The following is a 72,089-nucleotide window of genomic DNA, read 5'->3' on the forward strand; positions in this document are numbered from 1 at the left end:
GCAAATTAAATGGCAAAGTTCTTCATAAATCCTTGAATTCTCTGAGTCATGCCAAAGCTTTAAATTCAATACATTTGAATCTGCTTTTTCAAGGGCTAGATGAGGAGCACGAACATCTTCCAACAGTCCTGTGTGATCTCTCAGGACTTGGGAACAAGACAGGCATTTAAAGATGGCCATACCTCAAACAGCGCAGTTGAGCAGGCAGAAAGCTGCATCTTTACCCCATAACTGTGTTCCTGGGCTGTGACAGCAGACAACTGCTGTATCCACCCTTCCCCCCGAGGAAAGGATGTGACGCAAAATTATTTCTCCTTGCTACTACAAAGCTAAAACAGTGCTAGGCCTTTGCCATCCTTCTGGGAAAGCCACAGTTTAACAGCAAGATATAATCTGTAGTAAATTAGAAAAAAATTATTTGAAACCTTAAGGTAGTCTAAAATTCCATTACAGTGCAATTTCTAATGAGCGTAGTAATTGACTTCTGAGTCACAAAAACAATGTTACTTTTAGTCCTCTCCACTTCAATTACTATGTCAAAGGACGTGTAAAAGCACATAAAAACTAAGTATAAATATTCTTTCTAAATGTGCAACTTCTCTTTTGTTTGTCCAAAATTTTACTTTTGATTAACCATCTTAGAAAGTTTTTAATGATTTAAAATTTTATGAAAATCTGTTATGTTAACAATGTTAGTTTTTGCTTTTGCTACAAAAAATGGATGGATCAAGATAGAAGACAGTCCAACTTTCATTAGAAGTGAGATTGCAAAAGCAAGATTTGCAAACAGTCAAAAATTACATTGAAGAGTACAAACAAGTATCCTGGCACTTAAAATACAAACTTCAATCCAAGGTTTTCTTTTCCAGCAGCCAGTAAGTGATTACATAATCCTAGTAAGACCAACTCAGGCGTGAGAAAACTCTGCTGTCAGTACTAACATCCTTTGTGTCTGAGTAGTGCCACTGACACTGAGACAAAACAATTAAACTGCTCTTGTGTCTTTAACCTTTGTCCATTGGTGTGTGATACTGGGAATGGTCAATGCTAAACAGCATTAGCATGCATCCCATGCCAGCAAGAGGCATTCCACTTACAGCAGCCTGTAGATTTAAAATTTAAAGCTGTAATAAGGAGATATAAATTTAACAAACCTGTCCTGTGCAATCTGTGCATGAACAATTTTATCTTGGCAAGACAAGTAGAACTTGTAGGAGACATGAGGCTGCATAACACTGCACTGGTTTGAGCTCCTGTATGGGCAAGGCAGCACAATTGCAAAGCGAGTTCACCTGGACAACTTCAGAAGAAATGGTAAACCCCTACAATTACAGAGTATGTGGTAAGTTCTACCCGCACTGGCTGAAGCAAACTAATGCTCAACAATGCAAAAAGGCATGCAATTAGAAAAACTGCTTAGTGTAATTAAGTGAGTAAGCAGAAGAACAATTGGCATAAATGGGAAGGCAAATTTAACAAATCACTTTTGAATATTTCAAAATATTTCTGATACCATACTGAAACTGGAACTGCTGGAATTTTTTGGATACTCTTCCTTAATTTTTTTTCCTTCTTCACATGATGAACGTCTTGAGAAAGGTATTTTATTTGGGAATTTTATTGTTTATCAAACAGGCTTACTACAACCCTGGGAGAATGAGGGATAAAATACTTGGCCATGAACTTCTGAAGATGCACCATGTTCAGCTGGACCTTAGACAAAACAGAGCACATGCAGTTCACTTTCTTAAACAGTGAGGATAAAGCAGAAGGGTGCCTGTGCACGTCTGTCTGGCAAACTGATGGTAGGGTGCCCACCAAAATGGGAGATGATAGTGGGTACACACAGTGTAAGGTCATTTTTTTCCTCAAGAAGGTATAAAGAGAAGATGGTAAGATAGTTATCCAAATTTCTTAGTTGTGGTGTGGTTTTTTTTTTTTTTTTGCCAGCAAAGATGCTCTCCAGCTGCTTTGTTGCTTTTTGCAGTGCCTCTCCCACTTGCTGAGGAAGCTCTGATCTGCCTGCGGGTGGATACTTGCACTCTTCTTGTATTAACTTGATAAAGCAACCCAGTGGGGAAATGATGAGCTTCAAAACTCATCCAGGTGGATAAGGTGATGAAGCTAAACAAAACCCTTTCTGAAATTTATCTTTTGATATACTGACAGCTTGCACTGTGTCTACCTGTATTGTACCCAGACTGATGTACTGTCCATCAATATCAGATGGCAAACAGTGATTTGCTGTAATTTTCATATTGCAATGAAAACTGCAATTGCCATGTTGATGTACCAAACATTTATAAAGGAGACAGACAAGCAGGATGTGGGTTTAAACCTTTTGGGCTGCTGCATGGTTTTGGAAAAACACCAGCAGAACTCTTTAAATTTTCTGAGAAAGGGAAATTTATATAAATTCTGGGCTTCATCTGGAATCTTCAAAAAGATTTTTCTCTCCCCCTAGAAAGATTCCTATCAATATTGAACAGAAGAAATGAGATTAATGGGTGAATGAGAGCTGTACGCTGCCATTCCAGCCGGGGATGAAAAAGCGCTCTGCCGCAAGTGCAAGCTGTAGAAACTCTTTGTACTCTGGTATGAGCAGTTCACACAAACAAGGCAGATGTGATAATTATAGAAGCCAACCGCACAGTGCTACAACATCCGCAGACACTGGATTAGCCCACTTGTACTTTTCTTTCTTGTCCTTTATGGGGTTTTCTCCTATTATTTTAGAATAGTGAAACTTTCTCTGTTTGCAGTGAGGGCGGCTGATTTTTTTATAACGCCGTGCTACGGCGCTGGGCACAGAAGCAAAAGGGATTCTGGGTGAGTTTGTTTTACAGGAGTGTTAAAAACGAGTAAGTAACCGGCGGCTCAGCCGCTGGAAGGGGTGGGACAGATCCCTTCGCACCCGCCCGGGGCCGGCCCCGCTCCGCCCCACGCGCAGCGCTATAAACAGGCGGCGCGGGGGCCCCGCGGATTCTCCGCTTCCAGCCATGGCTCCCGAGCGGCCCCCGCCGGCGTTCGCCGAGGCCGGGCAGCAGAGTGGGCTGCAGGTGTGGCGCATCGAGCGGCTGGAGCTGGTGCCCGTGCCCCCGAGCCGCCACGGCGACTTCTTCGTGGGGGACGCGTACCTGGTGCTGCGCACGGAGCGCCGCGGGGCCAGCGTCGCCTACCGCCTGCACTACTGGCTCGGTAGGAGCGCGGGGAGCCGCGGGCGGGCCGGGGAGAGCCCGCAGTGCCCACCCTGCTGCTGAAGGGCTTGCCGGGCTCCAGGGAACCGCGGCAGGCTTCCCCGCCCTTCTCAGTAGGGCTGCGGGTGCGCGGCTTCCGAGCGGAGATACTCGAGGTGGAGGCAGAAGTAGGGCTGCCACCGAGGATCAGGGTGATGCCAAGCGTCATCCCTTGCGATGCTGAGGGACTAAGTGGTGGGACAGTGGGGTATGGCAGAAAGGTGAAAGCTTGCTCTCTTTGTCGTGTTAGTTTGGAAAAGTGCTGAAGTGTTTAAGTCAAATCTTGGCTGCACTCGACAGAGATTCTGGAGTGAAATCCTGCCTTCACTCACGTGAAGAGTTTTCTTGCCTTTGTTTCCATCTGGATGAAAATTTCCTCTTGGGCATCTCCCTGTGGTCTTGTTGCCCTGATTAGTGTCTGGGTGTTGTCTTTTTCAGCTAGATTAATCTTGCTTTCTGGTGATACAGAGATCACGTGCAAAGGCACCAGGTTTTCTTTAAAACTTCTTTAATATCAATCTGACGGCCTGCTGGCATTGGAACTGACCTGATGTCTTTTGCCTTCCACCTTGACTAGCACACTTTACATAAAAACTGGAGTCTGACACAAGGATGTGTTTTGCGTGACTTCCTCATCTCCTGGAGATTTCTTGTGACTTCCCCATCTGGCCATAGAGTCATCCTGCCACAGTGGTTACTGTTTAGCTGCCTGAAACCTAATACTTTTTTCTTGTTTTGCCAACAAGTTTGTGTTTGTAGGCAATCATCTCAATGAATACAAATAACGATAGGTGTATTAACATTAATATGCTTGAGTTGCTGTAGTTCTCATTGTACTTTTGCATGCACTGAAAAATAATTGCAGATAAAGCTGGGATTGTTTCTGCATAAATGTTTGAGCCTTGAGTTCTGCATGTGTTAGGAGTTTTCCAGCTGGCAAGCACATAGTGTCTGTCTCTGGTAAGAGTATAAGCATAAATGGCAGTGTAAATGAATTTCTGGCAGAGGCTTTTCTGTGAGTAGTGCTGCTAATTAGTGGCAGGGTTTGGCTGTGTAGACCTTTGTTAATGAAGATGGAACTACTCATGTCTTAGTGAAGGTCTAGTGGACACATCACAAGGACATGATGTAAGGACTGTTTGCAGCTTTTGGGAAGGGAAGGTAGACCAGTGACTGACATTTGCAGCAATTAAAACCTCATTGCTGGTGGCTGAAGAGCTTTAGTTGTTCACATTGATGCGCATTTTGTGCTGATGCGGTGCTATCCAGATACTCTAAATGGCTTCGGGTGATCTGGGCACCCACTGTTGTTGTGCAGCTGGCAAGGTGACAGCAGGGAGGCTCACTGCTGGCAAACCCCTTCCTGCTTGTAAGATACTTCAGCAGCAGGGTGGTAAATCTCAAACACTGCTGCACACTTAATAGAAACAGGAGACCAGAACTTCAAACAAGGTGTGTAGGGAGGGCCAGTCACAGCCAGGGTAAGAACCATAGAATTATTTTGGTATTTTTAACTGATTCACAGTGCTATTTCATGCACCAAACTTTTCCCTTGTAAGCAAAGATTGTATAACCTGTGGGCCAGAAGATCACAATAGGGTCTTTCTGAGGACTTCCCGTAAGTGTCTCTGGACAGCTGCAGCAGTGACTATCACTCAGACTTTGGGATGTAAAGAAAGAATTCTTGTGATGGGGGAAACACTGAAGAACAAGGGCCTTGCCATTTGGTAACACAGTCCTACTCCTGCTAGTCATCTGTAGTATGTTATTGTGGCAGATGCATACAGTGGCTGTGAGTGTGAATGGATTCTGACCAGCAAAAAAGACCCCCAACATCAAATTTTCCTATGACATAGTGGTAAAGGTCCTCCTGATTCCTTGCTTAGGCACACCCAAGGGATTAAAAGAAGATCTAGACCATGGAAGGATGGTCTGTGACCTCGATATACTGAGTCTTGAGCTGTGACTGGCATTCTATGGGTAAAGTGACCCCACACAGTTGTTCTGCTATGCTGAAGCTTCCTGTGGGAAAGCCAGTGTCTCACATACACTGACAGGCTGTTGAGGTTGGATAATTTCTGAGCAAGCTAACCTGGGTGTATCGACACTGTTGGCATAGGTGAGCAATCACTGTGGATCTGTGTCACTGCAGCTGTACCCATTTTTGAGGTTGCCCAGACATCCTGGCTCAGTTGTCTCTATTGGCACTTGAGGGATGCCTTGGTATCTGAACTAATCCTAAGGGAGCTGTCTGGACTTGAAACTATCGCTGGTGCAAACAGCATGCACTGTGCCAGCATGAGACTACTTGTGGGAATGAGATTGGCTATACCCCACTTAGTATCTTTAATAAAATCATTCATGGTGTCTTTTAACTATTTTTTAACCCTTGTTCCCAGAGATGAAGTCATAAGATCTGTCCATGTGAACCAGGATCTAGTATGGTAAAAACTTATTCTTTTTACTTTATGCTCTGGCTTACTCATAGCTGTTTGTGCCTTAGACTGTAAGGTAAATCTGGTTTTCACGCAAGCTTGAATAACTTATGCTTGGACTGGTGCTCTCTTGATTTTTTTTTTAATGGAGTTTTACCGAGTATTTATTGCGTAACAGCTATGAGACCAAGTCTGATAGTAGTTCTTATCTCTGTTCAAAAACCATTTTTCTTTAACCCTGAACCCTGTTAATGCAATTGCAAGTAATAATTTAGAAGGATCTAGTCTTAATGGATATGAATACCCCTATTTAGAAAAAGAAACAAAACACCCCTAAAACCTCCAAAACCAACTTTAAGGTGGTACCCAGGTCTGAGGAAGCATGTTGGAACATAGCAAGTTCTTCTGTCATTGAGTGATTGAGGGCTAAATGGAAGGATTCCTTATTCTTCTATAGTTACTGAGAAGCCTGGTTTTTTAGACTTGATTCTATTTGTGCTTTCCTTGAAACAATTAAAACTGCTGAAAATGTTCATCAAAAATGTATGGGCACTCATTAAAAGCTTTGGTTTAATATACAGCCTGTTTTCAGCATGTACAGGCATCAGCACACAACGTCAAGAGGCTATTTTGCCACAGTCCTGGGAAGAGGTTAATGTCTATAAGGTACAAAACAAAGTGTGACCTCATGAAGCAGATATCTGAGTCCGAAAGCTGCTTTGCTTTCTCCCAGCTGTACCAGGCAAAATATCTTGCTTGCATTATAGTGTCAAGAGGACTGCTTTTGAATTATTTCAGCTTTTTGGCTTGGTGAGTTGTTCTTAGCATAAATATATGGTTTACCATCCAGACATGACCTTTCTTTCTTTGAACTTCAGCTCAAAATCCAAAAATCATTATGGCTGACACTTGCCGTGCTAAACTCAATTAAATTATTCTTTTGTTTGAAGATTCTAAGAGAAGATGAACTTCACTACTTTTCACTCTTTTTTTCCTTATGAATGCAGTTCTACAAGTAGTCAAAAAATGGCCTGGAAGATCATGTTATTTGGTGGTGAACAAGCTTATGATTCAGTGCTTTGTTGCCACATAAACATGGGTTATACAACCTGCTGCAGGCAGTGCCTAATTGTTGCAGAAATAATTTCTCGAACAGAATTCAAAATTATATTTATGCTTTATTGACATATTTCCTCTTATTTCAGGGAAAGAATGCACCCAGGATGAAAGCACAGCTGCAGCTATCTTTGCTGTTCAAATGGATGACTATTTAGGAGGAAAGCCTGTGCAGAGTAGAGAAATTCAAGGATATGAGTCTACTGAGTTTGTGGGCTACTTCAAAGGAGGAATTAAATACAAGGTAAAGAGTCTGTCAAAATACATTCTGAAATTGTAACATTTTTCCCCACATAAAAATCAAATGGTTTTCTTTGTAAATGGAGATTTTAAAAATAGTTTCTCAATGCTTTGTGGGTTTAGATCTGAATCACCCATCTTAAACTGTAGGAGTCCCAGAGTTTGTACAGAAAGCAGCAGCTTGTTTGTCAGTGCCTTTTCTGATATAGGAAAACCTTTCCCAATTTTTTTTCCCACAAAATAAAGCTGTCCTGAAATTTCATACTTGTGTGTCTAAGGGAGCTCACAGTAGGGACTCTCTGTGTCTGGGAGGTGTTAAATCTCACAGAAATAATTTCTGTCTTGTAGACTGAATAATTGTGTTCAAATGCAGAACCCAGTGTGCTCAAGTGGTTAGAAACATGCAGAGTGGAAAAGACCAGAAGCTCACTTGGATCTAAAAATGTTGCTTTTGCAGTCCTACTGCAGTTACAATCTCCCAAACACGTTTTTGAAAAATTTTATCTTTTGGAAAGGTGTAATGTCAGTGTCCTTGTGTCACTTCCAGAAGCTGAGTAACTGAAAGGTAACTTTTTTTTTAAACATATGTGGGGTTTTTTTAAGAATAAAGTAATGTATCTCCTGAGAATGTCTCCATAGTAGAAGTTCTGGGAGCCATGGCTCATTCAGCCTTTTTTTCCCCATTATGAAGGTTTTTAACTTCTCATTGTCTACACAACCAAGGTTTTAACTCTGCATAAGTGATGTTGGCAGTGACATGCCCAAACTTTTATGTTTTAATTTTTTTCTTTGTCATTTCAAGAGCCAGTTTCTCTTCCAACCCAAGGTCTGGGTCTCCCAGAGGAGGGGAGAATGCTGCCTCAAAGAGGCAGACATCCAAGCCAGTTTACAGGATTATGCTTATATTTACACTCACAGATCAACAGTTTGCTCTCACTTCTCCTAGTGTGGTACTCCTTGCCAGGTTCACTCTGAAGTTGCAAATATTCCTTCCATAAAATTACAGAGCTGCTGTGGAATTGTCCGTCCATCTACATGTAACCAGGGACTAAAACCACCCGGACCTCTGAGATTCAAGTTTGGAAAACTTCAAAAGGAGCTCCATATTTCTCTGCTTTTCCTCAGTCCTTGACTTTTGTCCTGACAATGGGGTTCAGTATTACCTCATCCTCTGACAGTGGCTGGAGAGTGCTGTAAATTCTGTGCTTTCACTTTCCCTGTTTATCTGAAAAGCCTTTGAAGGAGGGTGACTTCTGTTCCCTTGGCTAAATGTTCACACCTGCCAATTCTGCAGCAGTGGTGTCTGTCTGGTCTGTGGTCAGCACTCTTAAACAGTACATTACTTTGGCTTGCTTCTCACTGCATAAACTATTTTTTCCACTGCTAGCTCCTCATCTGTAGCCAAAAAAATAAAAAAGTAACTCTGCAGAAATCAAACTGAAAATAAAGCTGGCTGCTTTGTTTTGTTTTATTCAGGCAGGTGGTGTTGCCTCTGGATTTAATCATGTCATTACTAATGATCTGAGTGCTCAGAGGCTGCTGCATATCAAGGGCCGGAGAGTTGTAAGAGCCACAGAAGTCCCCCTGGCTTGGACCAGCTTCAACAAAGGAGATTGTTTCATTATTGACCTCGGAAATGTGAGTATTTTCTAGAGCAAAACACTGAGAAGTAAAAGCTGCATCCCTTCCAAGGTTTGAGTTATCCCCTAAAATGCAAAACTGATTTTGTCACTCATGTGAACCAGCAGAAAGAATCTACTTTAGAGAATTAGTTTTAGTGTCACACCACTTGAAATGTTTCAGACTGCCCTAAATGTTTCCTGGAGTGTACAACAGATTATCCATCAAGAAACAGTTCTCTTTCCCATTCAAGGCATTGTGATTTTTCACTACTAGTGTTTGAAGAGCTTAAACAGCTCACTATAAGTCCAGTTTGAATTTTGCAGTCTCTACCAGATGAATGGGATCAGTGCTAGTGCTCAGAGCAGAACACAGATTCAACCATTCTCTTAAGAGCATTTCTTCATAGTCATCAAACTTTGATAGTGACAGTTGACCCTAAAGAAACAAATGCAAAAGTGGTTATAAAACTACTTGAGTATTTCAAGAGATCACTCGAGAAGCAATGCCATGCTTCAAGGCTTTCTGCTGAAAACAAGTAGAGACAGCACAGAAGAATATTGACAGATAAGACAATTTTGCTTGTTTCAAATGACTTAAAGTTTAGTACTGTCACCTCAGAGTACATGCTAAGACTTTCTGATACTAAGAGAAGCAGCTGGGATGTAGACCACACTAATTAGATGTTAGTTACCAATTTGAAATTGTTCCCATGCCTGATATGCTCACATGTAATGGAAAGCATGTGAAAGGAAATAGCTTATCTGCAGTTGATTTTAACTGTACTGCTTCACAAGGAAGAGGTCAGCTGCTTCAAGATTTCAGTGTTCTCCTGACCTATTGAAAAGTGGGCTCATCTGAATTTACGGTGATCATTTGACTTTTTCCTCTGAAAAGCAGCCCCTAGCGTGACAGTTGAAGATAATCGGTATAGCTACTTGATACCAATATGTCTTTGATTTTTTATTATGCTTCACAGCCTTCAGATGGAACATCAAATAGTGTTTTTTGAATATTATCCTAGTTCTCATATGTCAATATGGTTTAATCATCTGGAATACCCTGGCGATCAATATCCAAAGTAATCTCTCAATTTTGCCACTTTGCATAGAAAACTCAAATCATCTATTCCCTTTCAGAGTTAACCCATGGGAGATGCAAGGTTTGGAACTAAACATTGCTAGAAAATGCTGCTTTTACAGTAAGGCTGTGATCGGGCTTGAGTTTTCTGGAGTTATCCTCCCATGGACATGATGTGGAACTGGATGTACTCCATGAATTCCACTTGTCCTGACCCTTACTGTGCTGCAGTTACTCAGATGGCCTTGAGTAATTACTCAGGCCACACTGCAGACGTGGCAGTGACACTGATGAAATGCACTATGGGTGTATTGCAGTTTTACATGTATCACTCGGGGCCCATCCCTTTCAGTGAGAGTGCTGTCACCAAACAATTTAAATGTAATACGGCTTTATAGTCTTTACCTGATACTGAATGTACATTGGGAGCCTTTTACTTTTTTTAGTGTAAGGTCACTGGCTTCTGATCCACTGTTTGACAAGACAGAGGTCAAGCAGCAGTGCAACAATGTGCCTTTGTAGGAAGAAAGAGTAGGTGTGAACAATATCTAGAACCCTTTTTTTTTTTTTTTTGCCATTCTATGGGAAATGTCAGTCAAATCACATGACTAAAACAGGTCTTAGTCTTGTCATGCCATTTGGGTAAGGGAGATGGGTTTTCTTAGATGTACTGACAAGTTAAGGAAAAAAGTGGTTTAGCATCTAGATATTCATAGTTGTAGGTTATTATATAAACCAGACCGTGCTTGTGGGAGATGAAAAGGCCATATGTGCAATAGTTCAGGATTAAGATATACAAGTCTAGTGAAGTACCTCTAAATAAATGGGAGTGATAGAAAATACAGTGTCACAGGAGAAATCTTGCTCAAGTTTTCTAAGAGCTATATTTCAATCTGAAATAACTGTACTTCAGATTGAAATTTTCCATGACTAGAGGCCCATTGTAAATGGGCGAGGCTTCATGAGTCTTTACAGGAGCTCTTAATTGAATTTAAGGTTCCTTTGAAGAAAGAAAAGTATTTTGGCTAAAGTAGATTCCCTTGCTTAACAGTTGAAATAAAATTAATCTTAAATAGGATTGCTTTTGAGTCTTGGGATTTATTGCAGAGCACTACAGACTCATTGTCCAAGAATAATGGGCAGTAATTTCATAAAATAATGAGCTTATGGTCAGTGATTTTAATATCAAATTACTGTAGTGTATCAAATAAGATGAATTTCCAAGATTTACTTTCCCCAGTCTCTTAGCTAACCAGAAGGATGGTCTCTATGGCATTGAAAAATTGCTTGTGCTGTTCATTTCCTGTTATATTTTATCAAGCCACTTATCTAATATAATAAAAAATTGTTTCACTTTTCCCATGGAGTTCAATTACTGCAGTATTTTAAACTCATGGTTTAAACAGATAAGGGGAAATTATGAAAGGTAATAATGATTAGGAATAAAATCATTACTAATCACTAGGGTTTTTTCCTTGATAGGGATAATGCTTTAAGCAAAAAGTAAGTGTGTGCATTTCTAGCTAGGTTCACATATTTACAGTTCATGTTCTGATGTTTATCTCTGTTCTGATGTTTATCTATACCTAGATCATAGAACAGTTTTGGTTGGAAGGGACCTTTAAAGGTCATCTAGATCAATTCCCCATGCAATGAGCGGGGATGTCTTCAACAAGTTCAGGTTACTCTGAGCCCTGTTCAGCCTGATCCTGAATGAAGGTTATTCTATCTTGATCCAGTCTTCTAAGTTACTGGACTCAAACCTTGGCTGAAAATAAGATTAAAAAATAGTGTTGTAACTGCCTGTCTCCTGACCCCTCTCTTAAAAGTGGTTGGGATCCCATGGGGCCGTATCCAGTGTGCACAACCCACACAGCACCTTGGCTGATTTGTTACTAAACCACATTTACAGCACTTCAAATACCATGCACAGGTCTCATCTTGCCTCCTTTGAACTCTCTTGGCTGGAAAATAGATGCAAAAGGCAGAGAAAGCACTGTCTGTGATATGAGGGGAGTTATTATCTGTGGGTAATGTGTGAAGACCTTTTAGTCAAGCAGTCTTCTGTAACACTCTGAACTGAGAGCTGTGACTGTACTTGATCTTCCTGTACAGTGACTGAGTCAGGAGAGTGTTGGCATGCCAGATCCTAATTTAAGTTGGGGTTTTTTTCTACATGGGATTTACACAACACCTCTTTGATGAACCTGGGAACCTCTCTGTAAGGGAGCCTTTGGGGCAGGCAAGACAAGAGCAGGGCAGTTGCTGAAAGGCCTGGAGTAGAGCACACCTTGCTTTGTTGGGTGCTGCTCAGTGCATCTTGTCCTGGTGTAGCTCTGCTCAAGGCCTTCCAGGAGCTGTTATCTTCTGCCACACAATCACAGAATATGTTAAGTTGGAAGGGACCCACAAGGATCATAAAGTCAAACTCTTAGCTCTGCACAGAACAGCCCCAAGAGTCACACCATGTGCCTGAGAGCATTGTCCAGATGTTTCTTGAACTCTGTCAGGCTTGGTGCTGTGACCACTTCCCTGAGGAGCCCATTCCAGTGCCCAACCACCATCTGGATGAAGAACCTTTTTCTAATACCCAGCCTAAACTCCCCTGATACAACTTCAAGCCACTCCTACAGGTCCTGTCACTGGACACCAGAAAGAATCAATCAGTACCTGCCCCTCCTTTTCCCTCATGAGGAAATTTTAACTGCAATGAGGTCTTCCCTCAGCATCCTCTTCTCCAGGCTGAAGAGACCAAGTGAACTCAGCTGCTCCTCATACAGCTTCCCCTCAAGGCCCTTCCAATCCTGTCCTGAGCTATTGCTGGTATCCCGCCTGAGAGGCACCAGGATGGGTTTGGCAGTTCTTGGTGGCCTTAAACTGCCTCACCTTGCTCTGTGCTCCTCTTTACCTCCAGATGCAGCTCTCTCTGTTTCACCCCATCCTCCAGCCACCTCCCCTTAGGCACAACCCATTTTCTTCCTTCATCACCAAGACAATTCTCAAAACAGCAAAGAGCAGGAGAGGGCATGGAAAGTGATCACAGAAGGCAAGGAAAAGGATGAATCACTGTGCCATTTAATGAATAATGTACATACAGTTTTCCAGGCTATTTTAGTTCTTATCTCAATGCATATGTAAATATACTGTATATGTGTGTATTTCTGATAAGATGTGCTAAAGTCTTTCATATCTTTTTGTCATCTTTTGTCAATTTTCTTGGTTTAAAGTGGGAAGGAAACTGGTCACTATTGTGAAATATTGGCGTATACTGGTGATATACAAAATTGGAATGTTGAGATGTGTTAATAATTTGGGTAGTTATCAAAACATGCAGCAGAAGTAATGGGAATAACAATGAAATAAAGCAATGTGAATTGATCAGCTGATTTTATTGAAACCTTCCCAACTCATTATGGGAAGCCCTGCTGTATGAAGGCTGTCTGAAGTTGTATCCTTAGTGACCAGCAAAAATACCCTCTGTGCGTGTGTTTGGATAGAGCTCTGTAAAATGTAAGGCTTGATTGTCTGATTAATCTCTTAATGGGAGACAGCAGCTGTGCCATGAGCTAGGTGACTGCAGAGGGCAGGCAGAGGGATGTGCACTGCTCAGCCACCTTGAAGAAATTAAGAGACAATTGTTAAAATAAGGGGGTGAAGGACGATGTGTGATAACTACCACTGAGGTTTGAGCTTGGGCCTGATTGCAGCTGGAAAGTTTTGTCAGTACAATAAAAGTTCTGCAGACAGAACATTACCCTTCTCCCAAAGGAAGAGTGCAGATGGGTGAAGTGATAACTATAGCTCAAGCTAAATGAAAATTGAAGGTAAACTGTACTCAGTTGTCCATTCTTCCTGTTCCCATAATGGTGGTTATAAACTGATTTATAGACAGCCAAGAGGTTGCTGGTTTGAAATTTAAGAACCCACAATGTTCTTAGAAACAACTTGTGCTATCTAGCAATCAATGCATATAATTCTCAAGGGCTTCATGAATCCAAATGAAAATTATGAAGTTAGAACTCAAAAGTATGAGACTGAACAGAGTTCTCATGTATCTGTCAGCATGTTCCTACTAGAATACCTGGCATAATAAGCAGGTCGAAAGAAGAAAAACTGCTGCTGTGCAACAAAGACACTAGAAGAAATACATCAGGCAAAAAGGCTGGCTTTTTATGACAGCTGCTTTTCATAACAACTGTTAACTTGGTATAGATTCAATTATGTTTACAAAAAGAAAAGTAACTTCTGCTTTTTAAAGAGCAAGAGAACAGATACTTGCTTTATGATTAAGACCACGAGGTATGATTCAGCATCACATTGCAACCTTAAGCACAGTTGTCTTGGTGGCTTCTGTAATCTTCTTCCCTCACTATCTCTTTTAGCTTCTTTTCTTCTCTTCCATTGGATAAAGCAGTTCACAACAGACACATTAATTGCTTTAATAAAGTCACTGTTAAGGTATAAATAAGGCTGGAAGAGCGGATTCTTGCATTTTATCACTGTATGTTTCTAGTTGCTTTCCCTGGCTCTAACAACTGACTCATGTTGTTTTTCCACGCACATGTTTCTCCTACAAATAACCTCTTCCCCAGTTTCCCCCAGCTGAGAGTTAAACTATTGCTCATGCTGTAGCAGGGAGCTGCCAAAGAAGTAGCTGAGCTTGAAGAACTAAAGTGCTTTGGTTCTTTATTAACTTTATAGACTTATTAACAGCATTAAAATATTGTTCTATCTATACAATGTGTATCTTGATAAGCAAGCATCTTAATTTTTCTATAATTCTGTGAGCCAGTTACTCCAGCAGGGATGCCAGCATTCTGGAAGTTGCTATAGTCTCAAAGTCATCAGATGCAGAAAAATAAAAGGAAGTCCTTTCCCCCCCACCCCACCCTCCCACCCCCGCCTTCAGTTAAAGTATTCAGAGTATGGATTTTTTTTCTTCATACTCTATGGACTGGAAAATTTCCCCTCACCCCCACTTGCACACAGAAGAGTAGCTGAACCAGAGGTGATCCTTTAAGCTCCAGGTGAACTGGACATAAATGTATCCACAAGGATTCAGTTAAGTTAGTTTACTTCCTGATGTTGTAGGAAATCCAGATGTTTTGCTGCTTGAGCTGCTGTTGTTTAGAATTAAGATCATCCTGGTATTAATGCCTTAATCCACTGTGGTATAGCAAGGGCTATTCCTAGTGCATACTAGCAAAACAGGTGGGAGAGGAAACATGAAGGTACTGAGTGCATGACTGTGCTATATCTGACTTATTTTTAGTCTGAAAATTTGTTCCATTTGAGTCAAGTGGGAGACTCCAAAGACTGGTTACAAAGACACTATTGTAATTTTACTAGGGCCAGGCTCAGGGTGGCCTCAGAGGTATTCTGACTGAATGAATTTGAAGTTTGTTTTGGATTATCAAAACTCCGCAACTTTCAATGGTTCACTGTATTACAGTTTCAACAAATGTAAAAGGTAGATTTGATGGATATGTGAAATGAGAGGGATTTTTTCTCTGCCTCTATCAAGAATTCAACACTCAAGAAAGAAAAACATTGAATAACTTAAGGAGAAAAATGCCTTTGGAGGTCTATATTAATCCAGTTGAATCCAAACATTCTTCTTAATACATATGGTTAGTTCCTAAAAACCAGCCTGAATGTCAATGAACTGACAGAAAAGAGCTGCATTCTAGCTATTTTTGTTCAGTTATTTTCCCCATCATGTGGACTTTGTTTCCTTGATTTAGCACTTTTCTATACTTAAAAAAGCATTTTTTTAAAAAGCTCCACACTCTTGCTTTAGGGCTCCCTGTTTTATTTCCAAAAACTTGGTGTTTGAAATACAAATACCAATGTAATATGCCACTGTTTTACAGATAGTTAAAATTAAAGGCATTAGAAGTATTTCTGTTGTTTGCAGTCCATATATGAACTTTTTCCAAGTTTATTTCTATTTTGTATTGTCATTTCTCCTTTAAACATATTAAGTTTAATTACAGGACTAGACTTTTAACAAAGTAGAGTTTTAGCTAAAAGGAACTTGTGCCTTATCAGAGCAGCTGTTCACTAATTACCATGAAGAGTCTCAGCTGAATGCCTGCCAATTATTTTGATAATATCATGATAAGATATTTATAAAGCTTTGCCAATATACATGTATGTTCCATCTGCCTCTAGTGTTGCTGGGCTTTTTCCTCTACTTCCCTCAGGAGGTGAGTACTAGGAGTGCTGGCTCCTTTGGGGACCTCTACATCACAGCTGCTCTCCTCCTGACCCACCTTTCCTTACAAGCCTCATCAGCCTTTCTTCTACCTGCTGTGAAACCACTGCAGTGGCATTCTGTGATGTGGTTATTTGCCCAGGCTCTGATCTACTTCTGAACAGCAGCAGCTAAGCCAAAGGGAAAAGAGGAATTAAGGCAATTATAACTTTTACAACCATTCTTTTCTTGCTTTCAGCCCTTTAGTCTGAATTATGGGGGTAAGGAGAATGTAGTATGGCATTTCACAGGAGTGAGCAGATTTAGTTGAAGAGTTTTCTTTCTTTGAGTCCCTCTCATTAGAGCTGTACCTCTGCTGCACCAAATGGTGTGGTTCAGAGAAACAAAAGCCATCCTGACTGACAGACATTGAGTCAGCATAACTTGCATCATGACAAGATGAAAAGGTACACACTATAGATTTTAGCTGTCTCTCAGCCAAGAGTGGTCTTTTTTTTAACTGAGGTGCAGTTACATTCTGAGAGAGTGTTCTGCTGTATATGTGGGCAAAGGTGAGCAGGTTTAAGGTGTATCAGGGCCTCCAAAGAAAGAATAGAGGCATACCAGCTTGTGATACTTGGCTTAAATTCTTTCCTTAATGAAAGCTTAAAGTTTATTTCAATATTTTAAAGTTAATGAGACAAACATTTCACTGTTATTTTCCACCTAAATTGAAGTCTCACTACAAACTTGTTTCAAATTAGAGTTTTGAAACCTATTTAATTTATTCAGCTTTTAACTGTCTCTTCATGTAAGAGAATGCAAATCAGCAAATACAGTAGGGGCCTGGAGATTAGTAGGTATTGCAACAGACGTATAGGTTTAAAACACTGGCATGTTTAGGGCGTGTTTAACTAGAGAAAAACTTCTTCATGGATTTAAGCTTCTTGGCTTTTGCTGTTATTGTCCTGGCTATGATCCACAGAAATGACCACAAAAGATCCAGAAAAGAGAGTATATTTTCATTCGCCTCCAGACTAAGGAGGCTGTCAGTTGAATACAGAGGTGGCTATGGTTTAGAAGGGAAAAAATTGTTTTTTATGTCACTTCTGAAATAAGTGATTTTTTTGTTTGTTTTTCCTTCTCTTGCACTGCATGCCATTTGGGGCTGGAGCAGGAAGCAGGAGGTGTACTTTCACAGTCCCCTTCCATACAGGGAAAAGTGCCAAGGTGCTCTTGCTCAGGGTTACACATGAGCCATGCATAATCATCCTGATGCACAACTTCTGTATAGAAGCTAAATGTTGGGTCATTTTTAATGTGCTGTAGAAGTCTCATGTGACTTGCACAAGGTCACTCTGCAGGCCCGTAGCTATTAGGAGTAAGAGCAGTGAATTCTGACACTGTATGGCTAAAAGACCAAACTGTGTCCCCAAAATGTGTATTTGTGGGGAGACCTTGTTCTGATGACAGTGTGCATGGCACAGACCCAGCCTGCCTTCCCAGCCCCACTCAGGAGCTCTGGGGTGGTCATTGTGATTATTCATTATAACATTTTCTTGCCCTCAGTTGTTAATTGTCCCACTGTGATCTGATAACCATATTGATAGCAACAAATATTAATAAAGGGCATCTCTCTCAGAATTCTCTTTAAGAGATTTAAAAAAATAAATACTGCTAGTGCAAACTTCTGAAAATAAACTGGGCTTGGCACAGGAATTACTGATGAATGAAGCTCTTTTATTTTGAGAGGAGTGAATACTTGAAGTCTGTTTTCATTTTAATGGAAACATTTTTTGTCAACCTGCCAATTCAAAATAAAGTTAGCAAAACAAGCCTAAAAATAGTGAAGGTGTAGTACAGCTAGGAAATTGTGAAAGTAGTGAGTGAGCTAAAGCTAAATATCGTATTTTGCCCATAGTTGAGCACTTTATATGTCTGAAAAAGAAATACATAATTAATAAAAATGTGTCCCAAAAGCTAAATGATTTGTTGGACATGGTTAGATAACTACATGACTGTATTTCAGGTAAATCCATATCTAAATATTAGCCTTCTCAAGAAGCAGCTTTAACTTCTAAAAATCTTTTTGCGGCTTTAAATTGTTGAGAAACCCAATGGACCTAGAGGATGAAATGGATAAGTTATCAGGAAGGCAAACTTGTAGATATTCGGCTTCTCTACTGTGAGGCCTCAAAATTAGATACATTGAAAATGAGATTATTATAGTTCAGAAGGGAAAATTAACTAAATCCAAGCTCCTGAAAGCTTCTAGCACTGAATGCTTAAGATATTTTAGTGATCATAGTAAATATATAACAATATTGTATACTTCGGGACACTTTCATGACTTGTGGCTGCTCGCTTCCTTCTATTTGATTATACAGTACATGAAGTTTTACTTTCAGGCTTTTAATAAAGAGTAGCATCTTTATTCTCTAGTGATAAAAAGAATCAGATTCTTATTTCTCTAGCTTTTACAATATGTGTTTTTTAGATAACTGTGTACGATGGAGCTTGTGAATCTCCAGATCAAGAATGTTTTCAGACACTACTTGTTGATTCAAGTGGTGGTTTATGTGGAGAAGAAAACGTGGAACATGGACTCCATGAGGAAAATAATGAAACCTGCAAATTTAAAAATCTGAAATCCATTACTGGAGATTTTTAAAGATCCTTCTTCCTCAGGCTCATTTGAAGCCTAGAGCCTGTGGACTGTAGGAGAGCTCGGTTTAGTCAGACAGGGAGAATAAACTGTGAATGTGGAGTAACTTGGGTGCAGTGGGGCCTTTAGGAGATACTAGGAAAAGAAAATGTGAATTTATTGTCCAAGAAGTAAAGGTCTTCATAATTTGCAGTGGCAATTTAAGTCTCACAATATCCTTTGTGGTCAGTAGAGCAAAAATACTTATTTTGTAGATGCAACTACTTGTTTGAGGTTCCATCACCAGTTACCAAAAACCAAGAGAAGGCCAATGGGTACAACTGAAGCTGCACTTTTAACCTTTCTGAACGAGCAATCCCCACCAATTGCTGCATCAACACTGAGATAAGGCAATAGATGCCTTACCTCTTCCTCTAGTTCTCTATTTTATGACTTCTTTCTCTTCCTTATTGCTTCTACAGAGTATGGGAAATAAAGAATTCCCATTTATTGCTGCTATACTTCGTGACTCCTGTTTCCTCACATAGCTGCAAATAAGCTCAATTAGTAGGATGTAGGCCAAGATGAGAATGATGCTAAGGAGTCTGTGTTGTGGAAAGTCTGCATGAATTTGGAAGAAAATGGCTGAAGCTGTGCATGGCAATTACAAATGTATTAAAAAATCTGCTCAGATTGGAATGTTTTACTTTCTACACATTCAGTTCTCTAGGAAATTATTTCCCTAAGTATGAACAGACATTTTGTTTTCCTGGGGAAATGTAGAAAGTTGGATTTAAGATAAGGTTGAGACCTGATGCCAGCTACATCTCTAGATTCTGGACACTTGGTAAACTGTCAGTATTTAAACCAGAACTTAGAAGCAATTTTTTTTACTTAAGCCTACAGTCAAGTTGTTAAAGGCAAGCTGAAAACCTCACAGCTTTTGTTGCATGACATGTGCAAGTTGAAAGGGATACAGTTCTGTGAATCTGTGTTGTAATCCTGATGAAGCTTAAAACTTTGTCTTTGAAGAGATGCTTTTGAGGGGAAGGGAGGTTGGAAGGGCACAGTGAGATCACTGAGATCTCATTGTGGGTTTTTTTTGTGTCCAAACTGGTGAAAAGTAACTGTTGGAAGTTCCTAGCACTGTTTTGCATGCAGATGCCATCAATGTTAGCTGTCTTCTAAAAATTTGCATCTGCTAGCAATGAGAAGCTGTGCTTCATCCCTCACTTGTCTCAACCCACCATTCCAAGTACTGGGAAAGACCAACAGTGGTCAGCAGAAAGAGCTAGACTTTTTTTTTAATGGAACAGATTTTCATCTCAAATCTAAATTTTATACAGTTGTACATACAGCATAAAACAACTAAGCCCCAGTAATTTATTCAGTGATGCCTCTGATTCAGATTTGCATTGCAGATGAGCACAAACCAATTCAACCTTTTTAAAAGTTGAAAATGACTGTATACCTTTATTGCTGTACTATTTAAGCTATTCGATAGAATCACGTGAAGAATCAAATTACCTTCTTCCAGGAGAAGGTGGTGGAAGCAACCAGCCAAGATGAATAATTTCCTTGGACTGGCTCCTTCCAGCCCAGCCTCTAACATCCCTTATGTTCTGCCTTTTGTTAGTAATTTTCATCAAGACTGAAATCTAAATTCTTCATTCTGAAGTGCTTCAAGTTCTGGATGAATAATGGGAGTTGCCAATGGGTGTTCTTGGTCTGTATGGCTGAATCAGGTGACCTGTCTTAGGCTGGTTCTGGTGGCTCTCCTTCCTGAGAGGAGCCTCGGGAACATGCTGCATTCTGCAAAGGGTCAGCAAATAAAAACTGGATTGAAAGGTCTAACTGTACTTTTGAGTAACACATACAACCAGGATGTGCCTTGAGATTTTGAAATTAATTTGTTTCTTGACACAGATGAGTACCAGCACTGCTGAAGTACCATAGAAGAGGAGCTGACACATGTAAAACTTGCAGTAGCAAATTTAGGATTTTCTGGTTCTTTGATTAGCTGAAGCTGTATCTGTAATTGGGATGAAACTAAGTCAAACCAAAACTCTGACTATTCTGAGCTCAGCTCAAGTGATCTCCTAGTATGTGGAAGCTAAATTATATTATGTAAATATCTTGCATATTACAGCATCACAGAATGAAATATGTTGGAAAAGACCTCTGAGGTCACTGAGTCCAACCTTCAACTGAACACCACCCTGTCAACCAGACCACAGCACTGAGTGCCACATGCAATCTTTTCTTAAACACCTCCAGGGGTGTGACTCCATCACCTCCCTGGGTAGCCCATTCCAGTGTTTATTCACCCTTTCTGTGAAGAAATTTCTCCTAGTATCCAATGTATATCTCTCCTGGTGCAGTTTGAAACTGTGTCATAGATACTGCAAATATCTACGTGACTTCTAGAAAGCATTTCTGAAAGATCTAGATTCACTGATGTTCTGGTGATTTAGATCCAGTAGGATAATTTCATCATTTTGCTATGTTGAGTCCTATTGCTGATGTGTGTGTTCTCTTCATTATTTCAGGAAATCTATCAGTGGTGTGGCTCATCATGCAATAAATACGAGCGGCTGAAGGCTACTCAGGTTGCTGTTGGCATTCGGGACAATGAGCGAAATGGAAGGTCTAAATTAATTACTGTGGAAGAAGGGAGTGAGCCAGACCAGCTCATACAGGTATTGTAATGTGCAAGCCAGTTGCTGACATAGCTCTGAATTAAAAGTTTTTGCACCTCAGGAACTAAATTGGATTAGGCTGACACTAGGAATACAGATAAAGGCTATAGTAGGCCAATTTATGCCTTTTCCTTCCTTCCTTATCCAAGCAGTGTTAAGTTAATTGGTCATTAGAGTCTGAGATAATGAATCATCTGAGAATACTTTTACAAGAACTAAATGTTTGCTTTGTTGAGTTAGCTGTACAGTGACTGAATTAACAGCATGCCTCATACCTGAGGCACACTATCTGCTCTGTGTGAGGAATGAGCATCCATCTGGGACAGCACCAAACAAGGAAAGACATAGGGTTACTGTGTGTAGAAAGTAAAAAATGTAGCAAATTGCATGTTGATGCAGGGGCCAAGCACACTGCTTTGCATACTTCTGCTCCTATTTCAAGATTGTATGCACCTAGCCTCTAGTAACCCCAGTGAGCCCTTTCCTTGTATGTTTACAAAGTTAAACCATTTACTTAAAACCCCCAGATTTCAGATACCAATGACCTGATCAAAGTAGAGTGGAAAAAAATTTCCCAGGCCACATACTAATAAAAGCATTGTCACTTGACATTTGTGTCCTAAATTAAGCTTTTTCCATTGGTTCTAAAAAGAAGGAAGAGGGAAGCAGGGTCTCAAAGCAGTCCTTCAATAAAATGGACTATGTACAGCCAAGATATTGTCTTGTGCTCCAGATTAGGTTCAGGAAGTAAAGCCAATGGTGCATGCAGGTGTGCAATTATTTTTTGTGGTGCTTACATTCAGTGTGGTCATAACTGGTTACTGCCTGAGCAGCAAAACAGGTGCTGAGCTACCAGGCCATGGTCATGCTGGCTGTGGTGACCCCTTTGGGTGGACTGTCCATATGCTTACAAAGACCTTCTTTCCTGTGCCTGTGAGTACAGATGTGGCTGTGTTCAGAAGTAGAGGAGGTGGCACCCAATGTACTGGAGGTTTTTGAAGGGAGAAAAAACCCAACCAAACAATCCTCTGTCTGGTTTTTTACTTCCTTGTACAGACTTGTCACACTGGCTCTGATGCAGCACGTATTTTACATGTATAACTCTTTTGGAAAGAGCACAGGTTGACAATTAGATAGCAACCTCCTGCTCCTGATTTGAATCACAGCATTGGGTTGCATCCTGCTGCAGCTGTGTCTGGGTGGCACTGGGACTCTGCCCCTGGCCTCAGCTGCTACTGCCAAGCCCATCCTGTGGGCCTCCACTGGAGGCTCTGCACGGAGCTTCTGATAAGCTCGTGTGTGACTTGGGAGCGTTGATCAGAGCAGCTCCCTCTGCTCCTCACATCTGGCTAAAGTGCAGATGCAGAGAAGTTGGACTTCTATGCCACCCCAGCAAGGACACGAGCCAGCTGCAGGCTATCTCCCTGCTGCCCCCCTCCATAGGCCCTGAGGGGCAGGGTTATGCTGCCCTCACCCCTGCATCTGTTTGCCAGACTTTCATTTGTGTGTAACTGTTGTTTTGTAGCAACCTTGACACATGATTAAGAGCAGGAAAACATCAAGGTTGCATTTGGATACTGTAGTGCACTGTTCTGGTATCAGGGAATACTTTCTTCTCTTGTGCAGCAGTGTATGAAGAAGTTTCTGCTTTTCCTTTCAGATTGTGAATATAGAGGCAACAAAAATGGGTAGTTCAATGCAATTAAATTCATTGCTTTTATTGCCACCACAGTGATGAGCCAAGTTTGAGTGAGTGTGTCTGCAGTCAGGGATTACCTTCTAGCCTGCATTGTGCTAGCCCTGCCTTTGGAAATGCTGCTTCCATAACAGGGTCTGCAGCTCAGCTGTGGCCCAGTCCAAGCTCTGAAATGTGCTACTAATAAGTCATGAGGGTAGTTAACCTCACAAACATGTAAAACCTATTAATCCTTATTCCTGCTCAAATTGTCTCCAGTTCCTGGTGCTCTTTGTTTGGATTTCTCCTTCCTCCCACAAAATTGTCTCTTAACTTGTTGTTACACTCTCCCAGGCTAACTGCTGTTGAGCTAAAATTGTGTTTGTTTCTTCCCTCCACTTCAGGAAGGGTGGATTTTTGGCATCTCCAGCTTTCTTAGACCAAGGTTGATTTATTTTCTAGGGAAAAGAATTGCATACTTTAAATACTCATTTTGTCATCCAGTATGCCACTGAAATCAGAATGAGAATTCCTAAAATTATCTCCTCTGACAAATGTCAGGAATGATTCCCCTTCCTGTGAGCTAGAAATCTGCTTCCATATCAGTGGCCAAACTTGCTCATGCAGTGCCAGTAGAACCTTCAGGCATGGGCTGACATACCCACCACGAGTACCAGCAGAAAAAGCCAGCAGTTATCTGACTCCTGCTCCATAAGCAGAGTTGTGACACCCAACCTGAAAATCAAGACTTCAGTGCCTACACCCCACCATGGAGGCAAGGCACAGGCTGGCTGAACTAACCCTGCCACACTTCTGTCCTGCCACAGGAGTAGCAGAGGCAGCAGTGCTGTGATGAGGAGTGCTTCCCAGCCAGCCTAGTTTCCTCCTGGGAGCTGTGGTGCCTTGGGTGAGCTGAACTTGTCTGACAAGGGCAGTTACCTGCTCCCAACTACCATTTTTAGCAAGAACTGGGAACTGGCTGCACTGCTTGAATTTGCCCATGGGAGAGAACTGTCTGGAGCTGCTGTAGGACTGGATGAATTGCTGTGGCAGACCAGCAAGATACAGCTCGCTCACCCTGGGAAAGGAAAATTACTAGAAGCTGGGTATGTGAGTAATTTTGACAGCAGCAAGCCACCACAGGCCACTTGGGAAAACAGAGTGACCATCCTGTGCTTGCAGTCTGGAAACACAGCATGTCTGGAAAGCTCAGACTTGCAGTGGGTGCGCAAAATTTCTCATGAGATACTTCAGGGATCACTAGAACTCTGACTGTGAAGACAAGGCAGGAGATTTCTGTGCAAGCACATCAAATACATTTATGGATCTGGCTTCACCTCCATGTTTGCATTTTAGGTGAGGTACTGACAGGCAGGTTTAAATAAGCAGTGTTGTATAGGGTTGCTGCCTTGGAAAATTAAGAGATAAACAGACCACCTTGGACAAATTGCTGCCATTGCTGTGACTGGTCACCAGTCTCAGCAGAACACAATAAAATTCACCAGATGCCAGCTCTGCTCTGATTTTCGTGTGTAAACAGCTGAATGGTTTCCCATTCTGCTGAATCATAGCCCTGAATGTTTGATTTGTGTTACAGGAATTTTTTCACCTTCATGGGACCAATCCAAAAACAACTCTTAGCAATGCTTGACAGAGTTTGGTAGCTGTAGAGTGACTATGTTAGGCTTAGAGCTACCTACGCTTCCTTTTTTTTTTTTTTTTTTTTAAATCAGGAAGGCTAAATGTATGATTTCAAAGATAACCTAAGACCAAAATCCTCTAGTGTCAGTTGCTAGCCCTGTCTGCCCCCTTGGGCCCACTGTGCTGACACTGCTACTTATCCTTCTGACTGCTTGCAGTGGTAAGCAGAGATCTCACAGCACCTCTTTTGGATACCCAAGAGATCACTGAGGACTGAGAGAGCGGCCAAAGTAATAGGCAGCCATGCTCAGGATGGGCAATTTTCTAACTCTAGCTGGAATCTCTGCTCTAAGTTTGAAGAGAGAACAAACCTGGAAAAGCTGTATTTTAAAAAAAGTTTACCATAATCTCGTTATTTAATGTTGTGGAGTAGTGGCAAACTGGAGAAACAAGGAATCAGAAATGACTGTATTTGTGAAGTTTTCTAGTCAGCCAGCAAGCTGAAGGTGCTTGCAGTAATGCAGGCAACATAGAAATTCAGTTCTAAGTCACCCAAGGGAAAGATGCAAAGCATCCAATCCTCCATTCGTAATGCACCAATCCCTTCATCTGGTGTTGTTAACTCTAGAGATGAAGTAGAGGGGAGGAGAAAGTCTTAGTATACTTGTTTTCCTATATTGTTGTAATTTGAAATATTAGACACCCTAGAATATTTTTATATTGATAGTACTTTCTGCCTATATAGACTCATCTCCCTGGGATACATTTCAAGTATGCCATGGAGGTGTGTCAGGCTGTAGGGCATGAGAGCCAATGGAAAAGTAGGATAGACTGAGTTTTACCTAAACTAAGTGTTGAGCCTGCGTCTGCCCCTTCTAGTTAAACATGTCATATTCAGCTAACAGTTGTCAAGATGGCTCTGATTTCTCTGAGCCTGTCTGATTCATAGAACTGCTTTATTGTTCCCCTACAAATTATTCCCTTAAAACTGCAGCTCTTGGTACTACATGATTGCTGTGCATTTTACTGCTGAGACTTTTTGTTGTGGTTTTGTAAAGGTTTGTGATTTTCATGATTGAAAACAATGAAACCTAAGAAATGTGACAGCTGAGGTCCAAAACCACAAGAAAACGAATCATCATGTTAGTATGCATCTTTGGAATCACTCCTCTGCCTTTAAATGCAAAGCTCCTCCACTTTTATTTAGCCAACGTTTGTAGCTGTCGTGTGCTTGGTTTTGTGAGCTTCTAGTGCCCTTACAACAGGTGGGTCCAAACCTCTCATAAAATACCTGTGTAAAGATTCAGCTAGTGTAAATATTGAGCAACAGGGGGAACCTCTTCCTCTTTTCTGATAAAGCATCCTTTCTCCTCCCTGCTTTTTCTTTAAAGCCCCTAAGCAATGCTTAATTACAAGAATTTCTGAATGCCATTGTATTCAGTGACGATTGTTTTTTGCCTATAGGGTGAATAAATACTACATGTGAATGGTCGGATCGAATGTCAGCCAGTAACACCTTTCTACGTGGAAAGGGACTGGCAGCATTACGAAGTGCTAACTCAGCCCTGTGGATAAAATCCCAAGAGCACAGACAATAAAGAGATCCCTTTGCAAATGCAGGTTACAGAGGCTGTTTCTCTAGAGACACAAATAATGCAAACATAGTGAAAACATGAAGCTCCAGTAATCCTTAAATTAACTGCATAGATATCTGCCCATATGGACAGAATAGCAGCCCTTAAAAACTATTTTTTACAAACTGAAGATAATTTCCAAGGGACCATGGAGCACAGTGAGGTAGCTGGGGAAAAATGAGTCTTGCTGTGACATGTGAGTGGGTGTGAGAGTGCAAGGACCGTGTTGCTCTGAAGAAGCTGGGCAGGTTCCTGCAGTCTCTGTCCCTGTCACATGGATCATTACATAAGGCTGGGAGAGCAGCATGTGCCCCACTGGTGAAGGTACTGGTTTGGTACCTGCTCCTTTCCCAGAGCCAGCAAGAGCAGGATATGTCATCACAACTCTGCAAAAGCAAAAACTCCTCTTGCTATTCTCAGCATTGGCATTTCTTCTTGTTCCCTTGCTTTTGGTTGCATTATGAGCTCAAGTCATTCCGAGGGGAGGTTTGTTTGTTTTGTATACGGAGGAGTGGAGGAACAGTGGGAGTCAGGGTGATGCAAGAGGAGGAAGAGGGGTAGCTTCTTAGAATAATATTCTATTCTATCTTTTTGTGGACTAAAAACTCCAGGCATTTGTTCGGGATTAAACAATTGTTTAATCATGTAGCCTGTACACAGTTTTACTCAAATGCTACCTGCTCATAAACTATGAATTGCATATAACTGGTCCAGCCTGACCTGTTCACTACCAAAAAAATGCCCAATATGAAAAGTAAGGAACTCCTATCTATGGCTTTGGAAATATGTAAACCAAAGCAATGTCTTTTATTATCTAAATTGAGACAGATGGAAAAAATAGACATTATTCCAGGGAATTTTGTGAAATACTAGAAATGAAGTTCAGTCCCAGGGTAGAGGCAGTATTAAACAGTCACATACAAACGAAAATGAATGCATTGAGAGAGGGGTGAGGACAATGGAAGTTGTACCACATCCCAGTGCAAAGACTCAGTAACACAGCACACAGAGAAGTTAACTACATTTTAATGGGAATGCAAAGGCTTAAGAAAGCTAATGCACAGCAAATAGCAGAACTACTAGCTGTAGTTCTAGTAGATGCATTGGCTATTCAAATGAACAGATAGCTTTGTCAGGCTGCTTTGAAACTATGGGTCAAATTTACCCCTCAGGAAGAGAATATGCCTCCTCATTGGAGTGATTTTGGATATGCAGGTAACAGCAAGCATTTGGGTTCTATCATTCTGAGCAGTAAGAATTTGTTGGATGCAGCTCAAAATAGTCCAGGAGAATAAATCTACAGGGGTAAAAAATCCTACACCTGACTGTGCACCTTTCACAGCAACACCTGTTCAGTCTGAGTAGTGGCAGTTTACCAAACATTCCTGTGTTTAAATGAACTTTATGATGGGACGGGCCCTGAATGTGGATACAAAGTACAAACACCTGCCCTGCAGGGTGCCAGCTTCAAGCTGTCCAAACCAGGAGTCCTGTTTTCTTTACAGCCACTGAGCCTATCTCCTTCATTAAGGACCGTCCCTTTTCTTGATGTGAATTTGCATATAAATGATTAAATTACACAACTCGTACTGAGACAAAACATGCATGGCCTGGATTCCAGTACAGCTTAGCTGCTTTGTACCAGCTGAGCATTTGGCCCAGTGTTTTCCCCGGACCCAGATAGAAAATCAAGAGGGGTTTTGCCAGAGAATGGCAGAGGCTGGTAAGGAGGAATCTCCCAAAACATTGAGAGTTACCCATAATATTCTTCAAGCTGCAGTTTTCAGTCTTGGCTGCCCGAAGCCAGGTACTTAAATGACAGGGAACTGAAAAGGAGCTGCAGGTGGCAAACACATTTGAAAGCTGGGCTTCTAATTAAGTCTCTAAATATGAATTTCAATGCCTGCATTAGAAATTTAATTTCAGAAAAGAAAATGTTCAGGTGTATCATACTGCATGGCATGAGCTAAATTCTTTATGAACAGCTCTACTAGCAGATGGTTGAAAATCTAATTTCTTATGCTAGGAAAGTTGCTTCTATCCTAGGTATTCCAGTGAATTTCTAAGATCCTAATGATTTTCTGGAAGTGCTTGCGATCAAATTATAGCAGTGTCTCATTTGAGTTCTTGTGAGTGAGAAAACCACTCATCTTTGTTATGTTTCCTTCTTTAGCAGCTGTAGTACTTGCAGGCCTACCACGTAAGTCAATTATAATCTTATAATTACATGTTAGAATATGAATAGAGTTTGTAATGGCTTCTTTCCTTTCTGTGCTATACTATCAAGAAATCTATTGATGAAAAAGTACTATAATTTTCAGTTATTAAATGAGCATAATTAAGAGAAGGCTAAAGACGAGTTGATAGCAGTTATCTCCACGTGGGGTTGTTAGTTCTTATTGCAAGGTACTGTCTTGCAGCAGTGGAATTTCATGGAGAAGATCTGAAAGGGTAGATTTTCTTTGCTGAATAAAAAGCTCAGAGATAGTTTTCTCCTGGAATCCTGTATCTCCCTAACAGAAATGCAGCTTGAAGGTTTTTTTTTTTTTCCTTTTTTTTTCTGCAGGCCTGTGTCCTCTCAACCCCTTGCAGAGCAACTGGCATCTGTGTGCTAGGTTGCCTTTGAACTGTCTTAAGTGGAAGTTCTGTAGAGCAGGAAGGGCTCAGGGAGGAAAAACTATGTAAATTGTTTTGCTGAGTTTTTTAAAAAGAACTCCACATATGCACAGATTGCTGTTCCATGTCCAGACCATGTAAAACTGGAATAAAAGTCCTCTCACATTTGGGCAAGAGTGAAGCACAGCTGTATGGAAAAAAGCATCCCATGTGTTGTGGGATCAGTTCAGTATTTTCACCACCACTGAGCGTGTAATGCTGAAGAAATATGTAAATATAATTATTGCAGGTACTGCAGAGCAGGTTGCTGGGGCCATGTCTTCTGCTTACACAACTGCCTATGACTGATATTATCTGGCTTTATCTTTAAAAATAAAAGGTAGGTAAGTTAAGATGGATTTAAATACTGCAGTATTGAGTGCTGCAGCTTCTAACTCCAAAGAGCTGTAAATCATAGGTGAACATTTTGGCTCCTTTACACAAAATTTTGGGACATGTAGGAATTTAAAGACATAAATCTGTTTGTAAAGGGCACCTAAACTAGCAGGAGGAATTATTTTCAAAGAGCTAAGAAGGATATATCTCCTAGACAACCAGGTGAAACGAACATTCTTGCTCTCTCTTTCTGTCCAGATAAATATTTAGTTTATTTCAAGCATCAGCAGGAGTCATTAGAGAAAATCCATCAAAATACTCTCTGAATTGGTTTCTTAAACATTAGAGTTCAATCTGTGCTTTGTCTTGGACTGAATAGTTTGATGTCATATCACAGTGGATCCCCTGGCATACCTGATCCATTTGCTGTATGGGACTGGAAATGCTGAGCTTGTGAATACAGTCAGAGTTGCACTGCAAAAGTATTCCAAAGCCTCCAAGTAGCTTCATCTACCTTCCTGTCTCATGGATTAAGTGCTGAAACACCTTGCTGCAGCTCCTCTGCTCACCCTGATGCTGCTGTGTATCACGACTGCCTGCTGCTCTTCTTAACTGCTGTGCATCCCCTGGGAACACTGATTTTCTAGCAGGGTCTCTGGCTGCCAGTCGTGGGCTCCAGCTCGAGTTTCATGGTTTGCCATACTTCTCTTTTTACTCCCATATTGGCATGGTCCAGCCTGCCACAGCCTTGGAACCAGCTGCAAAACTGGAGGCACTTAAGGAATGAAAAGCTGAGAGTGTTGTGGATTTTATGAGATAAATATTCTTTATGTCTGTGGCTCCCTGTTGGCATTAGTTACTGATTTATTTCATTATTATCCAACCCATAAGCATGCACTGTCATGCAGCACATAAGATATTTTATCCACAAGGCCTGCAAACAGAGATCTTCAAAGCTGCAAAGGCTTCAGTGTGTGCCTAAATTTATGTTCCAATAAAGCAGAAAAAATGGGCATCTCAATGTGCAAGTTTCTGCAGGATTTGGGTCCCATATTTAATACTACTCCTGGTATCAGAGGATGAGGTTAACAAAGGAGTGAGATTAAACATTTAGGTAGGAAGGATTAGTACATATGCAAAAAAGATGTGGAGGTGATTGATTAGTTCATTTTTAATTATGCTGCAGGTAGGCAGGTGACGAACAGCTCAATTCTCCCATGTTCATTCAGCAGCAGCAATGGTTAGAAAAAGACTGCTGCATTTGCATGGTTACTGCCATTCACCCTCCTGGCTTCTTTAGCACGGAATCGCTGTTCATCTTGGAGGCATCCTAAAAGCCAGATAGTTGAAGATAATGTAGATAGGGGATTTCCTCATTTCATGCACACCCAGTCTCAGAGTAAATAACTGGCTTAGATACTGCCAGCTGTGCAGTCCCAGCACGACAGAAAGCAGCCTGTTTCACCTCAGAGCAAAACTATGAAAAAAATCAAATTTGTACTCTTAAGACTGATCTAGACACCTTTTTGTGAGCATGTTATCCATGGCCAGTTTCACAGAACAGACAATTAATGTTAGAATGTTGTTATCATGTGAGTAAAGGCTTTATATTCAAATTATCCCAGACAGATATGCAAAGTTCAAATATTTTATTAAAAGCTGCCAAAGCCTAATGGCCTATTTTTAGGTAGTTAAGCACAGAGCTTTGAAAAAATTATGCTTTTCATTTGAAATTCCTGAGACAACAGAAACTGGCTAAAAGTGTAGGCCATAATTTATGCATCAAAAGTGCCATGAGCAGCTGATGTGTTTTGCTGTTTTATAGCAATCTGAATTCATACAGATCAGATTTAGACCTTAATTCCAGAAAGTCCTTTTGATAAATTACATGGTAAACACCCAGAAATTAACAGCATTCCAGAACTATTTGTTGCCATAAACCATCCTTTTGCCCACTTCTCAGTGCATTATGGCTGTTTCCATCTTATTTTCAATCTGTGTTCAGGAGGGTGGGAGGTCGTCTGCTCAAGGTGAGCATATGATGAGATCTGTTGTTCCTGGAATTGCTAGTGAGAGGCAACTTCAGGCAGAAACACTGTGAGCAGTTCAGTGAAAGGAGAAGTTTTTCCCATTGGGAGTGTAATTTTTTGTAAGACAATGAATGTTTGTTCAAATTGATGAGAAGCGTTCCAGGCTACAATAACCAGTTAAAATAAGCATATTTGGTTATTCATAATTTGACCAATGTCAAAAGTCATTTTTGTCTGGCACAGAATCTCATCAGCAGTGGTTGTGCTCTGGCAGAGGAACCAGTAACCCAAAACAATTAGAAGTTAAGCTGTGGCCAGCTACTTTAGCACCAAAGCCCTAAAGCCACCTTTGCCTGATGATCCTCTGCACTGGTACCCAGGGTCAGCCAGGTGGTTACTAGCTTGCATCTTGTTTATCCCTTCCTCTCTCTGATGGATCTTTTCCTTTTATTGGCTGCTCAAGTACATACTTGAGAGAATACTTATTTCAGAGATGTTCCGTGTAATATTCTTCTCTGCTAACAAAGAAAGGCTAACAAAAGTCTAAGCCTTTATCTACCAATGAGCTCATACTGTGTCTGTTCAGACCTTCATAGTGGCTTCATTCTTTCTCACAGCCTACATGTGTGCCTTGAATTTGTGGACCAGGATATACTTGCTTATGTCAAACCATACGAGAAAGCAAATGATGAACTAACTACCCTGACTGTTTTCCAAAAGTATTAAGTAGTAAATAAACTGTCAGGTCATTTAGACAGCTTTGAGCTATGTAAATTTCTTGCTTTTCTTTCTATTGCTTTTAGCATATAAAGATGGGAATTCGAGTGGTATTGAGATCTGACATTCAGGATCACAGCCAGAACAAACAGTTCAGTTTCAGACCCAGAAACCTAACCCAAACTGTGTACATGAAGAAGAAAATCAAACACAATGCTAGTGTACACAAGTTAAACTGTATAAAACCGGTTTTCTCTCTTAATTAACCTTCACTTGACATGTTCTTCAGGTATTGTTTTCCTAGGTGGATGTTCAGCCTCACTGAACTCCTTAAACCTCTTGCTCCCATTAAATCAATATCAACTATTTTATGATGCAGAGCTGGCTTCTCCAGTTATGATGAAAATATTTGCCAAATTTTTTCTAGTTACTTTATTTTAAATTATTTACCTTGTCACATTCTTTTAGATTGAAAACATTTTGTCTGTGATTTCTTCTATTCTTTTTTAAGGGTGGAGTTTCACCTCTGAGCAAAAACATTGGCTCAGTATTTTGCACTTCTCTGAGGGGGTGCAGATATTCACAGAGAAGAGCTTGTGCACATGCAAATATGAAACAGGTTTTGCAGGCAGGATAAGCTACGTTGCACTTACTACAAGAGTGAACTTGAGCAATTGTAGAGGAAGAGATATTCTGTTGGTTTGCATAATGGTATTCTTGTACTAACCTAAGAGTATCAACACAAAAGTGTCACAGAGCTTAAAAACCCCAAAATATTAAGATTAATGCAGGCTGACTTCTTGTTATACACCTTCAGACAAGATCTGAAGGTATGGAGTTAATGAATACTTTTGCTAAAACAATGCTAAGCCCAAAGAATGAAGAAGATGGGGCATGGATGTGCTTTCAGGGCCCCTAATTACTCTTTATATTATTGTTACTGTAGTAGTGAATAATGATAATATGATAAACATAATAATAATGATGATGATTTAAAAAGTGGTTTCAGGGCCTGTGTATGCACCTGTGTATTTATGAGATGTAAGGCTGAAGATTGCTGATATGATTGGACATCTGGGGAAAAGGGTGGCTAGGTTGTCTTGTGTCCCCAGGAGGGCATTGCTGTTTCCAGGTGTCTAAGGTGAATTTGTGGGTCTGAGTTCTGGGCATGTTTGTAAGTCAGGGTCTCACACCTCAGAGCAAAAAGGAGAGCCAGCCTAAGGCTGTCAGTACACTGGGCCAAACAGTGTCAAGACCCAGAGGAGCTGCCTGACTGTACAGAGAAGATGATATGAGCTAAGTCCTGTGTATATAGCTACCACAAGATTTGTGTGAAACCAGGAGTGTATGTAGGTGAAGTATCAGAAGACCCAATGTCCTTCAAATGGTCTGTTGGTATAAATCATTTTATTGGGGTACCTTGCTGCAAAGCTTTGGGAGCCTTTGACTGCAGTCTCAGCTGGTGTGACTTGTCTTCTTTTTGATCCATCACATGAGAATTATCTGTAGAAAGGGAGGTGTCCCGGAGCTCAGCCAGCATGTGCTTAGGTAATGATACAACCCAGTTCCAGCATAGCAGTTAGCTGTTGTTTAAATGCTGTTGTAATCTTATTGATAAAACTATTTATGGTTGTAACATGCAGACATAGACATGTGGAGACATAGCATGGGAATCTGCCTTAGGAGGAGAAAAGACAACTTCACCAGAAGGCATTTCTTTGGGAAAGGACTCAACATTTTTTCAGCATTTTTTCATGCTTCGTGTTTAAGCGCAGAATTTTTCCTTCCATGATCTGTCTCTTCCTCCAGTCTATAAGACAAACTGGAAACAAATGCATGTTGGAAACTGCATAAATTGTTCCTACCAATACAGATGTGTACTGACTATATATATTTCATACAATATCACTTCATATATTGAGTATATACGTATATATATATATATATATATGCGCTACATGTCTTCACAGTTGGTGCCTTCACAGGCTTTAAGTAATTTAACCTTGTATCATCTTCTGGTTTTGATAACAACACATGCAGGTACCACTAGGGATTCAGCTCAAGGCATTTTCTGACAGCTGTGTTGGCTGCACAGCCCTCCTCACAAGTCTTGTGTTTTCTTACCTGGTGGGAAGAGAAGCGCAGTGTGTCCTTCTTAAAAGGGTCACCACAATGCTTGTAGAAGGATCTACAAGCAACTGCGACTTAAAATGCAGGAGAAGGGGACACTCTCAAAGCCCTTCTTCATTTGTTTTTGGGCTCTTCTGAGAAAAAGAATGACAGAAATTAGTAACTTGTATTTTCTGCTTGCCTGTGCTGAAGCACAGGGCTTGAGAAGCTCTCTTTGGCCAGAGAAGCTGCTGTGCAAGCTGCTGTTTAATGAGTTGTGGATGGGTCTCCCTGGAACCATAATGCCTCTACCCTTTCCAGGGCAGATCATCTCATACCTCTAACTGCACCTGTGCAAAGGAGGTTCTGACCCCGCTCCCTGGATAGTACCAATGCACTGAGATTCCCTAAGACCAAACTTTGTGAGTCTGACAATAATTCTCTATCTAGTTCAGAAAAATGTTTCTGCATTTGGTTTTAAGACAACAACAGGTCAGGTCAGCAATCTAACCTGTGCTGGGCCCAAATTCAAAGCCCAATTTTTAAATTAGAGGGACTGCTTACTTTAATTGGCTGCCAGACTGCAGCACCTAGACCTTGCTGTGAATAGAGAGGCTGCTTCTGTCAAGATGCTTTCACAAACACCAACAGGCACTATTTGTTTAGAAATATTCAGAATGACACTTGCATAGTTAAACAAAAAAAAAAAAAAATAGGCATTTTATATCACTCTGCATGACTTACAAAGATGCTGCAAAATCACTGTGGTGCCACAGGTATTCTATATGCACAGCAAGGGGAAACACTGTAACTGTGTCAGAAATTAAATTTTTTGTGGGGTTTGTTTGTTTCTTTTGGTTTTTGTTTTTTGTTTGTTTGTTTTGGGTTTTTTTTGGTTGGTTGGGGTTTTTTTGTGGTTTTTTTTTCTTTTCCTGTAAATGCCTAATTAAGGAGAGAACTAGTACAGACTTCTGAGAGTTTTACTAACAGGACTCTTTTACCCTCTTATTTGCTACTGGAAGTCAAATGTTTTAAAACCCTCAGACTTGTTCAGTGTCTGTTAAGGTAAAGATGTGTGCCTGTTACTTGGCAATTTTGTGACCCTAGCATTACAAAGACAGGTAGGAAGGGAAACATTTTTAGAAAGCCGGTGCCAATAAACCACATGTGCACACTGTTTTAGCCATTCAGCAGCACAGTGGCACTCTGCTGTGGACATGGAGCCCGACTTGGCCTACACGGTAGCAAATCTGCAGCCACGTAGTGTAAATTCATGAAATGCTGCCTGCTAGCTACTGAAGAGCTATGGGTAACATCTTTCTTAAACACTTAGGGCATTGCTTTCTTGTCTTCAGTGAGTCACAGATAAAATTTTTTAGCTTAAGCTGCAAAAATCACACTTGAAAAGGCTATTTTCATTTTATTTTATTTTACTATTTTACTGACTTTACCAGGTCAGAAGACTCAACAGATGGCAGATTTCTATTAAATATTTATTCTATATTGTTTTTCTTTCCATATTCTTTGCAGCTGTATGCTTTGTTGGGGATCCCCATTATCAAATATTTACAGTGTTTTTGCACGTGTCTCCATGTTATATTGCGTAGCATGTCATACAGAAAATGCACAAGTTCATAGGAAGGCTGGCATTGCCCCTGTACTTTATGTTAATATTTAGTCTCTCAGACATATCAATTACTGCCTTCACTCTGTGACATAATTTCAGAGAAATCCATAATATTCTGTGTGTAACCTTTGGATCTGGCCATAAATGAATCAATAAGGAAAGATCATTAAGAAAGGGTAACTAGGATTTAATAAAGACTACCTGACCTAACATATTCTTGATGAACCTCTGTACATTTCTTGTAGTGATAGTTGTTACAAACTGCCCGTGGTGTAAAATTACCACAGTGTTAAAATTGATATTCTAGTGGTAGAGCAAGAAAATGTTTTTCTCACATGATAAATTATTTTCAAGACCCTAGCTAAATTTTTCCCCTTAAAATGAGATTAAGAATCTGTAACTTTTAAGATTATTAGTACTCATAATCTGATATTTTATACTGTTAATTGAAATACTTCATAATGTCAACTAATATATTTCACTCTGTCAGTTTTAATTTTAGTATTGTTAAACATTTTAAGAGTAATGTCATTCCAAAAATTATAAGATGTGCTTGTCAACAGTTTAGAAGTTACTGGGAAGAAAAAGGGAAGACAGACATGTAAATGTAAACACACACATAGAATAGGATCACATACATCTCTCTAAGTGTATTTAGTGGAGTATAGACAACCAGCAAGTTGACCTGTGGAAAAGAAATCATGTAGGTATAAAGTTGCTGGAGATCTGACATAGTTTTTAAAAATTATCTGTATGTTTGTGTCAACCATGAGTTTGGTTTTAGATTGTATTATATATAAAGATGATCCCAATTATTCGATTACAGCAACAATACATCAATATTTACATTAGGCATTTATAATACATTAGGCATTTATGCTACTGCACCTACTCTCTCTGCTTTGAATTTTATTCCCTTATACAGGTTTTAGGGAGCAAGCCAGAGCTGCCTGAATGTGGTGATGATGAGGATGAGCTGGCTGATATCACAAACAGGAGAAGTGCTAAACTATATATGGTAAGTTAGTTATTTATTTACTTACAGTTAGGTATGCTCAACAGTAGTCATGATTTCATTCATTCCTTCCTCATATATGGAGTTCTGGCTTCATTTACAGAATGGCTGTTATTTTAGTTTATTTACAGCCAATGGACAAGTTTCTCAAAGGATGTCAATCAAGATGGTCCAGGTAATTTGAGGGGGAAAAAAATGGATTACATTTCTGTTTACTCAGGAAACAAGCATGGCCTATGAACCACTCAGTGCAGGTCAAAGAAGAACGAACTGCTCTAAAATCATCCTGTCTTCTTAATTCTAACAGGGAGAGTTTTAATAGTCATATATGGTTTAGTTATTCTTAGCAGAGTTTAAGAGACAGACAGTTACATTATATTTTATATATCTATAACTTTATTCCTTTCCCCATCATCGCTTACCAAGGAGGATTTGGCTAACAAGTGGCAACACTCTGGCAGCATGGAGTGCTACTGGATCCCCATGTGTGTGACCTTTTTTAGGTGCTGTTTACAATGAATTTGAAGCTGCAGTGAAGTGTGAGAGGGGATGAGTCACTCCCTCTGCAGCTCCTGCACCACACCGACCACAGGATAGAGCCGCCTCTCTACCTGTCTCTTACATGATTTTTCCACTACCTATAGGTGTACCTGGGGTTTACAAGAAGCCTGAATGTGGTGATCATTGTTACAAGGCCATTTTTTGTCATAGTTGTCTATGTGTTGTGTTTAGTTCACATTAATTATTCCTTTCATACCAAAAATCTGGTGCATATTTCTCTTCCTAACAGCGGTTTAAGGGAACAAAAATGGAAAACAAAAGAAGAAGGCCTGCATAGATGATCAGGACCATTGTAGTAAAACATAACTAGAGAAGGGAAAGTGAATTTTTGAATCCTAAAAACTCTCTGAACTTTCTGTGGATATCTAATAAATTAGTCTAAGTACATAGGTCCTGCTAACAGAGCTCTGCTAGCTAGATTTAAATGTGTTGCAAGGTAACAGTGAATGTCAAAGGCAGGAGATGGGTCTATGGTGAGCTCTCAGAGTAGGTATAATAGCTGATTTTTATTTGTTGTGTGCAGTGGTAATTTCCTCCTTGTGCTTCCATAATATAAAATTTAAGATATAATGGCATATTTAAAATTAATATTTAATTATGAAAGGAAATAAAGACTGCTAGAAAAGTAATTACAATAGCAATAATCTATTTTCTCTACTAACAACTGGTCTTTTCAGCTATACAGGAGTGATTTTTAAAAGGTTTTGAAGGTCTACATGAACTTATGGTGGTGGTAGAGGTTACAAAGCAGATTCTGCAACAGGACTTACATTAGAGTTTCCAATTAAAGAACAGTAGGTTATAAATGTAGGCATTTCACCTGTTAGTGTCAGTGTAGAACTATTTTATTATAGTTTCAGGTGCTGTTGTTCAGCATGTACATGTACCTTTGGCTTCAGTGTGAGTTGCTTGGCAGCAGGGACTATACCAGTTCAGCCGAGCATGTAGAGGGGGCTGAAGAAAATACAGATTTTTAACTTTGAGCTGTTGAAGTGGAAGTGGAAGACAAACAGATTTATTTTAAGAAGTTGTGAGACAAGGATCCAACAAACTTCCTAAAATTAACACTATATCTCCCTCTATTGGATGTAAAATGAAATGAAACAAAAAATAATAATCCTTAGCCTACTTTACTTTCCAGCAGTACACAAATTTCGTATAGCCATATAGTTATATAGGAATGGCAACTGATTTTTATAGTACTTTTGGGAGCACAAATTAATTTGGCTGTAAAAGCCAGAGTTGATCTAAATCTGAAATTATTGTTTTCTTAGGTGTCAGATGCAAGTGGATCCATGAAAGTGTCCGTGGTAGCAGAGGAAAACCCCTTCTCTATGGCTATGCTTTTGTCTGAGGAGTGCTTCATTTTGGACAATGGTGCTGCCAGGAAGATCTTTGTGTGGAAAGGTAAGAGGTCACTTGTATTGCAAATGCAGAAGCTACACAGAGATACCTAAGGAGTTGACACAACACCCTTGGGACACTAGCAAGAATTTAATACTGGCTGGACACAGAGCCCTGCACACAGCTCTTGCCTGGTGCAGTCTGTGAACAAGGGTTGCTCACTTCTATAAGGGCCTCAAGACTGAATCTTGTCTAAGGATCCTATTTTTGAGACATCTGTGAGATTAAATGCTTATGTAAGTGGCAAGTACAAAGCAAATATAAATAATTCTATGACTTCTGTATATTGTCATCAAATCCCTATCTTCTGGGACAAAATCTGGACACCGAACATTCCATTTGGGTAGATCTCTCCACAGAGGTGTGAAATTGAAAGGTGTGTGTCCAGGGCATAAACTAAAAGCATAAGCTTGCAAATGCTTTGATGTCTCTTTTTTTCTTGTAAATATATCTCTGAGGTATCATCAGTCTGCAATTGCTTTGTCTGAATGTTTCCCTGAAGAAGAATACTACTACTGTGGAATGAGGTCTCGACACCTTATAGCTGAATTGTTTTAGTGCTGCCATTAAAATCCAGTGCTGAGTATCTCCTTTTTTTTTTTTTTTTTTTTTTTTTTTTTGGTACGAGGCAGCTTATTAATTATTCTGTGGCATTTGTGTTTTGTTTTACTGCATGCAATACCAAATAATTACTTTATGCACTTGTCAAGCCTCTCAAGTCAGCCCAGGAAGCATTGTAAGCATTTTGCTTGAAAACTTTATTTGCAGTTAGGGAACCATCCTTTAAAAGAAAACATTTGGGGAGCGTTGTGCTCAGATGGCCTATGGTCTAGCTGACCCCCTGATTCCCTATTGTAACTGTATATGACAGCTCCAGAAGAACCAAGCCAACAGGCTCAGGCATAAAATAAATAAAATATGATTTAGGCTCTTTGGCTGTGGCCCTGTGTGCTCCTGTATGCATCCTCACTTTGCCACTGCCAGTAAAAATAATATGTGGAAAACCCCCCTTGGACTCACTCTTGCACGGGAGACTGCAGTTGTCATCTCTGCTGGCAATCTTCAGGCCACTAAAGGTGAGAAGTGTGAATTACTTCGGCAGTGGTCTCATTCAAAATGGGATACAATGAATGCCTTATCAGAGCACCTGATTAGACCAAGAGGTCTATGGAATGTAGTCACTGCAGCCTGCTGGGACACAGACCTGGTACACAGTGTCATCCCACAGAGACTTCCAGAGATGTCTAACACGGAGCAAGGCTGAACAAGGAGTAGTGGATTGGGAAATGGATAAATTGCAAAGCCCAGCCAGACAAAACAGGAGTTTCTTTTACTCTTTTGCACTGCCTGAAGAAGTGGAGGCAGTTCAGCTTTATTGACCATATTGCTGCCCAGCAAAGGAAGAGAAAAAACCCAGGATACCTTGAGCCAAGCAGGTATTATTAACTTATTAACAGGTTTTTATTCTTGTAGAAACACTAAGCAAAACAAAATGCCCCCATTTTCTCCCTTTTTTTTTCCCTTTTTTTTCTTTTTTTCTTTTTTTTTCCTTTAAATTGACTGTTTTCAAAGCTACTGAAGCACTGTTTTGGCCATTCAACCTCATGTGAATCTTCTTGCTCATGCCATGTACAGCATTTGTGTTTGTTCAAGACTGAGATAAGAGCAATGTCAAAGAGAACCTGGCTCCAGGACCTCTTGGTTTTGAAGGTTCTGTGAGCTTATTGCCCTTTCCCACGTACTGTTATCCTTCTGTTTTAATCAGGCAAGGATGCTAACCCTCAAGAGAGAAAAGCTGCCATGAAGAATGCTGAACAATTCATACAGCAGATGAATTATCCTGCTAACACACAGGTGCGATCTATTTATGGAGGTGATACCAGGAGAGCATGAGCTCTGTTAAAGACATTTTTTTAAAGTCACCCGAAAAAATATTTTTAAGGGCTTTTAAGACATAAGGGCAATATTTCACTAACATATAACCTAGAAAATTTCTGAGTAACTGTGCCAGTTTTGTTTTCCTTCTGTTTGATGTGTCTGCCTTCATTTCAGATTCAAGTCCTTCCTGAAGGAGGTGAAACACCAATTTTCAAACAGTTTTTCAAAGACTGGAAGGATAAAGATCAAAGCGATGGCTTCGGCAAAGTGTATGTCACAGAGAGGGTGGCTAAAATCGAGCAGATTGAATTTGATGCTACCAAGTTACATGAGTCTCCACAAATGGCTGCCCAGCATAACATGGTAGATGACGGTTCAGGGAAAGTAGAGGTAATGTTTGTGTTGTGATAAATTGTATCTTATCTAACTAATGTATTCTGCTACTTGTAATGGGATAAACTGCTACTCTGTGTTTTAATTTTTATACTGTTGTTTACATTAATGCTACATTAGTGGAAGTGTTACTTGTAGCATCAGAAAAGATACTTAGAAGTAGAAGGTGAATATCAGCTGTATGCTGGGTTGTGTTCTTTTGGTGCCTATGAAAGATGTACCAGTCATCAAGAGAAATCAAACAGCAGAAATATTCCCCATTCTACACAATACCTTGTAAATAGATACTTTAAATATGATCCTTAGTCTAAAGAAGAAACTTCAAGCTCATATCAGCTTGAAATCTGGAATGGGAAGACTTGCTCTTGGAGTCAGAAATCCATTCTATGTCTTTATGTATGTATCCAATCTGTTTTCTAGAGGAACTTTCTTTGTCCCTAGTGTGTCTCTCAAGTAGCCTGGATTTGAAGAGGAAAGATTACTGTACAGTCTTTCTAGATCTCTCCATCTTTTTCCCACTTCAGGACTATTTTTGGTCTACACAGAGCTGGCATGGCATTGTATCAACATGGCCTGTTGAACGAAAATTGTATGTTGGGCTTCTGGAAGAAAAGAAGGGATGAATACCTACAGTCTCATTGGTGTATTTTCTAGTTTCTGACCTCACACTTGGGATGGTCCACAGGCTTGAGCAGCCTATTGTTGACTGGACTGGGCTGTAGTGAATGAAATAGGAAGAAATCTGCCTAACAGTGTGTTATCTTACTGCAGCGTGCCTCTCCAAAATTAGTTTTATGATGGATCATAATGTTGTGCCATGTCATATTGTCACCTTAAGGTGTCAAGAAAGTTCAGCATAACATTATGAAGTGATCATGTGGCACTAAAGCATCAAGACAAAGAAAAGCATATTGTAGTCCCTTGTTGATGTTTGTCATTCATTCATTCAGTGGGGGCAGGGTGTATCTACCTCCTTTATGAAGAATCCTCCCTATTTCTATTCAATAACACTTGGGAACAGAGAGGACACTCAAGGGATAATAAAGTAAAGTGCTTTGTGAAGAGTCTCAGGATGAAATTCAGCAACCTCCAATGATTTCCCTGTTTCCCCAGATCTGGCGTGTGGAAAGCAGTGGCCGAGTTCCTGTGGGACCTGAGACATATGGACAGTTCTATGGGGGTGACTGTTACATTATCCTCTACACTTACCCTAGAGGGCAGATCATCTATACATGGTATGCTTGGTTGCCTTTGCACAGGCCTGCAGTGTGTGGATATTATTTTATGTTGGCTTTATGTCCTTTTGAGTAGAACACATGAAAATGTAAGATTGTTCACTGTGAGTTTGTCATACAGCATAAACTCTGGGTTATTCTGAAGCTGAATTTAACATTGTCTTTCTCCTTGTCTTCCTCAGGCAAGGAGCCCACGCTACAAAAGATGAACTGACTGCCTCTGCATTTCTGACTGTTCAGCTGGATCGGTCATTAGGTGATCAGGCTGTGCAGGTTAGTGTCTTTTGGATAAAATCAAGCAGAGCATGTGATATATGCAAATTTCGATGAGAATTGAAAGGAGGAGCTAGCATTTAAAGACTGGAAATGCCAATTGCTCAGGTCTGTATCAAGCCAAGCACCATGGGATCCTGTTAAAGGTGCCAGAGATTGCCCACTTGAATAATCCTTCCTGGATGCAGCTGTCTAAAAGAACACAGATATGCCAGAACCTAAAACTGCCTTTTCTTTCCTTTGATTTCCACTCTTTTAAAATTAGGTTTCAGTCCTGACAAGACCTACAGACCCTATGCATGGCCAGTGGAGACTGAATGATAAGACTGTCCCAGGGCAGCTCACTCCAAAGCAGGATTCTGACAAGTCAATAGCCCTGTGGGAGCTCCCCTGTCTCCTTTTCATTATGGAGGAAGTTGTGATCTTTAGCCCAGACAAGACACCTGACTTTTAGAGGGCCAAAACTGGGAGATATGAAAGCCACATGACAGACAAAAGAGGAAAGCCTGCTGGAATTGTGCAACAGGGTCTGACTTTTCCTTGCCTCAGTGAGGAACATAACTTGGGTTTTCCCATCCCATAGTGCTTGCAGCTACATGAAAGCAGGATACACATCCTCACTTGCAGAAATGGGGTGTGCAAGGCAAGGCACAGGACACTGGCAAATAAAAGGTGTGTGTAGATAAGGTAGTCCTTAGCTTGACTGGGTGTGCTCTCCTTACATCACTACTGAGAAGTGGTGGGTAGGTGAAGACCTGAGAGGTCTCTTCTCACAGAAAAGCTTGAACTGTAAGATGACAAGGGACAAGCAGAGATTTTCTAGGCAGCAGGAGATAATTGTGTGATTCCCATTTCTTATTTACAAAAGCAAAAGGCTTCCCCCACCCACCAAGGTACAGTTAATTCAGATGGCAGACCATACTTTTAGCCTCTAATCAGTTATGATTTCTGATTGAAATTATATTAAGGATTAGAACACTTTTAGATAATTACTGTTTGAAATATTCCTAACGTGTGTTCTATATTTGGACAGTGTCCAGCACAATGTGGTCCTGTCTCATACCCAAGGCTAGTGTTAATCTTAAAGTAATAACATTATTACTACTAACAACTGCAATAGTAAAGTGCTTAAAAAGTGTTTTTTATCAAAGCTGAAGAAGATCCACTTCACTGCAGTAGATGTGATACCTAAAAGTACTTTTAGCCTGCAATGATCTTAGGAATATATATGTGTACATATCCCTATGTGCATATATATACACATATGTATGTATGTATGTGTGTATTTTTATGCAAATAAATAGAATATATTACCTGTGCCTAACATCTCTATCAGCATTATTTGAAAGCTTTAAGTGTGCTGTTTTGTGTGGTCACTAGATGGCACAACAGTACAAATGACTATTAAAAAAGCTGGGCTTGCAGGAATGTTTCACTGCAATTTGGGGGATTTGGGGTTTTTTGAGTTTATTTGGATTTTCGGGTTTTGGGGCTTTTTTTGTGGTTTGAGGGTTTTTTTCCCATTTGTAAAATCCTGCTGCAGTTTGTCCCTTACAAGTATATGTATCCTAGGTTATCCTTACCAGAGAACTGTAGCAGTCTCTCTGCCTGTGAAATCAGTAAAAGCACCTGCTCCTGCCCAGCTGCAGCCACCTCTCTGGGCACCCTGGCTCTCAGCTGCCCCAGGCCTCGCTGAGGGTTCTCCACGTCTCCTACTCTGCTGGCTACACAGCATGTCTCATTCCCTTTTTTCCTTTTCTTTCTGGGAATGAAAGGCAGGGATTTGCAGCCCTCTACCTTGGCCAGTGGCACTGTTATAAAGGAAGATTAAATGGTCGCACACAAATAACTTTTACCATACATTAACCTAAAAATAGCCATTTTTCATATTCTTCATGGCACAACACCTTTTACATCTGTAATGGAAGTTTATTTTCATCATCCACGTTACCTTCTGGATGAGAAATTTATGCTGCTCTTTTTCATCCTCTTGCAGATAAAATACATACAGAAGTAATGAATAAAATGAACAAACTTTCTCTTCTGCTTAAATAGAGGGCACTTAAACTTCCAAGATAGTTTTTCAGGAGAATTAAGTAATTCTATAAAACACTATAAAATGACAGTTCTTTTGAAAATGAGTGACGTTCTTATTACAGTAGATAGCAGCCATTTTAATCAGCTAAATATTGTGTTAGAATTTTGAATCTCGTCTTTGTGTCAGCATGATTGACAAAAAAAAAATCTCACAAATGCTCTAACTCTATATGTCTGTAACTATATTTTTAGATCTCCTCAGCTTGCTATTTCTCATTTTTGCTAACATACTTAGCATTGTTGGCTAAGATCCCCTAAGCTATTCAGCAAAGACCAAAAATAACCACTTGTGTCCTTTTATTTCTTTTACTGCATTTCTCTACATACGTACAGATCCGAGTCAGTCAAGGCAAAGAGCCTGCACATTTACTGAGCTTGTTCAAAAACAAACCACTTGTTGTCTACAAGGATGGGACATCCAAGAAGGAAGGTCAGAAACCTGCTCCACCAACACGACTCTTCCAAATCCGCAGGAACCTAGCAGCCATTACTAGGATTGCAGAGGTAAGGTCACCTGCTAAGTAAACCAGCCATTCCTGGTGGGAAATGATACAGCTGCCATGAGCTCCTCTAACTAATCTTGTTGGGGAGTCACATCTGTTCGGAACACAGAACTCCAAATCCAATCCTCTGCTCTAGTTGACAAACCCACCCAATAAACCAAAGAGAATGTGCTGTAGCTGGCTGGAACCAGTCTACATCGTTCAGAGGAACTGTAAGAATACACACAGTGAACAGTCAGTTGACAAAGAATAGACAAGAAGTCAGCAACCCCTATGAGACGGTCTTTCCTACTGCAAACAGTCCCAAGTTTTGCCCTGCAAGTCAGTTCCCTGACTTAAGTTCTTCTCTAATTTGTATCAGTATAAAACTAGGGAAGAACTGAAGACCAAAAGCATAGCAGATTAACACATGTCTACACATTTTATATAAACATGCAAAATAGTAATTACATTATTTGAAAATTTGAAGAATAAAACAATCTCTTTTTTAATCTAGGTTGATGTTGACGCAATGTCACTAAACTCTAATGATGTCTTTGTTCTGAAACTGCCAAACAACTCTGGCTACACCTGGGTAGGAAAAGGAGCAAGCAAAGAAGAGGAACAAGGAGCTCAATACATTGCCAATGTTCTCAAATGCCAAACTGCTAAGATTAATGAAGGCCAGGAACCAGGTTTGTATGAGGCCACGTAGCTGCTAATAGACAGATGAGACAGAGCACTGCATGGAGACAGTAGGTTTAGATTAGATGTTAGGAAAAAATTCTTTACAGTGAGGGTGGTGAGGCACTGGAACAGATTGCCCAGAGAAGTGGTAGATGCCTCATCCTGGAAGTGTTTAATGCTGGGCTGGATGGAGCTCTGAGCAGCCTGGTGTACTGAAAGGTGTCCCTGCCCATGGCAGGGGCATTGGAACTAGATGATCTTTAAGGTCCTTTCCAACCCAGGCCATTCTATAAATCTATGATCTTTCTAGTGATGCCTTTTCCTGGTCTTAAAATCAAGAGTCAAACACGGTTAGAAGGGGAAAAAGGGATTTTACTTTGGTGTTTATTTTAAGGATCCTTAGGTGCACACTTCCTGGTCATATGCATTGATATGCACCCCGCCGAGTATATCCCCAAAGATCGGGTATAACATTATAGGTTTCACTAATTAGCATATCTATCAAAGATTCCCCAATGAGAGGCTCAAGTGAGCCCCCCTCCCCAAGGAACCTTCCCCTGGATGGTTCTATCTTGGTTTACAGAATGTGTTCTGGGGCACACTGATCCCTAGCTACGAAGCTTCTAAAATGTTTAGTCTCTTAGCTTGACAAACAAGTTCAAGAATGTAGGCAAAAAGCACTAAGAATACAGAAGTTATAAAAAGGTGTAAAAGGGGTATAAAAGAAAAGGGCAAAAAATCTTCATGACATCACTAGATATGCGACTGATACCGGTATTTTGACAAACTGCAGGAAGTACTGTAAGAAAATGCATTCATCTTTGAGATTGTTTGGGAATTTCTGGAACACTATCTAACAGGTTAAAACATCAAATGTTAAATCAGCTGGTGAATAAATTATATATTCTGTATTTTAGAGGAATTCTGGAAAGCACTTGGAGGTAAAAAAAAATACCAGACTTCAGCACAACTCTTGACAAAGGCTGAAGATCATCCCCCTCGCTTGTATGGTTGTTCTAATAAGACTGGCAGATTTATTGTGAGTATATGATGGGTACTTTCCTCTCTGTTTAATTATATAGTTTCTGGTGTATTTTGCCTTGGAAATAAGTGGTCATTAAATGAATTTGGGGAACTGGCTTAGTTAGCCAGGCTTGGCAAGAGCTAGAGAGTGGACATTTGGTGCTTTAAACTGTCAAAATGCAATGAATGAACAGAATAATTAATACAGCAGAAGTTTGCATGCAGAGCCTGCTCCAGCCTGGAAATAGAGGCTTGCAGATGCAAAAAGATAAGGTATTTTCCCAGTCAAAAGCAATTTAATTCTTGCAGAGCATCACCAGATTGCTATCAATTTGCTGAGGAAGTACAGCTCAGTGCCTTGCCCCTTATGCATTTGACAGTGGTGGCAAGGAAAATAAATGCTGCTTGCCAAAAATCCCTAGCAGTCTGAAATTTTCCATAGAGATTTAAGATGTGTAATTATGCCTTTAAGGTATTGGCCTGTGCTCAAGGAGCTAGGAAGACCTACTTCCGTGGCAGAAACACCCAGAGCTATGCACTGGATATTAAGTCTGTGATTCAGGCTTAATTACTTACTGTATTCTGGGAGGGCAATGCTGTGTCACCATTTGGCAAGGACACGCTCAGTTTTAGGTAGGGGACATAGCTGGAAGTCTCCTTAAGGCACAGCCCAGTCATTTGGAGAGGGATAAAACAAATAGGATCCTTTAATAAGGACTTTAAAATCTTAGGAGAATAGCAAAGTGTATTCTAACAAGCTTCTAAAATACTCCTGGGAAATACAGTAATAGGAACCAATCTCTCTGTAGTAGTCTGCTGGGAGCTATGGACGTACTTTTTATTTTAAATTCCCTCCAAATTCTGTGAAATCCCCTCTTTCCTGTAGCATCCCTCTAGTAACTGAATCACCACTGTGAGAGGTCCCAGAAGAGGCAGGTCAGACCACTCTGACTTTCTGGCCACCATAACACAGGGTGGGGAAAAGGAATGTCTTTTTCACCATCTGCTTATCGTCCCTTTAGCACTCCCACATGACCACACATAGCCAAACCCTTGACAGTCCTTTAAGAGCTGGAACCATTAGCTACATTATTATCTCTCCTTCTCATACCAAATAATAATAAACTGCCTTTTTATCTGCATGTACATCCTTGGAAGAAGCAAGCAGTCTGCCTTTTCTTTGGGGACTAATCCTCAATGGCTTAGTCAACTGTAATGTCCCATTGTCAAGTGGCCAGGAAGCTTGGTTGGATGTGAGTTTCATCACTGAGCTCACCCACTGCAAATTCAAAGCAGTTTCTTTTCCTAATTAATGAATGTAAGCTGCATGAATGTATCAGCTGATATCAGCTTGGTTGGTTCAAGGTGCTCTATGGAAATGTTCCTGTCTCCTTCTTCTGGCAGACCTCAGTCCCAATTAACAGTAGTCAACAATTACAGTGTAAGTCTTTGCCTCTCCTTAGGATATCTTACCAATTCTGAAAAACGGAGAGCTGATTTTATAGGACATGACATTATGTGATTTGTTTTCTTTCAGAGAAGCCTTAATGCATTCATCAAATCAGTTTAGGGCTTGATCCTGTAGGAGTGAAAAGAAGGGTTCATCAGCCTCTGCACATTATAAAAATATCTTAGGTCTTTGCAAAATTGTATATCTTGATAAATCATTGAAAACAATAAAAAAAGCCCCTCTAAACATATTATCCTTTCTAGATTGAAGAGGTCCCAGGAGAATTCACTCAGGACGATTTGGCTGAAGATGATGTCATGTTGCTGGATGCTTGGGAGCAGGTGAGCTGTGTACTTGAGCACTGCTTTTTGTGATAACAAGGATAGTTTAGTCTTAATCACTTAGTTCATAAGATGGGAGGAACAATCATCTTGACAGAATGGAAACAGTTTTATTTTCTTTAAATTATACCAAAAGGAGCTATACATTTTGAGCTATATGATGTGCTAGTGTGCACACATGAGTTTGAATTTCCAAGCATAATGTGGGGCCATGGCAGGCACTTCTTATTTAAACCAATGGAGGCTGCACAAGTATATAAGACCCAGCAGTGGTTTGCGTTCTTAATAGCTTTCTTGACTTTATCACAAAAATGTATTGATTTTTTTTTAAAAGTTATTGCATTAAAGGTATTTAGAATCCACTAAATCCATGTAGCAGGAGCACCTACAAAAAGTCCTAGAAGAGAAAGGGGAAACCTACTAGACCCTTACAAAAATTACTCCATACTAGAAACTGAATGGAGGGTGACAGAAATAATCTCTATTGTTTCCCAGTTCACTGAAAACTGAAAATGTGGAGAGCTTTTTGAATGACAGGCAAACTCACTGCAGATTTAGGGAATGCATCTGTTTTCACAGTACATTGTCTCTGCCCCTCCTCTCCTCTTGGAGGGAAAGGGGAGAAGGCCCATGCCCTATTTGTCTTCTTCAGCCTAACCCTTAACAAACGAAAGGCTGAGGTTTTTGGAAATAAGAAGGAATGTCCATGGTCCGTGTGGAAAGGGGTGATGGGAGATGGTGGGGGAAGAGCTGGATGGATAGCTGGGACATACTGACTCAAGAAGTCTTGGGACATGTAGCTGGTTTCCAAGAGACTCCCTCAGAAAAAAAAAAAAAAGGGGATGTGGGGGATTGCAGATCAAGGCTCTGGGTGTTGGGTTTTTCAGTGGGCTATCTAGCAGTCACCCAGGGTAGCACAGATCACAGAGCAAAAATGTTGATGTGCACACAAAGCTCAAACCAGAGACAGTATTACTATCGGCACCTAAAGAGCAATTTCCTTGGCAAAGTATAAAAGATATCTATGGAAAAGGTAACTGGAGTTCCTTTCATCAGAATGAATAAAGGTCTGGTCTTCCAGTGTCATAGAGGGCATAACTACACTTTCTCACAAGGGAGAAAAAAAACATCAGTTGTGGTTTGTGAGAGCTCTCTATCTCTGCAGTCTTTTCATAGTGCATATTCTTTCTTCTAGTGGAATCAACTATTTCGTGCTTTACCAGCTGTACACAATATCTTTATAACACCAGGGACGTTATATCTTTCCTCTGTTTGCAGGTTTTCATCTGGATTGGGAAGGATGCTAATGAAACTGAGCGTCAGGAATCCTTTAAATCAGGTAAATCAAATCAATTTGGCAGATTTCTGAGTGAAGTAGCATCAATATTACTTAACGAAGAGGAAAATATGATGTAGAAGAAATCTAGTTATGTTTACTGTGTCTAAAAGTGTTACTGAGCTTACTAGGATTTAATACAGGAGATGATTATTTTCACCTTTAAATTCACTTTAAAACCCTGTAAGTTTATGAAGGATAAAATGAATCAAGATAGCATTATTGGGCTGCAGAGATTTTTAAATAATATGTAGGAAAGCCTGATGAAAAGTAACTGCACTGAAAACAGAAGGAATTTAAAAGGAAGTCCCTACTAACCTCCACCCTCAATAATGTATACTGAGAAAGGATTGCCAGCAAGTCCTTTTAGTGCCACCCTTCACTAAGTTAAATTTGCAGGAGGAAATTCCAATTACAAAACAAATACAAAACAAATCAAGACAACTTAAGTGGCATGTGCCTCCTTGAAAAACCATGTGTCATCCTTGGTGTGACTTCACATAGCTGAGCTATTCTGACAAAGTTTGTGCTGAAAACCCTTGCATGTATTTCCCTGGAGCAGCGAGGGTTACCTGGCTGTGTTTCTGTATTGATGTCATGTTGGGATGTCAAGGGAAACTACACTGGCTTTTACATGGATGAAATGGGAACGAAGCTCGTGCATCCTCACAGCACCAGCAAATGCTTTCTCCTGTTTAAGAGCCAAAACCCACCTGTATGGCAACGAACTGATCAGAAGATCAGTTTTAACTTCATGGAAAATTCCTTCACTGCCAGCTGGGAAAAATCAGCAATTACCTGATCATCTCATTGCCTTTGAAATAATTAATTGAATACTGTGTTATAGCAGCTCTATGTTCTTTCACTATGGATTTTAATGCATTTTTTATACCAAAGGAATGAACTAATATATTCCATGTTTTATTTCCTCTCTGTTTTTAGCCAAACGCTATATCGAAACAGATCCTTCTGGCAGAGATAAGGGAACCCCCATTGTAATCGTGAAGCAAGGGCATGAACCCCCCACATTCACAGGCTGGTTCCTGGCTTGGGACTCCAACAAATGGAAGAACTGATCTCTCCAAGGAGACTCCAGCTTCAAGCCAAAGAATGATCAGAGCCCAGCTACTTTCTAGTCTTTTTAAGCATAAGCTTATGCAACAATACGATGCATCTGTTGTTACACTTTCCTGAGCTTTGATGTATTTCTGTGAATAACCTAGAAATTCTTAGCACTGGAAAGGATAAATAATTGTAAACTAGCCAAATGGGGTAAGTGGGCCTTCCTAGTAGTAAATACAGAAAGTGCTGCCAATCTTTAATCTTAAAAGAAAGAAAAACACTGTCTTTAATCTATTGATTCTTCAAAGAGAAGCTGTGGATCAGTTTATTTTAATGTGCTAAACTGGACCAAATTCTCTCTTCACTTAAAAATCCAAAGTAATGCCACATAAATTCCTTTAGATTAAGGCCGATATAATACCGTGCAGAATTTGGCCTGATAGAGGACTATCTGTTGCAAAGAAAGCACCTGATTTAATTACTAGGCCCGCATATTGCTACACTCACTGAAAATTTCAGATGTCTGACCCACAGTAGGAGTTGTGGCTCACAAGGCGCAAATAATGGATGGATATTTTGAGAAAGCTGTGCTTAACATTTTTGTTTACCTTGTTAATACATATATGTGTGGAGCTTTAGACTGAATACCGTTAGAGTACGAAATTGACAGAGGTTTTTTTGAGGGACTTTCTAGCGCATTGTAATGAATTCCTTTAGGTTTATCTCTGAACCAGCTCCAGCTCCACCAGGTCTTTTTAACTAAAGCTCTTAAACACGTTGTAGTGCACTAGTGCTTTGAAGTGGAAGCAAAAGTAACAGCTTCAAGAACACATACTCTGCCTTAACCAGATTGCTCTTAAGCCATACCTCACCTCAGTTGCCTTACTTAGCAGTACTCAGTTCTTCTTCAGCATGCAGACTGTTCACCTTGTCAGGTGCAGGATGTCTTTCTAATTTTCTGTGCAGGTCTTAGACGAATATCAAGCACATCAAAGGGAAGGAAATCCCTGGTTTCGGTAGTATTTCTGGGAATTTGGAGTGTGAATATGCACTATAGAATATGGCCTTCTCTTTTCTCTCAGGCACACTTGGGCTTTTTTTTATTCTGGTGAATTTAAGAATACATTTTCAAAGTGGTTTTTATTTGTAACTTAGCCAGAAAAGTCTGCTTAAGGGCAGTGGGAAAATTTCTTCAAATCTTTAGCACTGCTTTGATCACTTATCCAGTAATGCTTGTTTTAAACAATTTGTACAGCTGTAAATCATATCAATGGGGCTTTTTAATGACAGCATTTCAGTAGTTTTATTATTCTTATAAGTTAGGTTGAAAAGTGAAATTTTAGACATTTTTGTATTTTTTTAACATGCTTGGGATTTTGAATCAGGGTAATGCAAAAGAGTGAATTTAGTCTGAGCTTGTAATATCAATGACAAAAGAATTGTGAAGCTAAGAGATTAATCATAGAAGTTAGCTTTAAACATTTGTTTAAATGTCTGCTAATATAGCTGGGCTGTATCTGAATGTAATTTCATTTAAAATAAAGTCACAAAAACCAGTATTCTATATGCCAAGCTGATCTTCCTCTCTCTGACATATTGCAGGGCAGTGGTGTCTAGCAAGACTTCCTGAAAACCCAAGTAGGTACCTTCCTTTTTAGATGGACAATGCAGTGAGAAGTTACTTTTTCTTACTTTGGTGCCATTTTACGCAATGGAAGCTTAACTCTTCTCAGCAACTTGACAGTTACAAACCTAAGTGAAAATCTGAGAACGGGGTGCTTATTAGGTTGTTATTTTCATCCTTAAGAAAAAAACCATTGTTGTTATCCAACTCTTCGGTTTTATAACTTTTTGCTTGCAAAAATACTTGACTACAGAAATAACTACTTTATAAAATAGGAGGAAATAGATTTATGGGTTTTTTTAAAGGATACGTCTTGTTTTTCATTTGTGAGAGTAGATAAGATGTCCTTCTCCTGCTGGAAGGAGCACAAAGACCTTTTCAATGTCTCAGCCACTGAGTAGCCTGTAATTATCTGATTGTCGTCTTCAACACATACATATGATTCTTCTCATTTTTAAATAATAACAGTTATAGTAGCTTCTGAACCAAGGATTAGACAAGATTTGCCCTTCTTGTACATAAACATCTTCCGGAACACTGAGGGATCTGAACTGGCACAGTCTGCCAGCATATTCTCCAGCACTATGAAAGCCTCTTTTCAGTTCCCTCACATGAGACAGAGGAGCTTTTGTGGTCTCCTGGCCTGGGCTTTTGAGTTCGTAATACATTGTTCTGGCATGTTGATTACTGATGTTGAGAAGAGCATTGAGAGCTCATAAGGGAACAGTGTTCTCCACTAGGCTTTAAGCACAACAGCTGCTAGCAACATTGTTCTTGGGTTTACTTGCCAGTGAGGAAGTTTATTTTTCATACATACATGCACAGTACACACAAAGATGTATTTCTTTCTCTCAAGAAGAAAAGAAGGAAGGAGGACAGACAGACTATGAGGGCTTGGAAATGTTAAAGATTAAGTTGTTTTCAAGAAAGTATTTAAGCACATAACTTTAGGAATACACATAGCAAACCTATCTGCCTTGTTTTCATAATAGAAAAAAATTGTGCAGATCTATATGTAGTCAAGCTCCTTCAAGAATAAGATACGTCTTGCAGTATTATCACACAGTAATAGTATGTTCACTCTACTTGTAATGGCAAAATTAGACCCTGATTTAGGAGCTTCATTATGCTACTACCAAACAGAAAGCATTCATGTTCTATTGTTTGTACATACAGCATCATTTTTCATCTTTACTTCACTGCAGCAGAAAGGTGTTAGGAATCCTTAGAACTAACAGGACATCATAGTACTAGGTAGTATTCATATTACACAAAATACCATAATCTTAGAGCACAACTACAGATTATGCACAGGACAGGAGCCAGCTTCTGGAACCAGTGCTCTAAATACCCATTTTGACCATAGCACATAGTGCTATAAAGAATTACATCTGCTGTAAATGATTATGTTAAATGCAGCTGAATTAAATTGAATGGTATGATTTCTTGCCAGTGCAGACTCACACAGGCTTCAACTGCAGCAAGAAAATACTGGAGATGGAAGATGGTAGACAGTGGGATTATGGTACTATCTCTCACAGGAGAACTGAGGAATCATACAGAAAATATTTTGCTCACTAGACTATAGCAGGAGATGCTCTCAGACATCTTTTGGCATCTTTATAGGCTACAGGAACACTTCTTGTTATGAACTTTGTAATCTTCTTTTCTTCATTTTTACTGAATGTAAAAGAATTTTTTTTTAAAAATGGCCTAAACAAGCCTATTCTTTTCCATGGACTGAAGTTCTTCTGCAGAGTCAACTTCTCTATAGGAAAGCTTTGAAAAAACTTTCAAACTTTGCTTTAGGATACAGCTGCTTCATCAGCATCTCACTGAAGTTCTGCCTTTATGGCTTAATTGAGCCAAGTGCAAGTATATAAGCCAAAAAATTATTATCTAATAAAACCAGAGCTGCATAATACTTTGCTGGGCTGACTTGACAAATCCTTGCATTTTCTTTTTTAAAGACAATAATTTTGTCTTTAGATAAAGAAATAGTGCACTTTTCCAGTCTTACGGCTAGGAGTTCTGATGCTAAAATCAAAGGAACTTCTGAAAACACAATCAGATCTTTATGTACGTGTCCTTGATGTCTAAATACATCCTCTCCTGACTGGCCTAAAGTTACTTTGACCTTCTCTGCCTGTTAGCCCATTACTTTATGCTAAAAATGAACATACTACACTCACTTCAATTAAAGCTATCAATGTGCAAGGAGGAGAAGGGCTGACCAATGGGAACTGGGAGACCCACCATGGCATAAAATTAGTGGATGATTGTTTTGGCCCTTCTCCCTCTGCATGTCATTTTCCTCTTGACATTAAAGCATATTTGCATTGCAGGGAAAAAAAATTGCCCCTACAGAACAGAATATGGAAGCTGATTTCTACTTTTAAATAATAGTAGGCAGAATTATTCCAGGGGCATAAGCAGAAGGTGAAACAGTCTATACCAGGCTTCTTCCTAAACACATCCACACTACCACCCTGTGAGTGTTCTCTCCTCAAAGGGTTGCTTTGAGTGTACTGAGAACCACAATACTGTACATTTTACCACCACATTTAATCCGTCAGCAGTGAAATCTGGGCCTCTGTGCACATGAAATGAAAGCATTAGGTGAAGGCATTGATTTTTATTGCTTGTTAGACTGCAGATCATTGCCTCAAAATTTAGCTGCATGGAGGCAAGCAGGGGAGACTGAAACAATTTGAACAGTATCCCACTGAAAGGCCCAGAGACAGACATGTTTGCTTTTGCAGCAACAATGCTTTGATTATTTAAAAAAAAAGCCTCTTGGCCAGTGCTGGAAGAGCACAGCTCTCCTTGCTGTTCTTCAACAGATATGAGGTGACTCAGGGTGATTTACCAGCATTTGGCAATATTAACATCAAGGCTGGATGCAATCAGGTGATTTTAGTATCATTTGCCCAACAGTTGACCATGCTTTGTGCTGTCTGATGCCCTTGCTACAGAAGAAGCAGCAGCAGCAGCGACAAAAACAATTGTGATTAAAACTGATCACTGATTGGAAGATTACAAACTTCCTTTGGGGCTTAGATTTTCACAGCGGTGTCTCAGAAAGGTCACGGGTTTCCTGTAATGGGCCTTGCAGCACAATCAGAGTCCCCATTTAACCAGCCGAGTGGGCTGCAGATATCTCTAATGTCACCAAAAATTGCTGTCCTTTCCAACACTAACCAGCTATGTACTTGGGTAAGAAGTGGCAGTGATGTCCTACCAGCAAGGACAGGCAAGAAGCCCACTCTAACAATCCCCTACTCACTTTCTAGATAGGCCCAGTGTTGGGGTTTTAGGAGCTCTCCTGGTTTGTTTTTTCTGTTAAAGGAATTTTCCCCATGCGTGTTGCTAGGGGGACAAATTGCTGGATACTTCAGAAAAACAAAGACCTAGCCACTGGGGGAGAGGTGCATCTGGCTACTCTTTTGTTTCACCTGGGTGTGCGGTCAGTTGGTCCCTGGCTGTTTGGACAGAGAGGGAAGCTGCTTCCTTCGGCTGCTTTTTCCTTCTGCCAGAGAAATCCCAGGATCCCCAGCCCGCCTTCCCTGCCCTGCTGGGAGCCGGGCTGTGGCCGCCCACCCCGCCGTTGCTCCGAGCCTTCGCTGCGCTGTAGCCGTGCTTGCCCTGCCTGCCCAGACCTCCAGGGGGTTCCCTGTTTGGATACACCTCGTCTGCCACCCGGGATTTGTGCTCGTCCCTGCCGTTCCAGCCTGCTGTTCCCGAGGGTCTGGCCAGACACCGGGATCGGCTGCCCAGGGGTTTGTGAAGCCTTTGTCCCATCCCTTCCCGGGATCCCAGGCCGCCAGTGCCGCGTGCTCCCCGAGCTCGCTCCGGAGCGCCCCCTGCAGCCCCGGGGGAACCATCGCACCTGCCCTGCTCACCGGGAGCCGCCAGCGCCCCTGCCGGCTGCGAGCGGAACTGCACCCGAGGGGAAAGGGCCCGACAGCCCAGAGGGCTGGCACTGGGCTTGGGATTGTTTGCTGTTACTGCCAGAATTGTTGCTGTTTGTTTGACTGGTTATACACATATAGATACATAATAGTAAAGAACTGTTATTCCTATTTCCCACATCTTTGCCTAAAAGCCCCTTAATTTCAGAGGGAAGGGAGGTCACCTCTGCCATTCCAAGGGAGGCTCTTGCCTTCCTTAGCAGACACCTGTCTTTCAAAACAAGACACCCAGGTAGCCTTCTGCTGCCAGACTGTCCCATCCTAGCATTTGCAGATGTGCTTCACCATCCAAATAATCTCATGTGTGAATTCCTAAAGCTCAAAGTGATCTTTTTTTAAGATTGTGTGAGGAAAGGTGATGAAGACTTGTCTGATATTCAAAGCAGCAAACAGGAATTCTGATACCTGTATTTCCTGTTTTCAGTGTGAAATAAATCACTGAATTTCAGTGCTTCTATTCTCTACTGATTAAATGAGGATTTCCTCAATCTTTTCCCTGTTTATTTAAGCTGCTCTGTCTCTTACCGTGTGTTTGTACAACGCTTGACCTAGTGAAGTCACTTCTCAACACTGTCGTCTTGTAGGTACTGCTCATAATCCAGACAGCTGCCCGGGTTATTGGTGCCAGGCTGCACAGACTTGCTCAGAGCAGGATTAGACGAGTGCGATGCCTCAGAGACCTGCTGAAGAATGGGTGCAGTTCCACCAGCAGTGACATTAGGGCAGCAGAGGAAGGGCAGAGGCCAGTTCAACTGAGAAGTAAAGCTTTTATATTACAACACAATATAAGCTAAAATAGATCCCTCGCCCCCACAGCAGTGCTGTTCAGCCTTGACATTCCATCAAAGCTGTAGCTATGGGTATGTCTGCATCAGGTCCATAAAAATTCCTCTCCAGATTGGGAGCAAGTGCTCTGGGGATAATAAGTATGAAGCAAAGAGAAGGCCCTGCTGTGTTTACAAAGAAATAGCAAAATCCTCAGGTGTTTCTTTACTTCAGCTTGGAAAGTGAGAACATTTGCTTTTAAAAGGGATGGCATCTTGTCTGATCTCCCATGTCCTGAAATTTTTCTGCTGCTGTTATTAAAGACAGGAGGCCTCTCTGCAGTACAGCTCATTTTGTTTCTGGCAAGTGTTGTTTGGTGGTTGACTTAAGGACTGTGGCTGTTGATAAGGTACTAGATCTTTGTTTTATTATTACTGAATTATATTGGGTAACAGACACCCACTGACATGGCTTCAATCCAGAGACTGAGCATAAGGGGTCCTGTCCACAGTCATGGGTATGAACTAAGAGAAACAAAAAGTACTGACTACAGATAGAGGGATGAAGATTACCAAATTTCTTGTTTATTTTGAGGCTTTGATTTCACATTTAAATGCTGTCTCCATTCTCCAACATATGTCTGCTGGCTGCTGCTGTTGGTTTCACACAATTTCATCACTGTCCCAGTGAAAGCTTGGAGTTAGGGCCTCTGTGGTGACTGCTAATGGCTATTGTTTTGTCTCAACTCTGACTTATCACAGGTCTGAAAAATACAGAAACACATATATGCTTTATGTGCCAGACTGCTGTGCCTTCAATCAATCCTCAGCAAGGACTCAAAGATGAATAATTTATAGGGAGTACAGCAGTGCTAACCTAAAAATCCCTGTATCTGCAGTTGTGCTGAGATGAAAGACTGTACAGATGCTGGTGTCCCTAAGCAGAAGGGCAGGGCTCTTTAAGTGACCCTCAGCAGGCAGGATCTCTCAGATTTAGTAAAAGGCTTTCACAGAATGACCTATGGCTTCAGAGGCATTCCATCAGTAAACCAGGAGGAAGGGATATAACCATTTGTCATCTTTAAAGCTTTCTCATGCTTCCTTTGAAGATTCAGTTTGGGGTTGCATCTACTCATGTGCTGAACATATCACATATTTATCATATCACTTGCAATCTGAAATACAAAATTTTCAAAGCATGCAGACTTCCTTAAATAGATTCTTTCTGTTTACGATATGTCCATGCTTATTTTTATCTTACATAAGGAGGTATTATTTGTTTTATTTTTCTTTTCAAGCAGTAGAAAGGCTTTGAATGGAATAATTCAATTAGAAAAAAAAAATGATTATGTTCATAGTATCCTACTGCTGCTTCTGCTCCCTAGAGTCCTGCCCGGACTCTTCCCTAATCTATGATCAGTCCTGGTACAGGTGAAGAGGAAGGCCTTCAAAGATGCGATGAAAACCGTAGAGCTTACTCTTGCAGCACTTCAGCTACTGGCTCTTGCAGTATTGCCTCCATTCACTGGGGTTCAGTAACACAATTAAAATCTCAGCTAAATAATCTGTTCCTCCACAAGTCTGTTTATTTGCCTTCCTTACTTTGTTTAAAGCCTGCTAAGTAGTGTGGTGTGACCATGAGAGCCAGAGAAGAGGAAACCTACATTCTGATAAAATGCTGTGATATCAACAAAAGGCTTAAAAAAGCATTTTAAAATTAATATTTTGGCAGAGTTTTATGTGAGTTTACAATTTTAGTGGCAGAAGCTGTGCCAAATTCTCTGAAAGGCTTCTCTTTTTCAGTTTTATGGAATTGGAATGTATGATGTGGTTTGTTTGAATCATATTCTCTGGGAGAGGAAAGCAAAAACAATTTTGTAGGGACAGGTTTTATAAGGCCTTCAAAGTGAGTTTACTGTTGCTTCCCTCCAAGAATTGAAACCTAGGAGTGTGAAAGAAAGCTTTCTGCCTAGCACCCCCATGATTAGCTTTCAAATCAGTTTTCAAGTGACTTAGCTTTTAACGTTTAGCAAACAGTAGGCCTAATCTTGCAATCACTGAAGTCATTTTGAGATTTACTGTTAACTTAAAAAGAAGACATGGTGAGCTGATAAGATTTAAAAAATCTAGACTACAGCTGAGCAAGGAGATGAAATTACTCCTCCCCACCCACACAATGTTTGTCTTCCCTGAAACCTTATTCTTTCATCCTCCTCTCCTTGGTTTGTTTCTTCTTCCCTTTTTCATCTAATCATAAATACAAACCTGGGACCTCCCTAGGATAAGGGTTGGTTTCTCTTTTGCTACAATACAGTGTAATAGGCTCAGATTTCACACTGAAACTCGTAAGTATTGTAACTGAGAAGAATTACTTTTTTTTTTTTCTTGGCTTAAGTTTTAGAAACTGCAATAAATATCCAGTACTTAAGTATAAGATGTCCAGCATTTCTCAGTGGAAGAGACTGAAACCTTCATGCCACATTTCAGGCTAGCTGGTGAAACTGTCCATGGCCCTGGAGGAAAGAACTCATTTGAAACTGAAACTCTGTAGTTCTTATCACTGGCAGCCAAAAAACTCTCTTGGGGCTTGAGAAAAATCCAATCTAGAATGCTTAGCTCTCACTCATATTCTGTGGACTGAAGTTTATTTTTCATACCAGAAATCAAAGCAAAGGAGTATTTGCTCTTTCCGTTCCCTCCTGTAAAGCTGATTTTTAACACTCTCTTGCTTCAAAACAGAATTTAATGTATTGGTCAAAACCCAAAAGGGACTGGATGCAGTTGCCACACAGCTGGCAAAGCTGTAGGACCTCCTGTAACAGGGCTTGTATGTATTACACTTGGGAGTGCTGTTGGAATGGGGGCAAATGCAGGTAAGTCTTAGCTCAAAACTCCTAGTGCCTTGGGAGTCTCCAACTGAAATCCACTCAGAACTATGACCTTCCTTGCAAGCAAAGAATTGGGTCATATACAATTTTGAGTGAAAATTTATGTTTTATTTTGCTGGGCCACATTAAGTATTTCACTGTGCACTTCAGATGCTTATTGACTAAAAAGACAGGTTAAAGATCCATCCAGTGACACAGTTTTTGAAAACTCACAAATGCCTCACAACTGTAGAGCTAAAATGAAGTGCCTGGGAAAGACTTCTGGTAGGAAGTGAAGCAAGCACTACAGAGAATGAGAACAGTGGACTGCACAGATGCTCAGTGGGCTTTACCAGACTTCTGTGGTTTAAAAAGACCAAGTTAATTTATTTGTTAAAGCATGCATTTGTTGTTTTTCTTCAGGAACATTGTTAATCTATTAATTACCTCATTAAAGATATTACATTTGAGCTCAGTTATCTGACTAAAACTAATAATAAATTGTTTCTTTCTTTAAAAATTAAAATAAAACCCTTCTCTCTAGGGAGCCAGCAGGTCTGTCTTTCCATTCATCTATAAAACAGATGCTTTCAGAAAGCCAGAGAGTAGTTATACTCCATAGTGTTTGTTCTGTATGTGACCAGGAGTTATAAGGAGCACTCGCAAACTCCTATTATTAGGAACACTGATAAATTACCAAACAGTGGTTGGAGAATATCAAACAGATTGTTTGTGGTCTATGTCATTGTCTCAGTGGGGACTTCTCTTAGCTGTTGCCTCTGAGCACCAGGCTCAAGGAGCTGTGACATTATCACTGTATTACGTACACTATTATACACTGAAGCAGAGACTTTAGATTTTTCACAGCTCTCCTGGGAGCTTAGGCATATCTCCCATAAAATTTTATTTCCATACAGTGCAATCTCTGTGAAATCTGTTTCTATTGCTGCTGTGCCTTTTTAGGAGAGATGAGCAACTGAATTTCCTCTCCAAGGCGTGCACTTAACTTGATTTACACGAAAACTTATTACAGATCAACAGCCTGCTCGTTCTCACAGTGAACCCTGTATATTGGGTGAGCATCACCTCTCAGTTGTTGCCAAAATGTCTGGGATGTGTCGATGTGTGGGAACACATCCAAGAGCCAGCTGTGCACACCACACAGGCACAGGCTCCCTGCTCCAGCCAGCCACAGGGACAGGCCAGACCCTGCAAATTAGTGAAGCTTCAGTGCTTTGTCTTTTGTGACTGTCCTTGAAATTCTCTCATGGCAGGTGTCAGCGCACTATACTTGCCATTTAAGTATTTAATTAACCCTATACTAACTCCCACTCTGTGAACTGAGTGCTGTGTGCTTCTTCCTGTCCTGGCACTTCCTTTTGGATATATGTAGCACCTGAAGAACAAAGCATAGCTTTTAAATAAGTAACTGTTGCAAGCAGATGGATTGTTAGGAAATAACTGGCTTAAATGAATGTTTCATCCCATAAATACTTAGTCAGAAGCTTCAGTCAGGACTTGTATCTTTTTTTTCCACTACAGTAAATCAACTGAGATACAAATTTATCAAAGAAAAACTTTCTTCATTCTGATGTCCAAGGTCTGTTTGCTTTTTCCTATCTATTGCAATTCCAGCAAACGTCAGCACCCTTATACATGCTAAAGAGTTATACAATATTTATAAATTTCTTTAGAAAAGAAAAACATTTAATTGCAGTTTTTTCTTTCCTTCATTGTTGCTCTGTGCTAGCAATATGTCAAATGGCAGTAGTTATACTACTAACATTTCCATTATTATTCTGGAGCTGGGAAAATACCTTCACATATTAAATCTGTTTATGCAGGGGAAAAATATAACATGCTGCTCTTGTATTTGTAATTTTGTAGTACTTTTAATCTGCTTGCAAACTGCTCCCATTGTAAGAAAGGGATATATTTAAAAGCTCTGCAACCATTTTCAAAGGGAGCAATGTGAGAAGATGGCAGCTGATACTGAAATCTCAGCTTGATAGAATTTTAAACTGTTTAGAATTACTCTGACGTACAAAAAAAACCCCACCTCTAAAGTGCCCATGGCTTTTCTGGGGGAAAAAATACTGGGGGAAAATAAAGATCTTGGAAGCCATTCTCTAACTGACAAGATTTTCAAACAGTAGCATTAAGTACTACTGCATTCTCAGCAAGAGTGTGATTGACTCAAGTCAGTAGTTCCAGAGGAAAAAAAAAAAAACAATAAAAACAAAAGTGCTGTCACAAACCTGGGGCAGGAGGTGGGGAACCTGTTGCTTAGGTGAATATAAGTCTGTAGTGGTTTTGGTTCAAAATATTCATTACTTACTTATTTTCCTTCTGTGAGATAAGAATTAGGAGAAAAACAAAGCAGGCACAAACCTTAAACAGTTGCAGTACAATGAAAGAGTTTTATTACTAATAGAATTAAAAGTAAAGAGACAATAACAAAACGAAAACAAATCCCCCCCCCCCCTCCAGCCAGCACTTCTCTCCTTTTACCTAGCTCACACAAGGGATAACAGAACATGGGATGTTAGTCAGTGTTCCAGTTCTTGAAAAGTCTCTCTCTTATGCTTAAGGGAAAAAAGGGTTTTCCTTCAGTTGCACGTGGTTCCCAAACTGCCACTAACAGCAGATCCGCCCGGAAACAAACAATCTGCTGGGTGTAGAACATCTCTCCCATGAAAAATCTCACAGTTCCTTCACACTGCAAAACATGGGCCATCGCATGGGGTTATTCATCTTTTTAAGGATAAGTTCTTTTGGCCTGCACACAAAGGCTCTTCTTCGCCACAAGTCTCTAGCAGCCTCTTACTACTATATAGCCTGACATCGGCATTCTTCACAATCTTCACAGGCACACGAAGATACTCCATCCCCCCATGTTCTTCAAATGGATTAAAGAGACAAACAGTTTGTGGTATTACAGTTTCTTACCACGGCATGCAAGAAGGTTTCTTTTAAGCTGCGCGCCAGAATCGTGGCACCGCCCTCTTTTCTCCCAGTCGCCATGCTCAGCTCTGTCCCATGTGACTCACTTCTCTTTCTCTCTGACTGACACCGCCATGCTGAAGTGTCCTTGTTCAGCCTTTACGGTGGGGAAAGCCTCGCTCCCTTTGTGCTGCTGGCTGCGTGGTGTCTTCTTCAGTTCAGCACGAAGTGTGCTGGCTGCAGACAGGAGGCTCTGCCGGCTCCCGTTGACTCCGCCGGCCCCGTGTGGAGAGGAGAGGGACCCGCCGGTCCCCAGAAGCCGCGCTGGATGGGTTTAGCTGTGAGCAGTCCATGGCTGGGTTTAGCTGCCTGTGGCTCTGAGGCAGTTCCCCCCCAGCTACCCAGGGTCCGTGCCGCAGCGTTGGGAGAGGGGGAAAGGGGCAGTGGCCCCGGCCCGGCCCGGCGGGGCCGGGAGGCTCCGGAGCCCCCACCTCCCAGCAGGCGAGCTCCGACCAAAAGGGGGAAGTCCCGCCTTTCTGTGCAGTTTAAATATGTAAATTGTGAGAAGCGTAATTGGTCTTAAAGACTGTCCATCAACTCAGGGTCAACCCAATACATTCCACCCCTCGCTTCTTAAAATTTACATATCCAAAAGTTACTTAAAATAGCAAAACCAGAGCTAAAAGAAAACAAATTACATAAACCTCCACCCCTAGAATATTTACCACTTCTACAAAACAAATTTCTTCTATTATTCTTCTTAATTTTATAACTTTATACTTGCTCTGCTTATTATTTTCTCTTAATTAATCTTCATCTCACAGTGCCCATTAAGTGCCCGCATTCTCCACCATTTAATGTAGCGGGTTGAGTTCGAAACCGGGCAGAAACACCAATTAAATGTAGTGGTTTTGGTTCAAAATATTCATTACTTACTTATTTTCCTTCTGTGAGATAAGAATTAGGAGAAAAACAAAGCAGGCACAAACCTTAAACAGTTGCAGTACAATGAAAGAGTTTTATTACTAATAGAATTAAAAGTAAAGAGACAATAACAAAACGAAAACAAATCCCCCCCCCCCCCCTCCAGCCAGCACTTCTCTCCTTTTACCCAGCTCACACAAGGGATAACAGAACATGGGATGTTAGTCAGTGTTCCAGTTCTTGAAAAGTCTCTCTCTTATGCTTAAGGGAAAAAAGGGTTTTCCTTCAGTTGCACGTGGTTCCCAAACTGCCACTAACAGCAGATCCGCCCGGAAACAAACAATCTGCTGGGTGTAGAACATCTCTCCCATGAAAAATCTCACAGTTCCTTCACACTGCAAAACATGGGCCATCGCATGGGGTTATTCATCTTTTTAAGGATAAGTTCTTTTGGCCTGCACACAAAGGCTCTTCTTCGCCACAAGTCTCTTAACAGCCTCTTACTACTATAAAGCCTAGCATTGGCATTCTTCACAATCTTCACAGGCACACGAAGATACTCCATCCCCCCATGTTCTTCAAATGGATTAAAGAGACAAACAGTTTGTGGTATTACAGTTTCTTACCACGGCATGCAAGAAGGTTTCTTTTAAGCTGCCCGCCAGAATCGTGGCACCGCCCTCTTTTCTCCCGTCGCCATGCTCAGCTCCGTCCCATGTGACTCACTTCTCTTTCTCTCTGACTCTGACGCCGCCATGCTGAAGGGTGTTCTTGTTCGGGCTTTACGGTGGGGAAAGCCTCGCTCCCTTTGTGCTGCTGGCTGCGTGGTGTCTTCTTCAGTTCAGCACGAAGTGTGCTGGCTGCAGACAGGAGGCTCTGCTGGCTCCCGTTGACTCCGCCGGCCCCGCGTGGAGAGGAGAGGGACCCGCCGGTCCCCAGAAGCCGCGCTGGATGGGTTTAGCTGTGAGCAGTCCATGGCTGGGTTTAGCTGCCTGTGGCTCTGAGGCAGTTCCCCCCCAGCCACCCAGGGTCCGTGCCGCAGCGTTGGGAGAGGGGGAAAGGGGCAGTGGCCCCGGCCCGGCCCGGTGGGGCCGGGAGGCTCCGAGCTGCCCCCACCTCCCAGCAGGCGAGCTCCGACCAAAAGGGGGAAGTCCCGCCTTTCTGTGCGGTTTAAATATGTAAATTGTGAGAAGCGTAATTGGTCTTAAAGACTGTCCATCAACTCAGGGTCAACCCAATACAAAGTCTTTGATCAGTACACAACCATTGAAGAAAACATGCAAGCCAAGGCTAGGTCGTATGTAGTATCACACATTGAACACTGGAATTGCTCATGATGGAGAAGTCTTACCTCATATACTGAAGGATTAAAGTACGACATATTTTATCCATTTGTTAAATAAACATATTTGATGGGGTTCTTTTAGCACCAGCTGCTTAGTGAAGTGGGGGTGGGAACCAGGGGTTCCTGTAACAAAAATGCTTCTTTCTACTCTTTAAAACCGCCCCATAACAAGTCCTATGACCAGGTTTGGATTTTGTGACTATAAACTTTGAATCATATGAAAAGTGGATCTATGTTTAACCTTTATTAATTACACTCTGCTATTAAATGAACAATCAGTGTGGCTGAGAGTTTTGTGATTCAAGTCCTTAACACAAAGATGCTGTCAGGGACGACCCTTCTGCTGTCCCACCCTGTCGCAGGAAGAAGCTGCATTACTTGCACAACCACATGTACACAAAGTGGTCAGACTGTTCCCCGTGTTCTGCAGACATGGAGTGACCACCACTACAGCCATCCCATCAGAGGATGAAACTACCGAAATTCACAGAGCTTGTAAAGTGGAAGTTACAACTTCAGTTACCCTGAGCCAGCACTTGCACAGAGTGACTAAGAACATTAATGAGCTACTACAGTTTTCCTTTCAGCTAACACACCTGAACAGAATTGAAGATGCAACAAAGTCTGACTGTCAGTATCAAAGAAGAGACTTTTTGTTTGTTTGTTAGCCTGCTATGTGGCATTATGTTTATTTATGAAAATGAAAGCAGCAAAACATAGATGTTAGACTTCATGTAAAGGTATGTAGGAAATGAGAGTAAGTTTAATTAACTGGTCTAATCAGAGTGGTAACTTAAATCGTAACACACAGTGACTCCATCTCCCTACTGCTCTAAGCTTTGTTATTTATTGTGAGGAAATAAATTATATTTTCTACCACCAGCTACTTTTTAATAATCAAAGCAAAGTAATTCATGCAGCACGTAAGTTATCATAAAAGAATTCAGCAGATGTAGCAAAGATGATAAAAGGCTTCTTTGTGCAAAACATTTTGTACATCAATTTAGAGATAATTTTTAAGAGCAAAACCTCATGTGTTGAAATTTGTCAGCTATTTCATTCTTACTGTTCATACTCAAGGGGGTTCTCAAAATTCATGGTGAAACTGTAATATTTTATATACCATATAACAAAGCATTTCAGAACCATATGACAATTCAAAGCAGTACTTTTTTAGCTCTAATTTGAGATTTAGGGTACAGTTGAAGAGAAGTAACTTCAATTTTTGAATGTACAACTGAGAGAGAGTTGGTTACTGTAATAATAAACATTATTGCTATTACACAAACATTAACACATATTACCCCAGCCTAGGTCTGCTATGTCATTGTACTGAAATGCAACTGATTTTCATATACATTGAGAAATCTGCTCGATTTCCACATGGAGCAGCAATAATTGGTGGTGTGAGGTTGCTAACACATCTCTCTCATGAAGATGGGGCGTTGGGATCCCATTGCTATATGTCAGCTACCTGTAGCTGGCAGTGCACAGTCCTTGCAATAATTCCATTCTTCTTATGACTTCATTCCTTTGTGTCTGACAACTAATTCAGCTCTCTGACGCAGCAGGTTCCTTCCTATCCCTCCTTCAGCATTTGTTCATATTTGCTTCTGTCTTTTACTGTTCTATAGTTCTGGCTGGCCATATCCCTCTGCATCTGCACTATGCAGCCTCAGGATCATTTGTCTGATGTTTCATTTTTCATTTTTCATTTGATTTGCATCAGATTTGCTACACACAACACACAGTGCTATTATAAAACAACTCTAAGGTGATTAGCTATTACCCTGGATTATAAATGTTATTAGCCTGTTCTTCAGAATTATGATGCTTAATGAAAATATAAGGAATATTGTGCTTATCCGGCCATGGAAATTCAAGCCCACTATCTTTGCTTTGGAAGGAATTTCTCATCTGCTGCATCACTAGATGTGGCTGTGTAACAACAGTCATATCTACTTGAGTGGAATTTAACTTTAAAATGACTGGTACAAGTGAAGGCTCTGATTTAATGTCCTGCTACAGTGAACCTCTCATGAACTGCTAGCTTTTAATTTCCATGAATTGTTATTTCCAGATGAAAGACAATCTATTGTGAAGAATACACGCAGCCTTGCAAGTAGATGTTTGATGATCCTTTGCATTTTTGTTACCTGGGCACTGTGAGACAGCTCCTGCAGTGAAGGAGGTGATATGTATTAAAAGGTAATCTAAGTCTATGCTGAGTAATAATATTAAAATTTCCAAGAATCTTATCTTTCCACTGTATGCCAATTCTTTCTTGGCAACACTTCAACCAATTTCAAGGTCCATATCCCTAATAAGGACTATCTAAGTTTCACAAAGGCAGTAATAACTGCAGCATTGGAAGCCTGGCCCTCTCAAACTTGCCCTGAACCAAAATTACCCCAGGACCATTAAGGAATTAAAAAAAACCGAAACAAAACAAAAACCAAACTACTTTACCATTGTGAAAAAGCTGCATGTTATGCAGGTACTACTTCTTTTTCTTGAAACACAAAGATTTGTCCCAGGCACTCTTCTGTGCAGAAAATATTTGCAGCATATATGTATGAAAGCTGTGTAGAAAATAATATATTACGATTTACACTGGCAAACTGGTATCCAGGAAAGGGGAGAAGGTTTTTAGCCCAGAGAATCTGAAGTTGCAGTTGTTTTCATGAGCTAAGGAATGCTGAGCCAGAAAGAGCTCAGATCTGTAGACATTAGATAGGAAATGAGAAGAGTATCAGAATGTGAAATTACCCCAACACAGAAGTTAGGCACCTCCTTATTTTGCATTAAAAATTCTGCACATGGCTCGAGCCATTTTCCATTGTTTCCTCTTACATGCATCTTGCAGTTATTTTCAGCTGTCATCTAAGAACAGCCCACTCCCCCCATTTAGCTACACACTTGAAAAGAAAGTAAGTACACTTCTTTCTGTACACCTCCTTCATTCAAGGCTTCTACAGGATAATCAAAGCCTTGCTTTAACCTTACCTTCAATTATCAGAGGTTGAATGTGTCAACTCTACTACACTCCCACTAATTTCGATACCATTACTCCATAATACCTGCCCAGTCTGCACGTTTGACTTCTAAAGTAGCATGGAAGTGTATGGGAGGAGCTGATCCACTTGGATTGTTATTTAATAGCTGTTTTGCAGAAGTGCCTACAGGCATTAATTAAGATCAAGGTGCAAAGAAGACTTGCAGTAAAAAATAGTCTCAGCCCCAGAGAGATCATAATTCACTTCATAGCAAGTTACAACAGGTAAATGTGATAAATTAACTGTAGGGAGTGTCCAAGCATTGTCTGGAGAGCATGGATTATTTTCATGTATATATTTACAAATACAGGTATGCTCATGTTGTTGAAGATGTTAATTTCTGTCTAATCTTAAAATGACCTCCCTGATGTCATAAAACTCTTTTTCCAAAGAAATGTGCAATCTATGAGATTCCTTCTCCACCTACTGTGCTGGATATGCTACACCTCAAAAAAAACACCAGCTCTGTATTCCTCTCTTTTCAACACAGGATTATGTACTGACTGCTTTTCAGCAGAACAAGGGATTAAAAACAAGCCTTATGCATTTTATGTTTAAAAACAAAATACCTTCAATGAGGGTAGGAGCTAGCCAATATCCATCCTCATGGAATTAATTGTAAAATGTACTATTAGGAAGCTGTGTTAAAGTTTGAACGGATCTTGGTAACAATCAGACATGAAGGTTTAGAAGACTGTAATATCTAATTGGCTTATTTCTCCATTTAAAACAGGGGATAGTTAATTTTGTAGGTGGAGATAAAGGTAAATTTGATTTATTTCAGCTTGTCAAGCTTTATGAATAAATCTATTATCTGCAGTAATATTCCTTAACAAGGTATTTCTAGCTGGTTTCCTCCAATTTTAAATTACTGAAAACCATCCATGAAATAATTAATACTGTCATTATAAATGTTTTTCTATTACACTGTATGCTGTGCACTTCTTTATGTTATGCAAAAGTAGTGTAAAATACTGCCAAATCAGAAAGGTACCAGTTGGCCTTAGGGGTAGTAACTTACCCCTCCTTTCCATAGATGTAAAATCACCTTCCTATACAAACAGGCCACTTCCTCCAAAGAGAATCAGCTGCAAGATCAGGATGTAAATAACTAACAAAGATAAAAGCAGTGAAATATTAATCTCAGATGTAAGCAAATTAGAATTTTGCTATTTTTAGTAGGACTAGAATGGGTATCTTACTTTAATAATAGGAAACATTGCCTACAGCACACGGTAGAATTTTTGTTGCTATTATATGTCCCGTTATTATTAAATTACATCTCTTTTATACAAAATTCTCTGTGATTTAAAATATGGAGTACGATACTTTAAAAGGAAAAAAAAGTAAATATGATTGTCTGAATATTCTTATAATTTAACACTTTTCATCAGCCACATCAAGAAATCTTAAAGTCCTCTAGAAAAAAAGGTAATATTGAAAATGCTGCTTCATCTCTTTTACTGAAACCCAGCTGGTTGAAGATTTGGGTGGTTGTCCAGAGAAGCTGTGGATGCCCCATCCCTGGAAGTGTTCAAGGTCAGGTTGGATGGAGCTTTGAGCCACCTGGTCTAATGAAATGTGTCCCTGCCCATTGCAGTGGGGTTGGAACTAGATGATCTTTAAAGTCTCTTCCAGCACAAACCGTTCTATGGCTCTATGATTGTGATACCGAGTAGAGAAACATACATACTTGGACTGGTAGACTAGAGCAGCACAATAGCTTTAGCTAACAGTTAAACATATGCTTTTATCATAAACATTGGTTTATTAAATTTTTATCTAAGGGTTATAGATGAAGTGTACTTCTGTAACATGCTCTGCTCTGATCCTTCTGTGTGCTATTTTACACTGAGCCAGGGTACATCCGACACACGCAAAAGTAACCACCTGCATTGCCACAGCTGTGCAAACGGCAGTGGCAAAGGTGGGAAGCGAAAAGAGCAGTGGGAAGAATAGAACCACGGTGAGACAGCAAGAAGAGTGGAGATAAAATACTCCTCCAGGCCTCCTCTAACACCTGTACACTCTGGAAACAGTAAATGTAGTAAATGTGTTATCAGGCACTCGTAATTAGTTCTGGGAAACACTTTACTGCTCAAATCAGTCTGAGATATGAAAATGCAGAATTATTTAACATATTCCCTGTGCTGTGGGAAACCTTTCTTGTAACTAAGCCAGGTATTACTGCATGTTCACTCAGACCCGAGCACTGCTGCCATCCCTGTGCGCCAGGCGTCCATCAGGACGGTGTCATCCACTACGTTACACTCGGCCCCTCCCGGTCTGTGTCTCCGGTTTCGCGGGCACAGGCCAAAGGCACATACAACACGTACGATGCCAGCACAGAGCCGGGCCTGCAGCACTTTCATTTAAGCAGCACCTGCGAGGCCGCCCGTGCTGAGGGCGCTGTCGGGGCCCTCAGCGGCGAAGGCGGCGCGCGCACAGAGCCGCTCCCGCCCCGGCCGGGCCGCGCGCCCCCGGCAGCGGCGCAGGTGCGCGGGGAGGCACCGCCCGGCGGCCGCCCGGGCCGGCAGGGGGCGTGCTAGAGTGACACCAGCCGCGCCCAATGAGCGCACGCGCTCCCGGAGAAGGGGCGGGGCACCGCAGAGCCGACGCCAGGGCGGGGGGGGGCGAGACGGAGTGACAGCACCCACACCCAATGAGCGCACGCTCTCCCGGGGAAGGGGCGGGGCACCGCAGAGCCAACCCCGGCGCGTCCCAGGGCGGCCGCGGGCGCGATGGAGTGACAGCACTCGCGCCCAATGAGCGCGCGCTCTCCCGGAGAAGGTGCGTGGCGCTGGTCCGCCGGAGGGGCGCTGCCGCCCGCCGCGGGGCGGGAGGGGCTGCCGTGGGCGGAGGGCGCGGCCGCGCTGGCTTTCCCTGGACACCCCCCGTGAGGCAGGGGCTCCGCCTCACGGGGGGTAGAGGAGGAGCGGGGGCCGTTCAAGGCAGGGCGTGGGCGAGGCTCGGCCCGAAGCGCTCGGCTGCGGACGGTACGCCTCGGGTTCTCCATGAGTGGCCGGCGCCACCGGCCAATGGGCGAGGCGGAGCGCGCCTTGCTCCCCGCCCCCCGCGCGCGGTGGGGCCAATGGGAGGCCGCGGGGAGGGGCGCGCGGGGCTAGGCGCGCGCTGGGAGGCGCCCCCACCACCAGATGCAGGGGAGAGGCGTGCGGGCGGCGGCGGTGGGAGCGGCAGTGACGGTAGCGGCGGGATCGGGAGCGGCAGCAGCGGGAGCGGCAGCGGGATCGGGAGCGGCAGTGGCAGTAGCGGCGGGATCGGGAGCGGCAGCAGCGGGAGCAGCGGCGGCGCGTGGGCATGGGGTCGCGGGCAGCGCGCGCCTCCCCGCGCTGAGGGACCAGCGGTAGGCGCGGGGCGCGGCGAGGGGTGGCGGGCGCGCAGGTGCCGGGCGAGCCGCAGTGCCGGGAGCGGCCGCAGCCGCCGGGCCGGGCGGGGCGGGGGACTCGCGGCGTTCCGCGTCGCGCTGCCCGCGGCCGCCCCCGCAGTCGGGGCGGCGGCGCCGTGGCCGGCGCGTTGCGGCCGCGCAGCCCCGGTGCTGGCGGAGCGGGATCTTACGTCGCTTGTGTCGTTGGCAGGATCGGAGCGCAGCCGCGGGAGCCGCCTCTGCTCGTGGCAGCCTGCTGTCACCTTCCCTTCTGGCAATGGGG

At 41.2% G+C, this 72,089-nt stretch overlaps 2 protein-coding genes across 2 annotated transcripts in view; both read left to right on the forward strand.

The window, feature by feature from the left end:
• Positions 1–2,999: 2,999 nt before the first annotated feature.
• On the forward strand, positions 3,000–50,941 carry SCIN (scinderin; the record flags this gene model as incomplete). The annotated part of the gene is made up of 16 exons (XM_082281058.1): positions 3,000–3,198; positions 6,877–7,031; positions 8,504–8,665; positions 21,117–21,266; positions 36,616–36,708; positions 38,541–38,673; positions 40,436–40,524; positions 40,723–40,938; positions 42,055–42,176; positions 42,359–42,449; positions 44,880–45,050; positions 45,546–45,723; positions 46,633–46,754; positions 48,452–48,529; positions 49,808–49,868; positions 50,808–50,941. 16 exons carry the CDS (start codon positions 3,000–3,002, stop codon positions 50,939–50,941), a joined length of 2,154 nt encoding a protein of 717 aa, XP_082137184.1.
• Positions 50,942–71,594: 20,653 nt separating this feature from the next.
• ARL4A (ARF like GTPase 4A) overlaps positions 71,595–72,089 on the forward strand; it is a 2,223-nt gene continuing 1,728 nt past the window's right edge. Inside the window, exons 1-2 of the mRNA XM_082282815.1 lie at positions 71,595–71,785; positions 72,018–72,089. The exon at positions 72,018–72,089 is cut by the window's right edge and continues 1,728 nt beyond it. Coding sequence (XP_082138941.1) covers positions 72,084–72,089 — 6 coding nt within the window. The 5' untranslated portion in view covers positions 71,595–71,785; positions 72,018–72,083. The remainder of the gene's footprint in view (positions 71,786–72,017) is intronic.

This window comes from Coloeus monedula, assembly GCF_965178545.1.
Source record: "Coloeus monedula genome assembly, chromosome: 1".
NCBI lineage: Eukaryota > Metazoa > Chordata > Aves > Passeriformes > Corvidae > Coloeus > Coloeus monedula.